The sequence below is a fragment of the Amblyomma mixtum genome, chromosome 3, assembly GCF_055824585.1.
Source record: "Amblyomma mixtum isolate Tamu chromosome 3, ASM5582458v1, whole genome shotgun sequence".
NCBI lineage: Eukaryota > Metazoa > Arthropoda > Arachnida > Ixodida > Ixodidae > Amblyomma > Amblyomma mixtum.
This window is the reverse complement of record NC_143014.1, coordinates 300934300-301006388: the sequence shown is the minus strand read 5'-3', so window position 1 is coordinate 301006388 and position 72089 is coordinate 300934300. Positions and strand designations below refer to the sequence as shown.

Here is a 72089-nt window from a genome sequence, read left to right as displayed (position 1 = left end):
TTCAGTTGCGTAGAAAATTGTTGATTAGGACTAGGTACAGCATCTCCCTGCAGTCCTCATAAATCAGTTTTCCTTTTGCACATTATAATCTATTGTAGAAATATTTATCCAAGATTCTAGAGCATATTATTCACAAACATTTAGTTACCTCTCTCAATGAACATAACATATTTTGTGAATATTTTCTGGGTGAAATAACTGCCTGGCCTAATAGGTCCAATTGGCTAGTCCAGTTGGGTACAATTGGTCAGGTGGCTAAAACACAACTAGTACCAATTGGTTCCAACTGGGAAATCCAATTAAAACCAATGGGAATGTCCAATTGGTTCCAATGGTTTTTTTTTACTGGGGTGACAATGATGCCGAGAGTGATGGTTCTGAGCCATTTCATTATCTCCGTCAGAACCAAAGCTGCACATCATTGGATACTGCACTAGCCCTATCCAATGCCACTGCTTTCAGAATCAAGCAAGAAGTTCTCCAAACAGTGCAAGCATCTCTCTTCCAAAAGTGCTGTTTTCCAGTGGACCTCAAGGAATAGGTGCCCCAGTAATCCATAGGCAAAGCAAATAAGTGCAAGCAGGACTGCAAGCTCCATCTCAAGGAGAGACCATGCATGTGAGCAAAACGGTCAAAGGTCAGCAAAATGGAAGTTTTGCTGTAGTGTCTCACACAATTTTAGTCACAACTGAATTCATCCATTTACTGCATTGACTGAGCATACTGAGTCATGAACAAAGTGGTTAATAAAAATATACCTCAAAATCAGCATTACCATATATACAAACACATATTTCATGTAGTCATATTGGACAACCCATGCAAATTTTGTAGAACATCTTCAAAGTCATCCTAAAGAAAAAGACTACTGACATCACAATCATCTCAGCAACTATACTATAGTGGCCACACAGCAGTCACTACCTGTAGCTCATGCAACAGCATAAGCACTTCGCTGTTCTTTTTCGTTTTAATGTCAGTGTAGCTAGCCAACTTATGAAAGCAGTGTACTGGTGTGGCAACCCACCTTTGCCTGCAAAATGACTAAATGCATGCATAGCAATAAGTAACAGCCTTCCATGTGCACAGCAAACAAAAAACTATGCATTAGACTGCATGAAAAAGTGAATTCCAGAAAGCCTATAGAGAGCAAAGTGTAAGCCGAGTATGCGACTTGCACTGAAGGCGATTCTCTGTCTGGGCAAACCAAACAAAAAATGACACATTTAATTATTTGTTTAGCAGGCGGCCACCAAAGTAAACAATAAAAATGGGGCTTCCAAAATACCAATGCTGTGGCCCTTGGGGTGGGGGGGACACAGCCTCCACTAATATTTTTATTTATTCATAGATTTACAAGAAATTTTTTTAGCACATTACAAATAAATTTATGACTCGACTCACAAAATTTCACTGTTATATCTCCAGAAAATTGTTTTCGAATTTATATTTTTTCTCTCAATCTTGTGAAAAGGCTGCAGAGTTAACAATGTGGCAGGAAGGTGGTTCAACATTCATTGCATTCCTACTAGCATGCTACAGGTCAACATTCCTAGAATTTTTTCCACAAAGCAAAAATTTTGGTTTTCAATTTTTTGAAATGCAGTTTCTGTTGACATATCTACACTAAGAAGAAAATTTGATACAAGACATTTAAATTCAAAAATCTGAAAAACAAAGAATGTCTTGACCTGCAGTATGGTCCTAGGAGTACAAGCTGGAAAACAAACGTGGTTAAAATAGATAGAACAGTCATGAAGAAATCTTCTCTGTAAAGTGGGTATGTAGGCAAAAAACTAACAGAAAAAACCCTTTGTTTGAGCATTTCCCTGTGATGTTGACCCATCACAGTTCATGAAACAATTTTTTTAGAGTACTTGCTTGCCTATTTCAGCAATAAACTTTGGGACAGCATAAAAAAGCAAGGCATGCAAACAATGCAACATTTTTTAAAAAATAACATTTTTGGCAATTTTTTGGAATTCAACGCCACATCCCGGTTAACCAAGCCATTTTGATTTATCAGTAAGCTACACACTAAAACAATCAAAGCACTTCCCCTATGTGTTACAAATTCAAAATGTGTGCACATATCAGCTGTCGTTAATTTCTGGCTTGATCTGTCTTGAACGGTGAGGAAATATTTACCATGAAAGTAATGAACACTGCCTTCGCTATGAGAATATATTGCCATACCTGTTCAGAGAATTCTGCAAATGTAAATACAGAAGCATGCAGTAAGTTCGGCATTTAATGTTTAGTTCTGTGAAGCACCTATGTCCTCTTGTTGTTGCAGTACAGTAAACCAGAAACATGAATCCACTGAGTGCCATTCTTAGAAACATTTCTGTGGTCTTTAAAGGTCTTTCTCATTTGGCAAAATTATGCAGACAGGCTGGTGATCAAACACTTTCACACATTAGTAATATCACAGATAAAAAATCTGAACAAAATGAAAATGATCCCCTTATTGCACTTGTGTAAGTAACTTCCTCTCTTGTGTCTTTCTGTGCAATATTAATGCCTCAAAGTGGTCAATATATCAATGGGACCTTCTGTGCTTCCTGAAAAAATTAGTAACAAACAGAGCTGCCTTTATGGCCAAGTCGAATATACTGGCCGTTCAAGCTAATTATAACCAAGTTTTCATAAAATGACGGACAATTTAGCGTGGTTAGGACAAATGCAAATTAGGTGCACTAGCACTTCGGTTTTCAATTCAGTTTCAGTTCGAGGCTCGGTTTAAGAGGGCAGTGCAATAGCGGCGTGTTCTGGACCCACTGCATATGGATGAAAGTTGATGAAGATGACAACATCCAAAGCACAGTGCAAGAGACTGGCAGTTAAACACGTGGGATGTTTGGCTGTGGCGATGGCGCAGTGGTCTAATGCAGTGGTCAGTGAAGCTCGTTTGTTCACGCTGCTGCAAGTTCGAAACCCACTCATGGCCTTAAAGTGTTTTGCATGACCATAAAGCCTGCTGGCAGGTTGCCCACAACCCGGTGGGCAGGACCGTGGCAAGTGGGTCCCCTGCCACAAGCTTCAGACAGACAAAGGCAAAATTGGTGAATGGGGGCCTTCCTGCTAACGCACTAAAAAGACCGAGTGTCCTGGGCAAGTGAAGCCAACTCGGAGCAGTTGAGAGTCATGTGGTCTAGTGTGCAGAATTTTTTCACTCTGCAAAGTTAAAAGACTAACTAGCTCACTTTCTGAACATTGGCTTCAGGAAAAATGTGTCAATTTGAAAGTTGTAGATCATCTTGAAAAACAGCTGGCTGAAATGTTTGCAATAAGGTAATGCTTATGTAGCTTTGTTTACCGGCCCTAAAAGAAAGTGCACGAAACTCAAACTCTATTACTTTACAGTGTGGCTACTGCAGCACCATCTTCAAGAGGGAAAAAAAACACTTAACTTTGGAATGCTGTCTACGACCGAGCTTTGCATTTGCACTCGGCACAGGATATGATACGAGTGGATTTTTTTTTTCTGAAAGCTCATTTCTCGCACTCAAGTAGCACTGCTGTAAAGTAGTACACTTTGAATTTCTTGTGTTTTCTTTTAAGGCCAGTAAAAAATGTTACACAAATGGTACTTCGTTGCAAACAGTCCAGACAGCTGTTTTTTAACATGTTCATTGCGATGTAGGCCAACCTCTCTATAGAAAGGACACACTCCATGTCTAAAAGTTCCTCATTTTTTTGTGTCACTGCCCATGATACGAGTATCAGTTACCTTCCAGAACCTGTGAACACCTCTTACCTGTTATGGTTCCTTCAGCGAATATGCAGAACAGCGGCTCGACCAGTATGAGCATGTGGCAGCTGAGTTCCACAGCAGGAACAACCCAATGTAAGGCAAGTGTTTTTCAGCAAGGAAAGTCCTGCATGAATTGGCATCAGAATAGTAACAGAGCAAAGATGGCTGAAAAATCACTTAAAAGAAAATTCCTGCCCCTGTTCACAAGCATCACTGGTAGAGAAAGAGATGGGCTGCAGTTAAAGTTGCATGCCCGATGTTCCCACAAGACTCAAAGTGCACACTGAAGAAATAAATTGCCTTTTCCCGCTACGATGGCTTCGCCATGGTCAAGAAGAGGCTGAAGATACACAATATAGACAGCATTATGGATTAGGCTTGCCAACAGCATATTATGTCCCTCTATGTCATAGATTTCAGATAAGCAACTGATGTCTATGGTCGACAAAAATAGAAAATAACACTTTCATTCTGTCAGGATGAAGACATGAATTTTGAACAAAAAGCTAATTGTATGGCAACCAAAATTTTTCTCTTCCAGTTTTCACGATAGAAACATGCATATACAACCATAAACCTTTCACAAATGGTAATCAAGACTCCAAAGTGCTGCCATAAAAAGCTCGGTGAAGCTGCTTTCGCTGATGGTGTCATTTTTAACAACAGTACTGTCAAGAAGTTGTTCACTCTTGTCTATTGTTCTCATCTGTTTTGTAAGGGCTTTCAGCTAGAAGATAATCTACTGGTTTGACATCCTGTAATGAATTTGTTCAAAAGTGGTGTGAATCATGTTTAAACACCCTGCAACGCTTTATGAAGTGATGCCAGTTATGCCGCAGGTTAATGATTTATGTTACATAGCTAGAGACACAAAAATGAGCTACATAAATTGCTTTCCATAAACGAAAGTTAATCAATACACAAAATTCAAGTTACTAGTAAATGAAATATAGCCTTCAATGCAGCTTTTGAAGGCCTGCTGTTGTGTCTGGAAATGAAAGTGGAGCTGGCAACATTTGCATACTGTCGATATTAGTACAAGTTGAACTATAGACACGCTGTCAAGTGGACTGGGAAAAGACACAAATTGATCTTATTACAATGAAGCAACCAGCAACAACCGTATTTCCCCTAAGTTAACAGTTTCCACTTGCTATTTTACTCTCCCAGTGACACAAATTGGTGGGGCCATTTGACTATCCACACATATAACAGAAGCTCACACCGCAAAGTTGCCTATTTGCTGTAACGTGTTGTTGTGCAAGCTGACAGTGCTGCTTCTGTAATGACGGCACTTCACAGTCAGCCCAATGATGCCTTGGCATAGCGTTCATGAGAGGTCAATAGTTCGCGAAAGGTTTTACAAAAAGCAACCATAGGTGAAGTCGGAGAAAGAGCAAGGCTGCACTTTGCCAACACCTAACGTTCTGTCAGATGACGAAACAAGCTGAAATAAGTCAGGACATTGTAGGAGGCTTGGGCAGATTAGTACATGCATCATGTTGGCAGTGCATTACATTGCAGCAAGTTGTTTGCAGAAAAGTGCAAGCTACAAACATTAAAACCGTTTCGACATGCACGCTGTCCTCATGTGCTCACAAGCCAAACATACAGGCATATGGAAGCCAGTGCCTCATTCCTGTAGCCTCCACTCAGCTGCAAACTACTTCTGAGATGTCAACTGTTAGTATGGAAGACCTAAGAAATAGATAGATGGGGCCTCCAGTGGTGTCTTTTGGGTCACTCATTTACAAAGCTTATTTTATGGCACATACGCACATTCATTTGACCAACACTGGAAGATTATAGCACAAGGCTATAACAAGTATTTGCAGTCGGTCAAGAGAGGAAACTTTACAACAGCTGTATCTTACCGGTACTCACCTATGGGGCAGAAATGTGGGGGCTAACAAAGAGGGCTCAGCTTAAGTTAAGGACAACACAGCGAGCTATGGAAAGAAAAATGATAGGTGTAATGTTAAGAGATCAGGAGTGGATGGAGTGGGTGAGGAAACAAACACAGGTTAATGACATCCTAGTCGAAATCAAGAGGAAGAAATGGGGCAAGGCATGTAATCCGAAGGCAAGATAACCACTGGTCCTTAAGGGTAACGGAGTAGATTCCAAGAGAAGGCAAGCATAGCATGGGGTGGCAGAAAGTTAGGTGGGCGGATGAGATTAAGAAGTTTGCGGGGATACGGTGACCGCAACTGGTGAAGGACAGAGTTAATTGGAGATACTTGGGAAAGGCCTTTGCCCTGCAGTGGGTGTAGTCAGACTGATGATGATGAAAAGAATGAGCAGTTGTGTCACAAAACAAGCTCTGTAAAATGAGTGATCCGAAGGCATCACTGGAAGCCCCATCTATCTCACTATTTATGAGGTCTTCCATACTAACTTCTGCATATATAGAATCTTGCTGACAGCTGACACCTCACAAGTTCTTCGCAGATGAGTGGAAACTGCAAGCATGAGGCACTGGCTTCCATAACTATATGGTTGGTTTGTGAGCATGTGAGAACAGTACAGCTATGGAAACTGTTGCCTGTGCTCATAGCTTCCACAATAACTAAGCAAATTGATGACACACACATCATTTATGCAATGAATGTGTGCCCACTAAATGATATTTTGAGAGTCATACCTGCTGCAGAAAAATGCTCCTGAAAATTGACACTGTCACTGCTAGCAGCCTGGTTTCTCAATAATAAATTAACATTTTAAGGAGGGGTGAGATTTTCATTTTCAAAAATTTGAATTTGACCATTTCAGGGGTGAAAGCAGGCTCCAGCTTTTTGGAGCAGGCACGGGAGCAGCAAAAGTCTTATTTTGGAGCAGCTGTGGAGCAGCGTCTTATTTCGGTGCAGCTTTGCAGCAGAAGTCCCATTTTGGAGCAGGTTAGGAGCAATTTGCAGGTTGTTTCGCAGCACTTTTGGAGCAGACTGGTGACATTTAAATGTGACTGAGCACAATTTTATTTGCAACTATAGTCCAAACACTGCATAAATACTGATCATGGATCCCACAGGCGAGAATTAATTAAAAGGACTGCAATTGCTCTAAAGATATTTGCTAGAGTTCATAAAAAAATAGACATGTGGTAGCTACTACAAACATTAGTTGTAGTACATTAGCGGTTACTAATTTCAGTTCAGAAAAAAAAAAGAAAGCAACAACATAATGGGGACAGTTCGTCAAAACCACCAAAAGAGTGCAGCAGAATCTCGAATATACTATGTCAGGACCGGGGGAAAAAAAAAGAATCAATGCCCGCCAACCGGTGGATTTTAAAATTCGGAAAATTGCCGCAGCCTAACCAACAAGGAAGGAGCTAACTTACCCTATTTACTCGCATAATTTGCGCCCTCGTGTAAATGCGCACCCAGAATTTATTACCCAAGCATATATATAAAAAAAAATGCACCAGCGTGCACGCAAGGCATGCTGTGGAAGATCGACGCGAATGCGTTGCTGTGTACGGCTGTGAAAGGTGCGAGTAGCGAGGGGACGCCGGCCACACCGCTGTGAATATTAACTGTCCAGGCCAGGCCAAAGCAATGTCAACTGGTTGCGAGGTGCGAGCACGACAGGTAGTAAGCCCGGTGCCCATTCCCTGGTAGCTCCACGTGTAAGAAGTTCGTAATTTGTTTGTTAAATTAGCTCTGGTAAAGAAAATTATATTCGCGCGCCGTTTACCTGGCCCACTCGCGCTGGAGGTTGCTTTCCAGGACAAGGTGTCCGAAATCCTAAACAACCGAACTGACCGAACCGCTGGCGGTTCGGTTTGCCGCTAGTTAGCCGGGCCTATCACGAGGACACCGTTTTAGCGCCGTTTACCTCCACTGGCTCCTGACTGCTGGCTCTGCGATTGTATCGTTGCGCGTTTATTGCTTAGAGCTGTGCACGCGGCATCACACCATCCCGCGGGGACGGGGCTCATAGAGAAACATACTTACGTATGTTTGTCCATGCGGGGCTTCCGTCGACAGCGACGGGTGCAAGTGGGGGGTCGCAGTATGTGAGACAATGTAGGAAATATATGGGCGTTGTGACCTTTATGGAGTTTTTTTAGGACGTGTTTCGCGAAACCTCCGCATCTCTTTTTGGAACCCTAAATTACTGAAAAAAATTACGCGAGTGAACCTGGTATCTCGTCCACATAATAATTACAGCTTGCTATGTGAGGTAAGTTCACAATACCGGTCGGTGCTCAAGTTATATTACCAGATAATAGTTAACAGCACTTTTACTCATGCTTGTACAAGCCTTTCGTGACAGCCGCGCCCCGACCACCACGAGCTTGGTTATTAACTCTATGCCACGAGCGAACACAACTGCCAATGCGAATGCGGTTGCGTCCGTTGGATGGATGGATGGATGATAATGGCTTTACCCTTTGTACCGGGCGCTAGCTTTCGCCACCTAGCCTATACTTCCCCCACTGTTAATTTATTTTTCTTTTCCTTTCACTCTTACAATGTCTAGTCTGGCTATCCTTTTCCCCTCCAAATTCACCCCTCCCTTGATTTCCGCCACCAATCCTCCAACCTCCCCTTCGTCAATGTCACGCTTTTCCCATCCACTCGCCCGTTCTCCCCAGTAAATCCCAGCGCTATCTCTATGGCTGTTGCTGCCCCCTCTGGGAGGGCTGGGCAGAGTTCTGCGCACCTCAGAACTAAGTGACCTATGGTCTCCGTTTCCGTTTTACAAGCAGAGCACAAAATATCCACTTCTTCAAATTTCCACTTCTTCAAAGTCGCAAGTGCCCAGTGTTGCCCAGCCGACAATAACACTGCGCTAAATTTGGCTCTGTATACTTGCATTGGGCGTAAATTGCCATTTGAGCGCAGCTTGGCGCAGGAGATCAAATTGGCACAGCATGGCGCAATTGGCGCAGCACTTCCACCCCTGCCATTTGCGACGATCTGATAGACGATTTTTTTATCTTTCGTAGAATACATTACACTTGCGCATTTGCGATTTCAAAATTTATTTTTTAGTCCTTTTTCGTCGTTACATCGACCACAAATGTGGGTGCACCTCAATGTGGTCTCTTCATTTCGGATACTCGCAAAAATTCATTGCTCAAAAGTTTTGGTGTTGGTTTAGAATTTGGCCTCATTTGTAATACAATTTTCAGTCACTAGGGCTTCTCCTGTCATTCCTCTGTTAAGGAAAGTTTTGACGAATAAAATGGTTTTCAGAGACATAGGTGTTTTTCTCAAAACAACATTTTCAAGTTTGTATACTCTTGTCTTGAAAAACTAAAAGGCATCAGCAAACAAAGTTTTTCAGTGATGTTAATCAATGGCATCTACATAACTTGTACCATAATCAATAGCCTAATAATAACTTTGGCAACAGCAGTGGCCACCAAGACACACTGCTAAATCTTCCTCAATAGAATTTCAGAGCTGCTGTTGCATACAAGTGATTGATGTTGACACGTGGGAAGCAAGCAGCGCCTGCACATGCTGCCCTCGCACCACGAAAGCTGACTCGTCACCTACACTGGACGGCACCTTTTTGCCACAGCGGTGCCTCCATCGCTGCTAGCACCTGGTGTAGAGTCACATCAATGAATCAAGAATAGCACTTTGGCAGCAGCAGTGGCCACCAAAAAGCACCGCTAAATCTTCCTCAATACAATTTCGGAACTGCTGCTGCATACGAGTGATTGACAGCGACACGTGGGAAGTGGCGCCTGTGCATGCCACCTTCGCACCGCGGAAGCTGCCTCGTCACCTACACTGGATTATTTTATTTCATTTATTGTTTCCTTAAAGGCCCGAAGGCATTATATAAGAGCGGGACATATTGGTTTACAACGGCGAAAGTGATGTTAACATGCATACAAAAAAACCAAACGAACAAACAAACATAGCTGGGGCTGTAATCATGTCAGGGTTCAACAGCAGGTGATACACCACTCTTCAAAGATATATTAAACAATCTTCGCTGCAAAATGCACAGAAGTAATCAAAATCTATACAAGGTGAATTTTTATTTTCTCGCAGAATGTTTTGTGATCAGTGCATGAAGCGATGTCGTTAGGCCGTGGATTCCAGAGTACTATTGTGTTGGGAAAGAATGAGTTGTTGTAAGCAGACGTGTGGCCACAGATGTGTGCTATCGGGCTACCGTGACTGAGCCGGGAGGACATGCGTAGTGGGGCGGTTAATAGAGGGTGCCTTGATCTTGTGTTATTATAAAATGTATGAAGTAAGCATAGGCGGGAAATGACGCGGCGTGATTCTAGTGTTGAGAGACGGAGGGACTGCTTGAGGGCGGTGACACTGTCTTCTCTTGAGTAACATGAAGTGAAGAACCGAGCTGCACGATTTTGGATCAATTCCAATTTGATGGTGAGGTAAGATTGCCATGGTTGCCAGATGGATGATGCATACTCTAATTATGGCCGTACAAATGTTTCATATGTGAGCTGCTTTATGTTAGGGGATGCAGATTTCAGGTTTCTTCTTAGGTGGCCATGTGTGCGACCAAGAAAGTGTTGGTGTGAGATGTACACCCAGATATTTTTAAGATTTTGCAACAGTTATAGGGACTGATGAAATGCTGTAAGTGTGATGCGTCAAGGTGTGTTTGTGAGTGAAGGACAATGATTTGCACTTAGTAAGATTTAAAGGCATCTGCCATTTTTCAAACCATGATGCAGTAACGTCAAGGTCCTGTTGCAAAGCGAGGTTATCAGTCTGACTACTTATTGCATTACAAATGACACAATCATCCGCAAAGAGTCGCAATTTGCATTGAATGTTAGAGGGCAGGTCGTTGATGTATACAGTCAAGCCCACTTATAACAATAGTCAAGTTCCATGGAAATACCATTGTTATAACCAATAATTGTTATAACAGGGTTGTGCCGAAAAAAAAAAAAGATGACAAACTTCAGAGCATTTATTGACAGTAAATATTCGGAGAGGTTTGATTGTTCTAATGCCTGTAAAAGCTCGTTAATTCGAACTTCAGGGAGCCAGTACAATGTTCACGGTTCACCAATAACCAAAGCACCGCCATCACTGCACCACCGGGAGCTTTGTGGACCTCCACATCACAGGAATCAAGCCGGCTTTCCAGAAGTGATTCTTGCGGGAAAGTCAAGAAGCATGCAGAACTAAGGGTGCGGTGACAGCTGACAAGTGTTTTCAAAAACCGCGCTGGCTGCACGCATGCACACTGCACAGACTGATTGGGGGTATGCATGGCGCGTGTAGCCAATGCAGCAATGCAGCAGCTTCCCTGACGCGATAACTCCTGCCCCTGGGACACGTGAAATTTGTGAAGCGGGGACCGTGGGGAAGTTAGCGAAGAACAGCGGAATATGGGACAACGTATGCGCTGCCGGTTCCAGCCATAGCTCAGAGTGTAAAAACAAAGAAAAGCGCATCTGCACATTTTTTTCTGCGAGTGGCACACCCCTCAGAAACGTTAATAATAAACTGCTCCACCAAGGCTCCCTATCATGCTCCCTACTTTCTTCTCTGCATGGGCCTTTTGCTCAGGGGAACGCATTCACAGGTTCTTTTACTTTCGTGGCGTCGCTGCGCCGGCTTAGTCCATTGGTCGGTCCCATACGCGCACGCTTTTGTGTTGTAAGCATGGTTTTGCTGGTGTGGTTGTAGCATTTCCTTGTTTTTTTTTCTATAACGGTTGACACTCAATTGCCAGATTTAATTGTTATAACCAATAATGTACCTTGACAGCATTGCTATAAGCAGTTTATTTTACCATAGAACACATGGTAAAGCTGATGGTGCCATGACTGACCATTGTTATATCCGATATATTGTTATAACCAGTATTGTTATAAGTGGGCCTGACTGTATTAAGAAAAGTAATGGTGATAAGCCGGCCCCTTGAGGGACACCAGATGTTAAGTCTGTTAAGGGTGACTGGATATTAATGGCGGATGCGAATTGCGAACGTCCTTTTAGAAAATGTTCGAGCCAGCATATTCGATTGGTAGGAATTCTTAGGCACGAAAGTTTCACAAGCAGATGATTATGAGACACGCGATCAAATGCCTTCGAAAAGTCTAAAAAGATTGCATCTATTTAGAGGTTATCATCTATGCCTTTAAGTACGTCTTGGGTGAACTCAGCCAGCTGTGTTTCGCATGAAAATGATTTCCTGAAGCCATGCTGATGAGGATAAAAGAAATTATTTGAATCAAGGTGGGACATTAAGCTTGATGATATAATGTGCTCTAGAAGCTTAGAAGATATGCTAGTAAGGGATATTGGACGATAGTTAGCTGGGCACGCGAGATACCTGTTTTGAAAATGGGAACAATTTGTGCTATCTTCCAATCATCAAGATTGCATCTGGTGTCTAATGATTGGGTAAATATTAGGTGTAATACCTGGCTTGATAATGATAGCGTATTTTTAAGGAGTTTACTGTTTATTTGGTCAAATCCTGCAGATGATGAGAGCTTGAGTGAACAGATTAATTTGGAGATTCCCTCAGGGCTAATTTCAATTTCCGGCATTTCTTTTTGACTATGGGTTTGCAAAACTGTGGGTGTAGAATTGCTGACGGGTGAAAACACAGATGAGAAGTAGTCATTTAGAAGTTTTGTGCATTGATTAGTATCAGCTGGTTTGCCATCAGGTCCTACAAGATCGAACCGATTACATTTATGTTTATGGGAGAGGATATGTCAGAATTTGGTGGGATTTGTCCCGAGAATGGATAGCAAGTCAACAGAGAAAAGTTTGCCTTTTGCAGCAGTCAATTCATTTAAATATTTACTCGCGCAGGCGTGGTATCTATGCCATGCTTCTTGTGTTTGACTTAGTTTGGTAGAACGATAGTCGTTTTTTCTACCAAGAAGGTGCTTCAAGTTCTTGTTAAACCAAAGATTGTTGAAATTTGATTTGACGACAATGGTTGGGATGTACTTAATTTTTAGTCACAGCATTGTTGACTTGTAACTTTCCCAGGTTTCATGAACTGTGTTGGTTAGATAAGAACCTAGGAAGAGTGTGAAAAAGAATGAAAGTTCCTTATTTAAGAAATAAAAGTTCCCTCCCCTATAGTTGATTAATTTTTTCATAGGTGATCACCTATTCAAATGTATTGAGGTGCAAATGTGCAGAAACATTGCATCAGTGTTTGCCACCGTGGCACCACCATCATTGCTAGCACCTGGTATAAGGTCAGCTCATTGGATCAAGAACCACACTTTGGCAGCAGCAGTGGCCACCAAAATGCACTGCTAAACCTTCCTCAATACAATTTCAGAGTTGCTGCTGCATACGGGTGATTGACAGCGACACGTGGGAAGTGGCTCCTGTGCACACCACGGAAGCTGCCTCGTCACCTACACTGGACTACACCTGTTTGTCGAAAGTGGTGCCTCCATCACTCCTAGCAGCTGGTATAAGGTCAGCTCATTGGATCAAGAACCACACTTTGGCAGCAGCAGTGGACACCAAGATGCACTGCTAAACCTTCCTCAATACAATTTCAGAGCTGCTGCTGCATACGGGTGATTGACAGCGACACATGGGAAGTGGCTCCTGCGCACGCCGCCTTCACACCATGGAAGCTGCCTCGTCAACTACACTGGACTATGCCTGTTTGCTACAGTGGCGCTTCCATCACTGTTAGCACCTGGTATAAGGTCACCTCAATGCATCAGGAACAGCACTTTGGCAGCAGGAGTGGCCACCAAAATGCACTGCTAAATCTTCCTCAATACAATTTCAGAGTTGCTGTTCCATACGGGTGACTGACGGCGACATGTGGGAACCGACACCGTCTTCGCACTGTGAAAGCTGCCGTGTCACCTACACTGAACTATGTCTTTTTGCCACAGTGTAGCCTCCGTCGTTGCTAGCACCTGGTACAAGGTCACCTCAATGCACCAAGAACAGCACTTAGCCAGCAGCAGTAGCCACGAAAACGCACTGCTAAATCTTCTTCAATACAATTTCAGGTTGGTAGCTTTTTGTTCACCATGAATCAGATCTAAGTTATATTCATTCGTGCTGTTGCTGCTGCCAAAACAATCATGTCTGAAACTTCTGTGTGCCTTGAATGTAACGAGAGTGTGTTGAAATCAAATGATGGTGTATGTTGCACTGTTTGTAGTATTGTATATCATATGGAAAATGTGCTGGGGTGTCACAGACTACGTTTAAATCAAAAGGCAACATTTATTGCGAAGCTTGGAGGTGTCAGCAATGCAGGAAATCCAAAGTTTGCACACAACAAACTGATAAGGTTGGAGCTACTACTGAAGAGCAGCATAATATATGGATTATATGCTTAAATCCATCAACCAAAAGCATGACATTTTAATGCCGATGAAAAAAAGGGTTGACGGCATCGAGGATGTTGTGCAGTTCTTGTATGACAAGATATCTGACTTGCTTCAGCGTGCTGAACAAAAAGAATGTGACATAAAAAAATTCAGGAGTAGAGTACAAAAACTACAGTCAAAGAACACTGTTGAAGCACTTGAAAGCCAGATTGACGAACTGGATTGGCGGCACCCAAAAGCAAACTTGAAATTTCATGGAATTTGGTAAACGGAAAATGAAGACCTTTTGGCTAAACTAAACGCTATCGCCAAAAAAATTAAACTGCCATTACTCAATGATCAAGATGTGGATGCAATCTATCGCTTGCCAGCAAGGTGTGATAAGGTTCCTGGCATTATCTGCCGGTTCGCAAAGCAAAGAGTCAGGGATATGTGGTGGGTGAATCGGAAGGAACTGTTGGCTGCTGGAAATGAAGCACATCTGCTCGAATATCTGACCAGAAGAAAACGAGAACTGTTGAAAGACGCCATAGAATGGGCAAAGGAGCATAATCACAAGTATTAGTGGCGCTTGAATGGAAAAATATTGCTGAGGCAGTCTGATGGTATGTCAGCAATTCACATTACCAAAGCACCTGACCTTAATCAGCTCACTGAACCTTTTTTTCTACCCCACACATCATTCTGGATGAATTTGAAAGCCATATTGGCTTGGTTTTTCCAAAATGTTTAAAACGTGTTCTCATTAATGCTCAGTCAATTAGAAACAAGGAATCACAATTATCTACATTACTGCAATGTTGCAGTGTGTCATTTGATGTCAATATGATCTCAGAAACATGAGCAACAATGAAATAGACGTTCCCCGGTTAGACAGCTACCAAACACTCTTTTTAAACCGTGCTTCTGGTCGCTGTGGCGGTGTGTGTGTTTTGTTTGAAAAGGCAAGGCAGCCTGAGTTATTCCAATGTTCACTGGATCTACGTATGATTATGAAATTTTATCCACTCATATCGACAATGTCATTTTTCTTGTGTGTTATTGTCCCCCTCAGGGCTGTGTTGCCAATTTCTTTCATTTTGTTGAATCACTATTTTTTTATGCTGAAGACAACTATTTAAAACTGCTGTTTGGTGGTGGCATAAACATTAATTTGTTAGTCCCAGGTACTCACTCTAAAAATATAGACCTTTTTTAAACCCGAGCAGGCTTTCCAATGTAATTCCTTCACCATCACACATTACCTCTTCCTGCTCTTCATTCTTCTTCTTCATTGACGTGTACATGACAAATTTTGAAACTGAAAGTCTAAAAGCTGGCATTTCTTTCTAATATTAGTGACCATTTAGCCATATTCCTCTGTATTAAACACACAAAAAATAAGCTCAAACATTTCAAACAGAGTTTTCAGGTTATTAATAGCAAAAATTTCGTTAAATTTAGAAACTGTTCAGAAAAAGTTGATTGGACTAGTACGCTCCATGAAACAAATCCGAACAAAGTGTTTGAGAATTTTCTAGACATCGTTAAAAGCATTTATATAGAGAGCTTTTCCATAAGAACAGCAAAGCGCAATAATCATATCCGTAAACCACAGATTACATATGACCTTATGACTAAATTACTAAACTGTATCAGAAATTTATCAAAACAAAAGAGATCAGTGATTTGAAGACATTGAAAACATACTGCAATCCCCGGAACAAAGAGCTTGAGCAAGCCAAAAAAGCAGTACTATGCTAACCAGTTTGGTTTTCCTGGAAGTCGGAGAGAGATAATGTGGAAAAAATTATACAATCTTTCTTCTCTCACCAATACTCACAATTAAATCAGCCTTATCAAGAAGAATGGTGTTGAGGTATCAGGACAACAATTAGTAAACAAATTCAACAAACACATCGTTAACCTGTCAAGCGTGCCATGCATGCATAACGACCTTGGTAATATCCCTGTGAGCAGTGAGACCATATTTCTTGACCCCGTTGAAGAACATGAAGTACTATGTGTTTTTAAGCAGCTTAATAATACCACAAAAATTCATATTGATGAAATGCAATTGAAACCTATCAAGTTTGTCCTCGATGTCCTTCTTTCATACATGACAAATATTTTTAATTTATGTATTCCTGACACCATCTTTCCTTCCAAAATGCAGATTGTATGTGTCTCTGTGATATATAAAAAAGGCAACAAAAATGACCTAGGCAACTATAGACCCATCTCTGTGCTACTGGTGTTTTCTAAACCACTTGAAAAGCTAATCCACAGATGCTTTGCACTGCTTGAGACAGACCAACACATAATAACCAATTGACAGTATGGTTTTCGCAAGCATCGTTCTACAGAGCATGTGCTGTTCAGAAAGAATACATATTAAAACACCTTGATGAACATGAAATAGTTCATTGGCATTTTACAAAAGCCTTTGATATGTTGAATCATGAACTACTGATCCGAAAGCTTCATTGTTACAGTTTCTGAGGTCATGCAGGATCTCTCATACAGTCCTACTTAAGTAATCGCAGACAAGCTGTCAGTAATAAAGGGTATTTATCAGAAATAAAACCACTTTGCCGAGGTGTTCCTTAGGGGAGCATACTCGGCCCTTTTCTTTTTAACATTTTTATTGATGATATTGTGCACATGTTTACCCCTGCAAAGTATATATTTGTAGTTAAAAAAATAAGAAAGTTATGCTAACAAAAGATATTTGCTTCAGTAGTGTTCATTTAAGTATAGTACCCATATTTAAGACACTAGGTGTGGTATTCAATAAAAAAATGATGTGGTGCGATCATGTCCAATTTATTACCAACAAACTGTCGTAAATTATTGGTTTAATTTATCGATAACATCAGCCACTGCCCCAAAACGCCATGCTAGCAGTATGTCATTTGTTGTTTGGCTCCCTCAACTACAGTAACTTAGTATGGGGAAAAACATCAGAAGAAAACATAAAAAATTGTACACTTTGCAGAAAACCTTTTTAAGAATAACTGAGAAAGTTCCTAGAACATGTATGTAGAAAACCAGCGAAAAGGACGCATTCACAAAGAGGAGAAGTACACAGGACAACGCTGGAAACACAACTGAAAATTCTTTACTTTGTGGATCGCCAACATCAGAACAGGGTGCACATGCGCGAGATCACTACAAACGCTATCAAAACAGCAAACACAAAACTGATTAAGCGAGTGAAGAAACATGTGGCAACCTATGTCCCATTCATGAAAGTGTACTCTTTTGCCGTGAACCTGACAGAGCTGTCGCTGACGCATTCAGTTCCTAACTGCTTGATTTTAAAAGCTTCTAAGATTTCTCGTTCTATCTGTGTTTTGCCGCGGCCGATGATTTTGACATTATGGAACAGAGGGCTGCAGTCTTTGCAGTGGTTGCAATGTCTTGGAAGATTTGCTGTGTTGCCTGGCTGCAGTGAAGTGCGGTGCTGCAGCCAGGCAACACAGCAAATCTTGCTGGTCAGCCAACTGCTGGTCAGCCAACTTCTGAAAACCATTTTCAAAGTCTCGCCCCACCTTAAATACCTCAATCCAAGCTTCATGACTGATGCTGAAAGTGGCACCAAATTCCACTCTCTGCAACCAGCAAGCAAAATGCATGTGCTTGGGACCTCTATTCCAAGGTGTTATGAAGCAACAGTTTGCTGGTATGGTGCACCACTCATCAAATACAGTGCCGCCGCGGTGGCTCAGCGGTTATGGTGCTTGACTGCTGACCCGAAAGACACGGGTTCGATCCCGGAAGCGGCGGTTGAATTTCTTTGGAGGAGAAATTCTAGAGGCCCGTGTACTGTGCGATGTCAGAGCACCTTAAAGAACCCCAGGTGGTCGAAATTTCCGGAGCCCTTCACTACGGCGTCTCTCATAGCCTGAGTCGCTTTGGGACGTTAAACCCCATAAACCAAACCATCATCAAATACAGCTGCAAACTCACCACAGAGGCCTCCACGACTCGGCGATACTAGTGAGCACAGCACGTTTTCTTGTCAGGCCACCCGGATGCCATGGCTGCCAGCTGTGACAACCTGCAATATATAGTTGGTGAGGCCACTGTATCTGATGAACTACACTGGTTGCTACCACCGTCAACCTAGCTTCACGCAGCCAAAGTTTCAGGCCTTACTCAAGAATAAGTGAAGCTGGCACATAGTCTCCAAGCAATTGGTCCCGTGACAGTTGCAGGAGGTATGGCCACATAGCAAGGAACTGTATGTTTGATCATGAGCCCTGTAAACAATCACGTGGTACAGAAAAATCAAGTATGTAATCCACAATGACCCAGAAAAATTAACGAACACTGCTTATAAAAATTTCCCACATACACCCTCAGCAATGATTAATGCTCAGAATCTGGACTGCATTATGTATCACTGGGAAGCAGCGGCATGTGACCTGAAAATCAAGCCCACAGATGAACAGCTGTACAGGCTTGCTTAGCAACACTGATACTTGCACAGTTCACTCCACTGAAACAGCACAGACATAGAAACTGAAGCTGTGGCTAACAGCAACATCAAAGTGATTGTTAGAAGTAACAGTGCCTTGTTTGTGGACATATTGGTGGGTGGTACACGAATGGTGCAAAAATAAGCATGTCTGTGCATTCCATGAACTGAGAATTTGGTGCAAGATGACCTTCCATTTTGCAACAGTGATTTGGCAAAGATGAGGTTTCCCAAGGAGCCATTTTGTGTTGAAAAGACAATCATGCTACACAAAAACTGCACGCTGAGAAAAAGTAGAACCTAGTGAACAGGAAAGAGATGTGATTGTGACAAGCAGGCAAGAAAAGGGGATGCTGCTTCACATTTAGAGCAGGGCAAAAAACCAGTGGTGAATGACAAAGGTAGTGACCACACTGATGAAGAGTGTGTTTGCTATGCACAAAAGGATACTAAGTGACAGAGTTACTCCTGGTTAGAAGTGCGATGCAACATGAACTAAGCGATCAAAACATGCTAAATATCAGAAGGGTTGTCACTGGTGGGTAAGTACTATACATTTTCCTGTAAAGACCTTGCCCACGTATGGGCCACACCCGTTTTGGACTGGATAATTAGAAAAAAAATAAAATTATTTTTTTTTAATTCGTGTATGGCCTGCACTTACAAAATTCACACCCAAGTTTTTTTTAAAAAGTGCGGCCCTTACACGAGTTTATACGGGAGATGCTTTGCTAGTGGTGCTAACTGACTATACAAAAAATGTTTTGCACTGAAGCCAGAAGGGCTGGAGTGCTGCAAACGAATCAAAATGATTATTACAGAGAAATCTAGAAGAATTCTGGTGAACTCCAAAGCACACAATATTATAGCTATAGAGAGAGATGGAAGCTAAGACTTCGTATAACAACAGAAGGCAGCTGGTGTTGCAACGTAAAAGTTACTGTACACACTGGTGAAGAAAAAGAATGGTGACAACCATCTTATGCTGTACTGACAACTCAAGAGTCAGACTGCCTGAATACTTTTCATGGCAAAAAACTGGCCGCCAGCTGTAGTAACTGTAAGAAGTGCAAATGTACAGTTTTATGCACTATGAAAACGCGAACTCCAGATTCTATTCAGTGTGTAATCAAAGGTGAAAACTAAAATCATTACACAGACAAGAGGAATGGTTTGAATAAATGGTGTCTGAGCTCAGAATTGGCTCTGCTGTAATTGAACAAATGATGAACAGTATTGAGATCTCTGCAGAACACAACTGTGCTATGCTACATGGATGACTTCTTGGTACCTGCCAATGGCTGATATAATCATGGCTCGACTGAAGCAAGTCCTCGGTGTGTTATAAAGTTTGCCAAGACAATACAAATGCAATTCAAGTGGATACAGTATCCACGACAGCTAGTTGTTAGTTTTCAGAGGGATATGGGCTGTCTCAGAGAACGCATAAATCGCCAGATGGGAATAACGTGCTGAGTTCCACCCTTTGCAATGTCTACATATAAGACGTTTCACATAGAACCACACAATTCTTAATAGACAGAGGTCAACTCCTTCATTTTGTTTGTTGTTGTTGTTGGCCTCTGTCGATGTGGTGCATACCTGCAGTGGGGGATTGGCCAGGGTGTGTTGAAAAATTCAGAGTTATGTTCAGTAATATTAAGTTTATTGGCACAAAAGCAGCCAAGACTATGATATCAAACACAGGGTTAGAGTGTCTTGTGGGTAATGTAAAGTTTTTAATACCTATAGTTTGTTTAAAACGCTAGCTTCTGAGAAACTTAAAGATACCTATATGAGAAATCAAAAAGTACTTGATCACCTAGAAGTAACATGAGCTGTAAAGGAATGTATTCATTGTAAAATGATGTGAAATATTTTTTTCTTAGTCCATGTTTTGTACAGAAAATGAAAAGGTGGCTTACAGTGACATCATCACCACACATTTTGCAGGGAGGTCTGTCCTGTTCTGTTAGTAAGAAGTTGTCTGTAAAAAGTGCACATTTGATGTGCAGTCAACAAAAAATAACTTCTATAATGCATTCCTGATGTCGACATGATTCCCATTCTCCGAAAATGGGCTTTCCAGAATGCAGTTTGTTTATTTGTTCTTCCCATGCAGCCTACCAATTATTTCCGAGTTTACTCCACCTTTAAATCCCTGTGTGGTATGTTGAAGTGTTGTATTTCACCAAATCGTGCTTGTCCGCAGCATGTGTCCGCTTTCTCATTACCCACAATTCAGACATGGCTAGGAACCCAACAGAATTTAATGTTATATTTTTGTTTTGTGATTTTTAACCATGTTATATATGATGTTTCCTACTGTAGGTTCAGCCGCATTTCTAGAGTGCAGTAAGCATACTCAGGGAATCAGTGTAGGTGATGCTGTTTTTGATGTTCAGTTTTACTATTTGCTCTACAGCTACAAAGATGGCACAACACTCGACAGTAAAAACCGATGCAGACTGTGGCAGTCATACCGTTTTTTTCCCTTTTGCTTTGAATTACTGTGCTTCCAACATGCGCTTCTGATTTGGAGACATTAGCGCAAAATACTGTGTAGATGTCATACTCTGCTTGCAGTGCAAAGAAAATTCAAACAGAAGGAACAGTTACATAATTAAGTTAGACAGTCTTTGGAAAACTTTTGAGTAAAAGTAAATAATTTCGAAAATTATGACTAACAAAAGAACCTTACTGATGGAATAATGTAATCATGAAGAGAATCACACACTTGCTTTAGTACATATTCTGTGTTCTGTGGTGTAGGCTCTTCACAAAGATGCCAACTGCCAGCAGGAGAGGAGAAAGAGATTCAATTTCACCACATGACTAACAAAAGTTCGACAGAAAGGACCTGAATCACCATATATAAGTAATTAATTGTGATATTCTGCAGTGCAAGAGGATCATAGATACCTGACATTGTAATGGACTGTATAAAGGACACTCCAAGGGAATGCCAAATGCTGAAAATCCACTGTGGCAAGGAGATCTAGGCTCGTTACTCGAGGAGTGCAGATACAGGAAATGTTGAAAGCGTGCTATTGTCAAGTGCAGAGCATTGGAATAAGTGGGGCCACAGGTCCACAAAGGTCAGACTTTGCTAAAAAAAACAGCCATCGTGTTAGAAGCCATGTCACAGTGTCAAAGTACCCAGCGGAAAACAAAGATAACAGTTTTATTTTTTTAATTACACAAATATGCCCTTCGGCATAAGAGAGTTATGTGCACATGTGCAGGCCGGCGTCAGCTACAAATGCCAACAAGGCCCGGCACTGGGGCCCATAGGTCCAGATTAGAGTGTCTGGTAGTAGTATAGTATAAAACTTTATTCCGCAAAATGGGACGGGGTTTAGGGGCTGGCGTCTTGAGCAGCACGTGGTGTTCCTAGGTACAGGATCCCATTGGTTCTTGCTGCCTCCTCGGCCCTCTCAACCAGCTCAAGCTGATCTTGCGGGTCGGAGCTGGACAGAAGCTCTTCCCACTGCTCGACTGACGGGTTTGCAACTTTGGGCTCTATCGAGCTTGCCCGACAGCCCCATGTGGAGTGGTAGAGGATGGCTATCTCTCCACACCACACGCATTCTGGAGTGTATTGTGTAGGCCAAATCTTACTGCATATGTAGCGACTAGGTATGACTTTGTTTGCAGCCGTCTCCATGTCGTTGCCTGATGTCTTGCGAGTGTCTTGTGGGGAAGCGGGTATTTACGGCGTCGTAACTTCCAAAACATGGTGAGCTCTGCATAGCTGTTTGGAGTAGCGTTGGTTTCCCCCTTGTTGTAGCTCGCTCGGTTTGTGTAACCCAGAACTATCACGTCGACTTAAAGGTTTCCCTCCACTTCTCCATGTATCGGCAACATCCGGTCTCAATGGAAAAACACACCAAGCAAGATTGTCTGGTAGTCAGCTAGGGTAGTAACCCTGAATGCAGAGGTCAGAATGGTTCAGAAAAGCATCCCTAAAGCCTTCGAGTGCTATCAAGACAGAAAGGCTGTCAGCAAGTATAATGACCTGAGGAACATTGCAAGGGATCTTTAGCAAGGCTAACTCAATCATTAGAAGCTCAGCAATGAATGTAGCAGCATAATCAGGGGCCAAAAATGATTAACTCCAATCACAAGCCATGGAATATACGCCAATGGCTTCGTTTTCATTTTGTTGGAAGGCACCTGTGAAAACTGTAGTATGGGTAGAAAAATTGTCCAGTTACTCTTCTACAAGCCCATTTACTACATTTACAGGCAAATTCTTTGTATTCGTTGGGAAGGTGTAGTCAAAAAGCATCCGTAGATATGTAAAAATATGTAATTTATCGAATTGTTCTGGGCATTGGTCATGTGCTAGGCTCTTCCTGCAACGATAGGTTGTCTCGCAGTCTTCATTTCACCAGCATGAAAGGATCTCGTTTTTGACAGATGAATGAACCATAAACATAGAACACTGAGTGGCTTCTAACAGAGAAGTTGAAACTTGGGGGACCCGGTCCCAGTTAGCGGAGGGTACAGTGGCGAATAAGGCCAGACCAAAAAGTTTCTTGACCATTACATTGTTGGCAAATTTTTGTGCAGAATCATTCACCCTAAAGAGACTGCACACTATAGCGAGTTATCTGGTAGTGGCCTCTGGGTGTACCACAGTCAACTGGAGACCTCAAAGATACGCTAACCCTAATAACAGCTAAAGTTAAGCACATCGTTAATGAGAATGTGCCCAATAAAAGTTTTAACACAGCTGTTGTAGCAGTGCACATCATTTGTGGGCATCCAAGGCCAAAATAGTTGCCCATTAATGTATATTTAGAAACCCCACAGAGAATGATGCAAACTGAAGTCACCCGCAAAAACCACTTTGATGTTATCGCACAGTAAAGCATTCAAAAAGTCCATCCAACTGACTACTGCGGGAAAGTAGGCATTCGTAATTGTAAGAGTGGTATGCTGTGGAACAAGGATATCAACTGCAAGGATACAATCCAGTCACAAGACTTTTAATGACACAATCATGCAATGAAACCTATTTGTAGAAATCAATGTCAACAAGCCCCCACCTTCACCATTTGTGCAACCAGCTCTAATCCCATAGTAATTTTTAAGTGAGAATGACCGATTAGGAGAGAGTCAAGTTTCCTGCAGTAAAATAATGCCTGGACTATGCTTAATAATGAGCTACTGTAAGTCATAAAAGGAAAATGCGATGGAAAAAAAATTCCACTGGAGGACTGTAATCCCATCATGATTATTGTTGATTTATCACAACTGCCTCAACACGTCCAATTTCTTTGTGATGCCTGACGAAACTTTTTCCATCTTGAAGCGTGATGCCTCTGAGAGGGACATGCTATTTCTATGTCTGAATGGCAAGTGTTAGAGAGTGGGAGCGTGTCATTGTCATTCGTCAACACTGGCATTGATGCAAGAGCAGTAGTTAGTGGGATTGAATCAACAGTTGCATAAAAGGAAGGCCGTGTTGGCAGGGTTTGGTTACTTAAAGCAGATGAAGCAACCTGTGCTGAAATGACCTGGGACAGGGCGTCACTGAACATGCTGATCATATGGTTCAGGAAATCAGCAAGAGCCTTCTCTACAGCAGCAACAACTGACTTTGTCAAGCCTACTTCAACATCAGTACCCATTGTGTCGACAATACCTGCATACAAGCGGCTCTTTCGATTAAGCAGGGAATAATTAAGTATCCGCTCACAACCACCTGTCACAATGAATAATGACCAGAAGAGTCTGCTCACCACTTCGGACAAGTTGGATCGCCAGCTGGGTAATCACAGCAGTAAAGGCAGCAGCTAAGTGATTCTGAAGTGCAAGTATCTGATGGATTACCCTCACCCCGAATAGCCAAGTATGTTGTCAACTTACATGATTTGCTGCTGTGGCCAAACCATCAGCTGTTCCCACACTGCAATGGTCGTGGATGCAGTGGGTCGACACGATAGACTATGGGCCACACCTTGAGCTCCCATGGGAAAGGACCCTGCAAAAGTGGCAGTCATTGATTCGATGGGCACACGAGGACTACCAGCCTCCTTGCTACAGTGGTAAACAAAGAGAATGCAAACACCGGCACCTTTAAAATCCTCAAAAATCAGCTCAAGGATAAACACCACAGATACCAGTAGTGCAGGCAAGCTGTTCGGGAATAAACAGCTTGTCTGCCCTGAGGCGAAAGACATGCACTAGAGTAAGTCCGCCACACAATCTAAATCAGAGGACTTACACACAATTCCCCTATTTCAGAATGGTTGAACCTCTGAAATTTCCTGACGGCAGCTGGCCAAAACCTTCAGCTGCTCATGAATCATGAGGGTTTTCAAGTTTAATTGCACCATCTCCTACTGGGCCAATGCTACCGGGATCACGGTCTTGACAAGATTATGACAATGATTGCAAGAGTAAGCTTTGAGCTGGCAGACTGGCGAACCACAATGCCAGACCTCCACCTGGGGAGGTCAAGGCCATGGTCTGCAGCCTAACGAGACTCTATTTCCAACGGAACAAAAACCTGGTCCAATCCCCACCCATAGAACAGCCTCACCTGAGGAACCGAAGACAGGCGAGAGGACGTAGCAGCAGAGCTCTAGCAGAGGCAGGAACGGCAGGGAGGCTGAAGAGTACAAGGCACCGGGAGCAAGGCAGCAAGACTTCGAGAGCGATCGTGAGCTGCGACTTGAATAAAGAGCCTTTGAGAACAGCACTTCGAGTGCATGTTTTTTACTTTTCTGCTGAGCGGCGTGCCAATGACATTGCGGCAATCCACGGAGTTAGTTCTGTCCTCAGCCTGCCACTCAGCAGAAAAGCAAAAAATAACACGTTCTACTGAGGACCAGTTATAGTTTCAATTTAATTTCCAAACTGTTCCAGTGTGTTACTGGAAGCTTCATTTGGATTTATTTAGTGGTCTGATGACATACTCGCGAAACCGACAGGCATGCTTTCGAATATGAACTACACAGTGACAAGCGTGGCCTCGCACTCGAACGTCACAGCACTGAATTATGTGCCCGGTAGTTTTGAGTTCGCACAGTGATATCAATAATTGCTGATACATATGGACTAGACCACAGCGCAAAATTGCCCAGGAGGTGAAACAACATCAGCACTCACTTGTGAACCAGGAGGTTCTAAATAAGATATGTACCCTGCGGTCCCGGCCCGAAACACCAACCTAAACGACACAGAACCTGGTGAGCATCGATATTTTTTTTTAACATGACCTCCAGCAACTACGCGCAGGCTTGCGCTTTGGTAAGTGCTGCAGACAATCGTGGCACTTAACACTGCATGCTTTTAGCAAGGCAGGCATGACGCATTCAATGTGTTCAATAAGAGTACATTAATTGCAGCTTATAACTGGTGTTGTTAACTGCTTTAATTACATGCCCCTTTGACGGATCTAATGGCACTAATTGTATATCATCATGAAGCCGTAGAGCTAGAATCCTTTCTGTTAACGTACTTTTGAAGCTCTCCAGTCAAGCCAGCGAGCTGCATTTAAGAATTTGTATTCGATGTGGATTTGTTTTCAACTTCGACAACAACAGTACTTCGACAAGCAAAACTTATGTTAACCATATTCCCCGAGGATAGCGTTTGCTTCATTTCGAAGACTGGCAGTGGTTGCGCATTGCATGCATGAACGACTTCCACTTCATGAAATAATTCACGCAAATACCTGCATGTTGCACTTGTCAGCATGAACTTGTGGTAGGATAGGTTGCGCTTCCTAATTCATGTTTTTCTTGGCAAAATCTGCAAGTGCAGTGCCACAAGCTGAGAGCAGGAACTTAATGCGCATTAATTATTTTCTCATAGAAAAGCGGCGGCTCGAGCAAGTGTCTCACGGCAAGAAAATAGTCCATGCACGGGCATAGGGTGCGTCCCGCATTAGACCCTTTAGAAAATTCAACGCCATCTGGTGTGTGGTGAGCGAACCGCGGTGCCTACGCCATTACTTGGGCACACGCCTGCCGGACTGCACTCGGGCCGGATTGAAAAGTACGGCGCCCTGCGAAGCCACAAGTGCAATTTTCTTGTTTCTATGTCCTAACCATCTCCCTTGACATTGACTCTCTGCTCCAAGCTATAGTCACGATGCCTGCATGCTGCTGTGTACCTTTCTGCAGCCAGCGAGGCGTAAGAGACGTGCACAGAAACAATCTGTGCATCCAGAGCACGGAGCGCATTAAGTAGCTGCATGCTTCTTTGTTCTCGTCCGCGACCTGTTCGTTTTCACATCAAAATAAATGATATAAGTATTGCAGGAGCAGCGAAAAGCTCCTTCTACCGTGTAGCCCTTCCGCTGTATAGTGAACACAAAAATAAAGGTGCCACCTTCGGTGCACTCGAGGACATGCATTCCAATGCTGGCGACTGTTTCGGCGCGTCACAAAATCAAAACGTTGCTCAAACGCGCTTATTTTGTATTTGTTAGCATCCGCATCTCAACTATTTATAGTGAGTTCCATGTGCACGAAAAAGAGCAAGACGATGTGGCGCGGCGAGGAGCACCGTCGTTCTCTGCGTTATGAACCTGCAGCAAACGACGGCGACATAGACCTCTTGCATTGCCCAGGGGGTGCTGCGAAAATGGTGCTAAAAAGCACCCTCTGCCCTCGGCTGGGTAGTACCGGGTTCTGGCGTCTGCTTCGGAAAGCACGTTGGCAGTATGGACCCGCGACTTTCGCTTGTGCTGCGCCATGGCCTACAGTGAATATCGGGCGCCAAAGATTTTTTCAGGGCTGGCACGCTGTGTAAAGGGAAGAAATTATTCAACGCCAAGTATGTGTACTCTGTTCAAGAAATAAGCGGCGAAATTTCAGCACGGTGTTATTCGCAAGTGAAGAGAGTCGCACACGAAGTTGAACTTCAGGTAAGGTCTGCACGCTTTGAGATTCAAGCGCATCAACGCGATGAAATGCATGCAATATATGAAATCGCAGCAGCGCTAAACAGACATGCATACGGGACTGCTCGAGCGCATGACGGTACATGCCGCGTCAGCAGCGGTCTTTCAGCATGCCACGAAACGGTGGGCCTCCTGCAGTCTTTGTTCACTGCATCTCACTAAACAAGTAGTCATGCCTGCTTTGTAGTAGCCGCCATCTATTCCTTCAGCAAATGCTAACATGATGCAATGCATATATGAGCTCGCAGCCGAATAACGCTGCAGTGCAAGCTCGTGCGCTGCGCGCTTGATGTCGTTTTCTTGATGTAGCTTTTCATCCTTAAAACGACATCGCTCAAACACGTTCGCTGTTGTCAGAGATGCCGCGCTGCCACATACATGCTGGTTTGAGGTCGACAATGTGCACATTTCACTCTCGACGCTGGACTGCTCGTAGTGGGTAGCGAATTCGCACCTAATCAACCCGCCCATTTGTGGACATTTTCACGCACCTGGCCACCTCACCACGTTGCACTGGTCGTATTGTCGATTGTCTCAGTGGCAGGGTCTATAATCGTGAATCGCCAACCATGCCTGCTGCTATGTCGATTTGCCTTAATAGTGATTATCTGAAGTGAGATGTTGACATGGCATATGAATTATTGAAGGCAGAAAGCTGGGCTAGTTGGTGTTTGGATTGAGAGGACATAGTAGTAGTGCTAAAAACACAAGGACGACAGGGTAGAGAAAGACAACATAGCGCCTGTGTTGTCTTTCTCTACCCTGTCATCCTTGTTTTTTTAGCGCTACTACTATGTCCTCTCAATATGAATTATACCATGCATTTTTTTTTGCGCTCTTTGCTGTGTTGTGCATTCCCTTAATATGATCTCTGAATTATGCTGTTCGTTTCTCACTTTTTGCTGCTTCCTCTGCTGTGCATTCCCTACTGTTTGGCGATTTTCATGGTACACTTTTATTGCTTGCTTGGAACAACTGCCTATGTAGGGATGTACTAGACAAGTTGTGTTGTAGAATGCATAAATTCTCATTCTACGCCTGCATATGTGGCTGCTCGCTACATATACATTTTTTGAGAGAGGTAAGTGCCAAAAGAAGACGAACACAAGGCAAGAGGACGACAACACAACACAGAAGAGTGTTCTTCTGTGTTGTGTCATCGCCCTCTCGCCTTGTATTTGTCTTTTTTTGGTGCTTGCCTATCTCAAAGAATGTATAACCAGACAGCCCAGCACCAAGTTTTACTAACACTACATATACATTTCAGCTTTCACCTCAGCGTGACATAATCTCTAGCAAATGCACATGCAAGGCTGGCCTGGGCAAATGCAAGCATGCTGCTGCTGTGGTGCTGTGGGTGAATGAGTTCCAGCCGGCATCATGTACAGAGGTTCCACAAACCTGGGGCTGCCCTACACAGAAGCCGAATATAGATGCCAGAGAATCTGTTGAAGACCTGTTCGGTCGTAAGTTTTACCATTTGTCTTCGGACAGCTACTCTTTTTTATATGTGCAGTTTATGCCAACACATATGTAGTATTATACTGTCTGTTGACATCAACTCAGGTATAGTATCTTCTATCTACCCATGTCGCAGGTCCGAAGAAGATATTCATCGGAGGCACATGCCCCAACCGGGTTCCCCCACCATACAGCTATGAACATTTTTCTGAAATAGCCTGTCTTCACAATGACATCCAAAAAATAGCTTTAATGAGTGCCTCACAAAAAGATGAGAATAGGAGTGTTTCAATAAGTGAAGCAGCAGCTTTGCAAAATTCTCGCCTTTCAATTCTACAAAAAATGATAGCATGGGAGGCAGACATGCCTGTGTACAATGTAATGGCAGCAGCCTCTAAGACACCAAGCGTGCTGACCATATCACGATGCAACCTCACCACACAAATGACTGGAAAAGAAACAGAGTTCTTTTCTTCTAAAGTGCTGTGTTCCAAGGAGAATGCTGAGGACATTGCTGTGGGTACAGTCCTGCGGGCTGAAAAGTTAAGTCAGCTGAGATATCAATACAATGTTTGTGAGTTTACTGCATTGTAGCATTTGAAAAGATAATTATAATGCGTAAAATAGGCAGAAAATGGAAAAGTGTTTCATTGTCACTGTTTGTGCAGGTGGCACTATGAATGCAGAATCCAGCAGCCAAGTTCAATCGCCCATTCAGTTGTCGCTAGAAGGCTACCACTAGACACTTTTGGCGAACAAATTATGCACAGGAAGCCTTTCTTTGGGAAGGCAGTTATGCACGGTAAACTGAATGCAGCATGTAAATTGTAATGAGCTGATTTTAGACTGGTGCACAAAATATTGTAAATTCCTTCATTTCCCTAGGACGAAAGACTGAAGCTGTAGCCAGGGTACAGTTCGAGCAGAAAGCAGGAGTGACTGTTTTGCAGGTAAGCTGTGAGCTGCATGAAAGTCTCTTATTTCCAGATGAGTACATATACAACTGCTTTTTTTTTGAGCGGCACTACATCAGAAAACTTTTTTCTGTTTGAATGTCACGAAGTGTGGATGAAAGCTTAACTCATTAGTTCATAAAACCAAAAAAAGCAATCAAATAAAAGATGCCAACTTTAAATGCAGGTGAGCACTGCCAAAATGATATGCTTACTACCAGCATATCTGGCAGTCTTCATTATATGTTGCATTCCAGCACCTACAATGTAAAATAAGAGTAGCAGGTCCCTTTTTGGCAGAACGATCGAATGCAGTGATGCTTCTAAATACATTATGTAAAAAGCAGGCCTGCAGTCTGAAGTGAGAATGTTTTAGTCTTTTTTCATTGAAAGACTGAACGGCATAATGCCTTTGACCACGATGTAATAAACTGTGAACAGTTTTGTTAAGGAAGTGCAGATTGAAAGCTTTTTGTATCAGTTACACATAAAAACAGCTTGGAATGTGGCATATTCTGCACTACAAACTCTCAACCATTACAACTCCAGGTTGGGCTTATTGTGCACCTGAAGCAACCATGGCTGTGTGCAAGCCCCGACGGACTTTTCAGGTATGGAGACCAGACAACGCTGCTGGAGATAAAGTGGCCATACTCCAGGTAAGACGATGTACTTATCGACCACAATAATGAAGTAAGCTTCATCAAGTACATTGTGTACAGAGATGGGCACTTGGCAGTCGACAAGCGTCATCAGTATTACACACAAGTGCAAACTGCGATGTATGTAATGAACACAACACAGTGCTTTTTTGTTGTTTACACTTCCAAGCAAACTGTGACGATTGTTGTTGAGCATGATGAGCACTTTTTGTCAGAAGCAATTACCAGGCTCGAACATTTTTATTTTAATTTATACATTAAGCACCTTGTTTAAGGTTCATTTGCTGCATTCACTTATCTCACAGGTGTTCGCAGTGGAGTGGAAGCTAGCACGTGTCAACGGCTTCCAGACTTGTCACGTTGGCTTTTGAGTATGTGAGGAGAGTACACCTATAGAAGCAGTCATCTCACATGTGTATGCTTCTTAAAACAGTGCAAAAAAACTCAGACACACAGGAAAGGAAATACTCAGCGCTGTGCATGTCCTCTCCTGTGTGCGTCTGGATATTCTTGCTGTGTTTTGAGAACTGTGCATAACCAACAAGACTGCACATGTACCCTTGTAAGCCTCAAACGTGTAGCCTCTAATACACTACTAACCACTTGTGATGTTAGTTTGTATAGACCTTGTCTGGCTACTCTAGAGTTGAAGCAAGATGTGTTGATGTACGTATGTATGTACGTAGATGTGTTGATACGTATTTATTTATTTATTTATTTTATAAATAAATAAATAAATAAGCAAGTATTTATATCAGTGTAGAGGTACGTGAGAAATGTTTGTGCTGTGATATTTTTTGCATTGTAGATTGATGCTAAGGTTTTAAAATAAATTGTTTTTATTACATGTCCAGCTTCACAATGTTCACTGCTGCCAGTCTGTTGACTCATACTTTGCAGAGAGCCAGTGCATGCACAGGAGCTAGCTCATTAGACACATGCAATGCCTGCAGTTTTACAGTGCAGGCTTTTCTTAGTCTTTCCTCACTGTCACAATGACGACAATGTCTACAGCACAGACCACCCGACATGATTGAATAACATGCAATGACGTGCATAGTGTCAGCTCATGTTATGGTAACGCACATCACAGCCCTCTGGCCTGCATCCACTAATATCACATATGTCACTGCAACATGCCATGGCAATGTGCTATGCTGAGAGCTCTCAACACAGTAACGTTGCATACATGCTCTATACCAAAGAAAAAGGCAAATACTGACGAATAAGGCATATTGCTGCCACCACTGATAACTACTACCATAATCCTTCAATGCTTTTTCTGGTCACGAAACTCCGGCCAAAGTTTCATATAGCGACAGCGCGCGCCGCTAGTGGGGCGGCTGTCGGCGAGGGGGCACAAGTCGCTGCGCGAGCCCTGCTCGCAGCGGCTGTTTCCCGGCCAACAGGCTCATATTCGCTTTGTAGTTATGCTTTCTGGGGATCGGTATTTGGGCTTAGGATGGACGTTACTTTACCGGTTGTCACCTGAAAGCTTGGCTGCAACATCGAGACACTAAAAACCCTCTACGATCGACGACGGCCACTAGTAAACCTCGTTAGCGGCGGTTTACTGGCAAACAATTAACGCGTTTACTTTCTCTCGTTGCTTTTCACAAAAAAGCGATTTTCGTACAAAAGATCAAGCCTTCGCATTCATTTTTACCACAACTTGCCCACAACGTTATTCTGGAGATCTAGCGTACCGATCAGTAACATATCTGTATGTGTCTGGGTTGCGCCTGTCTCGGCCGAGTCCTCGCTTTCATCTAAGTGCACAAGAATGCTTAAGGCTGGCGTTTACCTTGTGATAAATACTGCAATCTCAATAATGCTGAAAACATGACGTTATGGCGGTATTTTAAGAACTGGATTGCGCGCTAGAAGAGCGATCACATGACGAATGCACCGGTAGTTTGATGGTGCTCTCTTTTTTTTTTTTTTTGCTGACACTTTCGGAGGTGGAAAAGCCAGCTGTTGAAGGCTCTTGCTACATAAGCCATTTATTTACACTTTTTCACGCTGTGACTACGGAGGCGCTAATGAGTGCAAGGAAATATTGCTCATGTGCTCGCTTTGCACTACCAAAATAAGAGACAAGCTGTGAGCGGCCACGCAATAAGCCAAAAATGAGCAATGATAGAAATCACGGAGAAACAGGTACAAAAAATAAAAAGCCCTAGGTTTCAATGTGGTTAAACCCAGCAGAAGTGCGAACGCATGTGTTTAGGCTGTTTGGCTCATGGTTTTGCTTTGCTGGGTCGTTCGCACGTCTGGCAACGATATCAGACTGAAGTTAAGCCCTGATCGAGATTAAGCTGGTCTGATGTGTTCGTTCCGAAGGTGATGAAGATTGATGAAGACGACGGTGTACAATGCGCGCAGCGCGAGAGTGTTACAGTTTATTTTTTTCCTGTTTGGATCTGCACGAAACCCTGGTCAATCTCCCACCGTGGGTATGTGCCATCGTTTTTGAGGCAACAACAACAACACGAGGCATGATCGGCTGCTGCGATAGCACAGTGCTCTCGTGCAGTGGCCAGCGAAGCTGATCCGTTCGCACTGCCGGGGGTACGAAATTTCCAGTCACAGCAATATTTATTTTATTTCTGCACCCTTAAATTCAGGGACGCCACAAGATTCTTGGTTGGGTTTCATCCCATGAAGTAGTGCTTTCGCACCAAGAATTATAAGCACATTGAAAAGTACAGCTGTCTGATATGCAACATCATCGTCACAGATCCGTGCCCAAGTACGCTGGTAGGCCTTCGAATATCCGTGGAACGACGCCGGGCCTGAGTTTCGGTTTCTCGCGCATTGCAGCGACACTGCTTCTCTGTTGATCATAAACTCGTGAGACCGAATCAGTGGGGCAAAATGCCTATCGCAGACACGTACATGCTTGGAGTCGACGCTAAGGCCACCGCTTTCCTGTCGGGGTATCGCCCGCTTCCATATTTTACGCTGCTCGGCGTCGCTCGGCAGACAGAACAGCGAGGCCTTTTCCTGCGTACCTCCGTAGCCGGAGCGGCAACCCGTCACGCAGCAACTACTTGGCATCACAGGCTTGCACGTCACGTGCACTGTACTTATTTTGCAAACGAAGGCAGAGTGAAAAGAGAAAATAGTTGCTGCCGCATTGCCGGAGTCCCATTCTACCCGTAGACTTGCGGCCGTAGAGACGCTCGCTCCCTCGCGTCGTTGCCCCCACAGGACTCGTAGCGCCGCCTCGTAGAAGGCACGGTCAACATATGAAGCTCTCCCATAGCGTTACGGAGAAGTTTCATGACCATAAAAATAAAAGCATTGAAGGACTATGCTACTACTAAATCTACACAGAGGTAACCATCATATGAATGCAGCTATAGAAACTGACACCGAATGTGTTTGAACCCATTGACAGATATAAGACGCAATCTGTCAATAGCACTGTGGTCGCTCATGCTGCCAGAAAGTCTCCTCCCTCCCCTGCTACTTAATTCCCTCTAACTAAACACTATTTCCCACAATTTCTATCACCGATTGCATCAGCCCGCAATGAAACAATCCTGCAAGTTTTTTTTCTTTTTGGAACTTAAGTTGGGCCTAGGCAAGAATGAAAACGAAGTTGATGTGGTACTGTGCACTAATGTACCACATCTTCCAGCATGCACAAAGCTTAATTATTTATCATAACACCCGCAGTGTCATTGAGTGGCACTGCAGTGGAGAGGTTGAAAACAAAAAAATACACAGAAAACCACTGCAGATTAGGGAAAAAAATAATGTTCTGGCTGTAACAACACATATGCACATAAATATCATGGCAAGAAAAAACTATGCATCATTAGACAATATGGGCACTACCTGTTCAGGCATCTTTTTGCATTCTGAAGAACATGGAACAAAATCCCTGCTGTAGTGGCTAAACTTCAACAAAGGCAAAATGCAAACACACCCGCCTACTGTGCATATTAAAGAACTCCAGATGGCAAGAATTAATCTAGGGCCCTCTAAGACGGTGTCCTTCACAGGATATCAGCAGCTTTCAAACATTAAGTCTTATATACATGAAAGCGCCCAAGGAAACACCACAGCTATTTAAAGGTGCAGTGAAGAGGAATCTGAACTCGTCTCTTTGCCGCAGGCACTCGATCTACACGTTCCGAGCATTCTTAGAAACCTCAACTTATTGCCCTGTGTGGCCCATTTCCCTAATTAAATCGAATTAATGTCTGGCTCCCGCCTTTTTTTTTTTTTTAATTCTCCCTGTACGGTGGGCGGAGTCGACCAACACGTGGAGTGCCTTTCAGCCAGCTCCGTGGAGGCTTTGCTTTCACTTTATTTTGTTTTTTAGATTTTCGTGAATAAATAGTTTCATTTGCAGATAATATAGCCGCAAAATAAGCCCGCAGAAATAAAAATACGCGCAGACTATTTGCTTCTACGGATTACTACGTATCACTCCACCAATGGCAGAGCGGCAAGCCGCCACAGGACTGGGTGAAAGGCACTCCACGCGTTGGTCGACTCCGCCCACCGTGCCGGGAGAATTAAAAAAAAAAGGTGGGAGCCGAACGTTAATTCGATTTAATGAGGGAAATCGGCCACACAGGGCAATAAATCGAGGTTTCTAAGAATGCTCGGAACGTGTAGATTGAGTTCCTGCAGCAAAAAGTTCAGATTCCTCTTCACTGCACCTTTATGTTCAAATTAAAAGGCCACATTCTTGTCACTGTACTTATGTCATTGCAATTATATGAGGTTGAAGGTTTGCTAAAACACAACACATATGGAAAACTTCCTTCATAGACGAAATAAGTGAAATTGGAACTTCGGATTTCAGGATTCCGTAAAGCTTAATTCTTTGGATCACCCTTTCAACATGAATTCGCACAGATGCAATTCTGTAGGTTTGTTCCATTTCTTTAGGAGAAAATGGGATGCCACTTCCAGCTGAAAAGGGCGGCATTATCATTACTACTCCTTTGTGAGCAAGTTGTGTACGAATGCAAGGGAACCTTTGTCCGACAATATCATGTCGTCAGGTTCAATGAGCTGCAGAAAACCAGAATCAAGAGTGATTTGTGTGTCAGAGCATCGTCCACCGAAAGGCTCAGAAGCAAAAACCACCATTCCATTAGGAATAATTGCAACTAAAAATTTTAGTGTGTAGCAGCCCTTGTATGAAGAAAACAGCATGTGCTGCTGCCGAACTTCTGACAGTGTTTCAGTTTTAATTTCGGTGCAGTCAATGATCAGAGTGCATTGCGGGTAATTTTTCTTGAAGCATTCAGGCTGTGCAAGTTTTATGTCTTCAATGGGGGGCTTATAAATCCAATCTTTTGTTATTTCTGCCAGTGTGTTCAGAACTGAACAAAAAATACGGCAGGCAGTGCTCTCATGCACCCCAAACATGACACCAACGGCGGCAAAAGATACTCAGAGTTTCATTTTCATAAGAAACATCAGGAGTTTGTTGTCAATTGTGACATCAGTCGCTCTTTCCCGGACAGCTGGCAAAAAAAAAGATTAAGTAATAATGAAAACACATTGCTGTCCATCCCACACAAACTTCGTAATGCATCGGTGGCACTTACAATGCTTTCAAAACCCGCGAAGTAGCAAACCCTCGAATGTGGTCCAACTGCCCGTGTCACCGTCTGCTGGTCATCAGTTTGGGATGACCTTTCATGTTGCTGGGTGCCCGCAGAAGGCAAGCCGTCTTTCAGAGGTGTGGGGTGGCAGTCTTCATCACCTTGAGTTGATGCCGTGGGAAGGCCTCCATGTATATCTGCTCTTGTGTGGTCATCAAGAACCTCGGTGCAGTCGGAACACTCTGCAGTCGGAACACTCTGGTTTGATGGCTGCATGGTAAGTAAAAGGAGCAAAAATGTAGACTTCAATAAGTACAGGTTTGTAATGTAAAGGAGGTGATAATCTGCAGAAATGCAACAATTATACATCAACAACGCAAGTAGTTCTGCTTAGGAAAATTTTCAGCTTACATCTTCGTTTCTCGACGAAGATTTCCTTAGACGCAGTTTTCATATCTGGGGCGTTGCTCCCAGCAGCGCAGAAACTCTGCTTAAGGCCCCTTTTCCGCCACCAAAACGTTTGGAATGACGAGAAAAAAAAAATCAATTGAAATACTAAAATCTGACGCTTAACTGCAGCAGACGAAACAGGAGCACTATAAGCACTACAGCACTGTAAGCACTACAGAGCACAACAGCAGCAGCAGCCGACGCTCCCTACCACAGGATAACCAGCGGATCACCTGGAGCATAAAACGGCCCACTCACCTCTGAAACCGTTCCAAGTGACTTGAAGAGTCGGGCGGATGAGGCCGGCTGTAGACCGCGGTGAAGATTGTAGGTACATATGAGGGATGACTGGCCGAATTGTTTTTCTCGTTACCCACAAAGTGGCGTTCGGCACTGCATCCCACGGTTTGCCGTCCGGACTGCATGTGCAAAAAGAACGAATTTCAGCAACGCGGATAACCAAACAAACATCAAGGCAGGCGAAGCAGCCAGCACAACGCGAAGGTTCGCTTACTCAGTGCGTCAACTGCAGCTATCCAGCGCGCCCGGCACTCCGCTTCGTGAGACCTTGAAGGAAAACGGTGGAATTTGATACTGGGATTCAGACCTTCTTGCTCGTGGCAGCCCACGACGCAGCAGTAACGACGGTGACGCTTCTTTGAGACTGAGCGAGGTCTCTCGGGCGGATCGGCGTCGCCGATTCCTTCTGCTGCCTGCATTTCGTCCAAAGGCACACGGAGCGTCGGTTTTCGAAAAACTAAGCCACGGCCGGGCCGCGGCGTGGTCGGTCACAAGTGACGAGCCTTGTCGCACTCACAACAGCGTAGAAAAACGTGCGAATCGACGCTAAACGCAGCTGACGCAGACTAGAAAGACGCGCCGCGTCTACTGACCCAACTACCAAGCCAACTGTTCCTTGCCGCCACCAGGCGCCGCCACGTTACCTCAAACTCCAGCGCAGCAGCAGCAGCGGTGTTTTCGTTGGGTCAGTGACTGCGCACTCCGGTAATCTGTCACCTTGATCTGAAGTGAGCAAACTATGCATGTGAAAAGCTGCAACGCGGCTGATTTTGCACCGACGGCTAGAGCACCGGCACTGCTGATCGAGCGCCCGTATCCGGATCCACACGCATCACGCCCTGCAGTGCGCCTGCTCGTAGTCGAGTTCGGTCCAAGCGTTGTCAGCTCTCCTTTATCGACAGTAGATTCGACCTGCAGAATGACAGGACAACACGCACTGTAGACAGATCGCAGTGATACCAGCTTGTAGCTTATCAGCCTTGGTGCACATGATTGACACGACCAATTCTTCGAACAACATTTAATGAATTAACTGGATTACATGACTGTCTCGACGAGCGCGCCTCCCCGCGGAGGCGATGCCAGGGCCAGGGTGAGGGCTTGCTCTTGCTTCCTCCGCTTGGCGATAGGTGGTGCGCGTTTCTGTACCAACGTTCTGGTCTGCGGCGATGGAAACGCCTGGCGGGTAGCAAAAGCCCTACGGCGTCGATTCAAAGGCACTAAATTTGTGGTCAGCCGCTCCGTCCGAGACGCTACGATTGCCACCACGCGCGAGCTTCTATGTCAGGGGCTGGATGGCGCAGGACGTCGAGCTAAGGTGGTAGTCATACATGCAGGAGCCACTGATGTGATCCAAGGTGCACATCCTGAAACTGTTGTTCAGGCCATCAGAGAGCAGATTGTCCCGCATGCAACAAAGCTAATAATCTGCTCTGTGCCTAAGTGCCCACAAGGGGGAAAGAGGCGCAAACTCAAGCAACGATGTTGAACTCGCGGCTACGAGCGCTCTGCGCCTCTTCTGAAGCCCCCGGAACAACGTTTCTGGACCTCACACAGACGGTCCGGGGTGAAGGGCGCCTGACCACGGATGGTTTACACTATCGTGCCCAGACAAGTCGAAGCGTTGCTGCGCTGATAGCTACATTGGCTCTGCCTTTTTTAGGCGTTCCGAGGGGGCCACGGAATCAAGGCATCGTGTCTTCGCGGCGCCAAAAGGAGAAGGCCTATCCAAAAGCACCCTCAAACCGCCAGCAGGGAGAGAGAGCGGCCAATCGGGGACACCCGTCGTCAGCAGAGACAGATGTCCAGGGAATGAAATCCCTACCCCCCCAGGACAACAGTCACCTGCCTCAAATGGGAGGAAATGCAACGTCAGAGTTTGTAGCACCACCCCTAGTGCCGTCAGCACACGCCCTCCCCCAGTCACCGATAGCGAACTCAAGCCTGCTGACTCAGCAACCACAACAGCTCGAGATGACAGCGCAGTCATCCGCACCACAGCAGTTCTTCCAGAGCCCTCTGCTTCATGCCTCTGCCGGTCCATTGCCGTCAGCACACAACGTCATCCGGCCGCTGACACTGGACTCAAGCCTGCTGGCCCAGCGTGCTCAGCTTCCCGTGCCATCGATCCAGCTGCCCCCACCACAGCAGTGCTTCCAGGACTTTCCTCCGACTCAGACTGCAACACCTGCTGCCAACTTGTTCGGCATAGTGGGCGAATATGTCCGACACCACCTGATGCAGCAGTGGTCCCCGATGCGCCAGTAGACTGCCTCTCCCCGCCACAGCCTAATGTGTTGACGGGGGGGCTCGGGTGCCATCGACGAATACGGCCACGGATTAACGTGTCGAGACCGAGGATTCAGAGGAAACGGCACAAAAGGAGACAAGCAAAGGTGGTTGTGGGTTTTCTCAACCTACATGGTGGCAGGAGGCTGGCCAGGTGGGAGGAGCTGTACAGAACTTTGCTTGAGGAGGATGTGACGCTGTACACGGTGGCCGAAACGCACCTACGCGATTTGGAAGAACCGCCCACCAGCCAACTGTGGTGTTGGGCTGGCAGTAACCGATGTGTTGGTTCGCGTAAGGGTGGTGGAGTGGGTTTCCTGTGGCGCCGGAGCAGTACATGGTTGCACCTGGGGGGGCCCTGTGCTGATCACACATGGGTGTCCGGGCATATACTTGGTACCCCGGTCGCCGTGTGTGTCGTGTACCTAGGCGGGGCAGCAGACCAATATCAAGCGAATTTGAGTATCATTCAGTGCATCAAAGCAGATGCAAGCCGCTGGGCACTCGACAAGGAAATTATTGTTTTCGGTGACTTCAACGGGCACATCCAAGAGCTGGACGGGTACACCGATCCCAATGGTGAGCTCCTGCAGACTCTGGCTCAGGACCTTTCTCTGGAGGTCACTAATCTGCGGGCGGACTGCCAAGGTGCGTTCACGTGGTGTGCTCGGGGGAGTCGCACCTGCATAGACTATGCTCTTGTCAGCAGGCGCCTAGCTTCCCTCATGTGTCGCGTGCACATAGATGAAGAGGGCCGCTACAGCCTTGGAAGCGACCATAACCGCATACGACTTGACTTTACAACCTCCGCTAGGCGCAGTACGCCACAGAATCGCAGGCGGTCTACCAAGCGCTTCCTGCCCATCAAGGCGTACGAGGCTGTCGCAGAAGAATTCGAAGAAAGCCTGGCCCGCGAAGAGTCCGCGACATACGACCAGTACGTGACTGAACTGCGTAGCATCATGGCAAGGCATGAGACTCTGGCCCGCTCGAGAGGAGGACGGTCCAGAAAAAGGTGGTGGGATGATGAGGTGAAAGCTGCCTACAAAGCGCGAAGGCTTGCAAACCGCCATCACCGCTATGCTCTGAAGATGCTGACCACGGATGAAGCACTTGCAGCCTGGGGCAACTACCTCGAACGCAAGCACGAAATGCAGGCAATGATACAGCGTAAAATTGCCGAGGCAGATCGGCAGACGCTCGCAGAGATTAAGTCCGCTGGTAAAAATGCAGCAGCTAAATTTTGGTCGTACGTAGCGTCTATGGACGGCAGAACACCAGACCCGCTGATCAGAGATGAAGAAACGGGAAAGACAGGCGATCTCCACCGCATACTGACAGACCACATGAGGCAACTATACGCAACTGATGGCACGCCATACGTCTTCGAAGGAGTGGAAACACCCTCACGACCTCTGGACGACAGGCATTGGACGGTTTCGAGTGGAGCAGTCGACAGGGCCATTGGCAAAATCAGCGCGCGTACAGCCTGCGGTTTGGATGGCATCCCCGCTGGCCTCGTCAAGTGCCTCGGTGCCCAGTCAAGAAAACAAATGGCGAATATCTTCGGGGGCATTCTGGAAGGTGCACCAATACCAGCAGACTGGCTTCGTGCAAGAGTGACACTGATTCCCAAGAGGGGTGGGGACAGCGGCCTTCTGCGTGACTACCGGCCTCTGACAGTGACAAGTGTAATGTACAGAGTGTTTACGCAGGTGTTAAAAGTGCGGATGAGTGGCTGGGCGGAGCAAAATGGGCATCTGACGGAGCTCCAAAATGGTTTTCGTCGAGACCGGCGGCTGGAGGACAATATTTTTGTCCTCACCCAGTGTATTGAGGTTGCAAGAAGGGAAGCTCGTGGGCTGACCTGCTGTTTTATGGACGTCGCGAAGGCGTATGACAGCGTACCACATGAGCCTCTAATGCAACGCCTAGAGTCATTGGAAATGCCCTCCGCCTGGATCGACGTGCTTCGTCGCCTCTATGCACGCTGCACAGTGGTGGCCACAGTGTGCGGCGTCAGCTCGGAGCCAGTGGCTGTACAGAAAGGGTTGAGGCAGGGCTGCCCGTTGTCCCCTCTTTTGTATATGTTGTACGCTGCAGGGGTGGAGCGCAAGCTGTTGGAAGCGCAGTTGGGGTTCACGCTAAGCTACATCAGCGGTGGTGTAAAGGACCGATGGATATTACCGGGCCTAGTCTTTGCCGATGATGTAGTATTAATGGCAGAGACCAATGCGGACCTCCAGGCTCTCATCAACATATGCGCTGAGACCATGGCGCCACTTGGCCTGAGCTTCAACTCAAAGAAGTCGGCGGTGCTGTGTTTTTCAGCGCCGCTGGACGCCGAGCAGCCGGTCCACCTACCAAACGGGGACGTCCTCGAGATGGCAACTGAATACCGATACCTAGGCATTAGGTTCAGCACGCAGCCAGAATATGCTGCAAAACATGAGGAACACTTGAAACAAGCTTCGCAGCGAGCGGGAAACATATTGAGAAGGCGGTGCCTATGGGGCTGCAATCGATTTGTTATGGTCCGCGAGCTGTGGAAGGCAGTTCATGTGCCCGCATTGTCATTTGCAAACTCAGTTATCTGCGTGACAGCGCCCACAAGGGAATGGCTCGAGCGTGGTCAGCGAGCGGTGGGACGTCTGGCGCCTGGGTGTCATGGGCGGGTGGCTAACGAGGCAGTGCAGGGAGACCTCGGTTGGTCTACCTTCGAGGCTCGCGAGGCAAGAAGCAAAATAGCCTACGACGGCCGGCTGCGCCTGATGCACAAAAATCGATGGGCGCGCAGAGTCTTTGACTATGTAAGTCAATACTGCCTGCGGACTACATGGGTGAAGCGGCTCCAACACCTTCGTCGCAAGTTCGGCTTCTTCAGAAATGAAGTACAAGCCGACAACGCGAGGAAATGGGCCAAGGCAGTTAATACCCAAGTGCATGCGCAGGAGCGAGAGGCGTGGAGGGCTGCCATGGAGGGGAAGTCGACACTGGAAGTGTACCGGGCAGCCAAGCAGGACATCTGCGTTGAGAGCTTCTACGACAACAGTGTAGGCAGCCGCCTGTTGTTTGAGGCACGCGCGGGTGCCATGCCAACGCTTGTGTACCGCAAGCGCTTCGACACTACAGTCGAATGCACCCAGTGCAGAGCCTGCGGAGAGCACGACGAAACAACGGAGCACATCGTCCTACTCTGCGAGAAGCTGCCAACGCCACCGCACGAGGGCGCTACGTTTCCGCAGGCGCTGGGTTTCCGTTCTTCGAACGAGGGCTGCACAGCAGATGCGGCAAACCATGCGGCAGTTGCAGCGACGAAGCGCCGACTGACAGAGTGGTGGACGCTGGTGCGACATTAGACCAGTACTGTTTCGTCGGTATTCGCGTGTGTGTTTGCCGCTTCGCGTTTGATAGTGGTGTTTTTATGTGTGTATCTATCCAGCCAGGGCACCTTTGGTAGGCGCCCGCCCGTTACAAAGGGAAGGCTACATCATCATCATCATCATCATCATCACTCAAGCTAACACGGCCGGGTCTTCAATAGCAACGTTAATGGAACTAAACTAAGTTGCCAAACTCTCCGCCTTCTCCATGCGGCTGAAGCGGCCCGCAAATTTTAGCGCGAGGGGGCGCTGCCGTCGAAACAGGCTCCCGCTGGCCGCCGCTAGCAGACGGCGCAGGCCCTGCCGCCCAGCGTCGTAGCATGCAGCCTTCGGGAATGTCGAGCAACTGGCGTCCCAAATATCGCACTTACCGATGTTTATCGTAAAGACACCAGTCAGTTCTGAGCCCTGTGCGGCGAGTATGCCAAAAATGTTTGCTGCAGCAACTGGAGTGAGAGATCATCGCTGCCTAGCCAATGCCACCGTTGGCCGAAATTGCGGACGGTCATGATTTTTGAAAGGATCGTGGTTTTTAGAGTTTCTTCACCAAAGTAGCATATTAGACATCTACTTTAAAGGTGGAGATCAGATCATCGCAAGGCTCATCGTAAGTTCACTTACCAGCTTATATAAACGCGAATGTCTGCCTGCTACTGTGCGCGCATGTCGTAGAGTGCTTTCGCGACGCGATTGCTGCTGTGATCGTTGTCTCTGTGCTACGTGCGCTTGCATGCAGAGTTTCAGGTGCTGTATCTGTCATGCCGACGTGCTGTGCGCCGGGCTGCACGAGCCGCTACAGAAAAAACAAGACTGCGAGGAATTTTTTCGCGGCTCCTCGTGACGCGGATCTCCGTGCGGCATGGAATCGAGTCATTGCCCCGTGTTGACAGAAAACTCTCCGACAAATCACGTGTGTGCGACCTTCATTTTCACGAAGAAGACATACTGACGTACACCCATGTTATTAATGGGGAAGCAGCAAAAATCGAGAGGAGTAAGTGTAGCCTCGTCGAGGGATGCGTGCGCAAAATGTGTTGGGAACAAAATGTAAAAGTATCTCTGTATTTGTGTCCACCTGTAGTGCACTGCGTGAAGGATCGAAAAATTTTGTTGGAACGGTAGCGCACGCTAGGAACAGTACACGGAGAGCGGTAAACTCAAAATACTGAAATTTCTTTTCTGGAGTTGGCGTCAGGCATCCTCGCTGTTGCAGGGAAAGAGAAACTGACGAATCAGGAACCCGAGGAAGTTCACTGCCTTCGCAGCTCGGGTTGTGAGCAGCGCGCGGAGTCATTCACAAAGTGAACGCTGTGCGTAAAATCTGCTTATTTCGGGAAACTGCACCACAGAAATCGTAGGTACTTGTGGTCTGCTTTCGAGTGCCATAAATGCGGGGCTTTGCGCTCTAAAGCTATTGTTAATTTATGTTTAAAACACACTGCACCAATGTCTGCCAGACATTCGCGTTTAGATAAGCTGGTAAGTGAACTTACGATGAGACTTGCGATGATCTGATCTCCACCTTTAAAGAATTGTCTAATATGCTACTTTGGTGAAGAAACTCTTATAACCACGCTCCTTTCAAAATGGAAATGAAGGTCGCACACACGTGATTTGTCGGAGAGTTTTCTGTCAACACGGGTGGGGAATGGCTCGATCCCATGCCGCACGGAGATCCGCGCGTCACGAGGAGCCGCGAAAAAATGCCTCGCAGTCTTGTTGTTTCTGTAACCGCTCGTGCAGCCCTGCGCACAGCACGTCGGCATGGCAGATACAGCACCTGAAACTCTGCATGCAAGCTCACGAAACACAAAGACAACGATCACAGCAGCAATCGCGTCGCGAAAGCACTCTACGGCATGCGCGCAGTAAAGCAACTGATCGGACCGGCTGAAGCCTGGTACGACTGCAGCGCCACTCAAAGCAGCCAGTGGTGGCGGCGCCGCGAAACCGCTCTCGGTTTGGCAACTGAGTTTAGTTCCATGAACGTGGCGGTCTTCTTTGACGTGGCCGATGACCCGCGATTTGGAAAGGTGCCAGTTCTCTCCGCTCGGTTGCATTTCGGCTTATCTGTAGCTTTGCGCTTGGGCAGGTTGGTTTCGCTCGAGTCCGCGCTTGTAACTTCAGCTGCGGCTTGCGACTGCGTATCGTTGAAGTCTGGTTGCTCGTGGAAATTTTTCAGTTGCCTGGCGGTAGCGTGCTTTGTTTCTTCTGTTCCGTTCTTAGTGATGGTGTTGTACGTTTCTTTCTCCACCTGTGTGATCGTACATTCGTACATTGTGATCGTCCTTCGTACATTGGGAACCTTTATGATACCAAACTTCATCTCCCACGTTGAAGGATGGCGGGCTATGTTTGGCATCGTACAGTCTAGCGCGATTTGAAGGTTATCGCGCGAGCGTCGACTAGAGTTACTGTATATGCTACCAAAGGTAGCAGAGTTGCGCGTCTGTTTTCCCTCGCCGCTCCGAACGCCATTCGCCGAGAGGCGGTCACATGATTTTCGTGACGTCGTGTGTTCTACCCTCCGCGGAGAAGCTGACTTCACAGGTGCAGCGCCGAGCGAGCCCTTGTCAGCTCGACGCCTCATGTGAGCCCGCGCTGTCGGCTACATTCATTTGTTTTCCGTGCACACCTGTGGCGTCAGGTTTGGTGTTCTGCAGTGGCAGTGACGGACGCAGTCGTCAGCTATGACTGGGTGCAGTGCGCCAAACTGCAGCAACCGCACGGGAAACGGCAAAGCGTTTTACGCAGTGTCATGTGGAAGGTCGGCGGCTGAAGTGCATCGACGCCTCAAGTGGCTCTTGAGAATGAACCTCTCCTGTTTGCGGCTGTGAAAGGCTTACAGTATTGATAAATAAATAAAAATTTCTAACACGTTCCAAGATCTACCAGTGCCATCACAACCAACATTTGCCTGTTTCGACAGTGAAATGAGAATTGCATTGCTAAAAAACATTTTTCAAGTGTCGACATTTGTTTACCTTGAACAAATCACACACATTATCAAATAAGAAACAGGCAACGAAAATCTTTTTTGTCTATATCTTTCACTTAGTGTCCTTTTATGGATACTAGTTTGAGCCTATATACCTGTCCCTCGAAGCAGTATTTGTAGCATAACACTGCATTAAAATTGTACAGAATTTACAGTCTGCATCTGCACCTTTTTGGCCCTTCACTAGGGCAGGCTCTGCTTACTCTACTGCTGCTTCGAGCCTTCTGTAGTGATGATTCGAGGTGAAAATGTTCAAGAAGCAAATTCCATGCAAAGTTTTGCTACATTTTGATGCCAGTCTCACCTGCATAAACATTTAATTTGCCTATGCAGCCGCTGCGGTGGCTTAGTGGGTATAGCTCTCGGCTGCTGACCCGAATGACGCGAGTTCGATCCCGGCCCCGGCGGTTGAATTTCAATGGAGCCGAAATTCTAGAGGCCATGTACTGGTCATAGCCTGAGTCGCTTTGGGCAGTTAAACCCCCCTAAACCATTTGTCTGCCTATGCTATAAAGTATTGTTCTTAGTAAAAATGCCCTTAAGAACCATCTGACCAGGATTAAGTGAGGTATGTTAGGATAGGCAAAAATCGCATGTAAACAAGTGTCGCAAATCTTGATGCCGCGAATAACTTCAGCTGGAAGACAGCAAGTCAGCCTATAACCTCGGCTTTAAAAAAATCTAGGAGTCGCGAAATGGTTTGATACTGCGACCTAAGCCGAATCTACGAAGGAGTACGAAAATGCAAAGCGGAACATTAAATTAGTTTCTTCCGCGCAATAAGGATGAAGCAGGCAGGAAAACCTACCACAGTAATCAACTATTGTAATTTAATAACTAAGGTGAAACGATAGTGCTTTTCGATAAAAAATGAGGAAAGTTGAATAATATCTACGTGTAAGAGTACTTTCAAGGTCCTTTAAAGATCCGCCCTATCACTGCACTTAGCAACGGGGTATATTTTGTGAAATGTGTTGAGCAAGCAATTTTTTTCGTTATGTCAGACTCGCCTCGTTCAATGCATTGGCGCTGCTTTAGTCTGCTTGCGTACAACAAGTTGCACAATTATTTTAATGTGGTTCTTGAGAGATGCGTTTTCGTATTTTCCGCGCATAACTATAGTACAGAACACGCGGCGGTGCAAGTTGTGAAAAAAAAAGTAATTCATCGATATACTCTTCTTGATCTTAAGACGTGCGCGCAGGAAGACAGGATTGGACAGACACTGTCTCATCTGGAATGGAACTGCTTGTTCTTCTGAAATTACTGGTTCCAGAAAGAAAAAAAAAAACTCGCAGGCCGTTTCCAGTCTTTTTTCGTCAGTTTGTCATGATTACGAGTTGCTGTTAACCTTTGGCAATTTTTTTTTTCGTTTCTGTATGCACACCCTCGGCAAATCACAGATTAGTTTTCAGCGTTACGTTTAGAAACTTTCCATCAAGTCAATCTATTTAAAGGAGAAAAAAAAAAGCCCAAGCGCCCTACACAGCGAGCTACGCAGCCCCTGTACGTACGAGAAGTGGCTTTCCCGCACAGCTTAGAACATGATGGCGGACCTTCGCGCAACTCTGCTCCCTGCGGGAGCATATACGGAACTCTAGCGTCGACCAGCCTAGCTACAGTGGCTAGAATTGGGAAGTGTGATGAGCGGCATGCAGCGCCTACGGGGCGCGTTGAAGCCTTCGGAGAGGAGCCGCGAGGGGGCGCGCGCTGTCGCTTATACGTTGGCCGATCCGAGTCGCGCCGTCTCTTCTGCACGCCGTCCGCCGCTGACCGCTGTCGGAAGTCGCGCTCGTTTCTTTTTTCAGATGGTATGACAGCACGCATACCATCTGAAGGATTAAAACCCGACTCTACAGCTGAGAAGCACATCAAGGATGTACTAAACTATCTAAACAGGTGGGAGGTTCATGCAAAAACTTCACCAGCAGGATTCCTTTCAGCAAGCACTGCCGAGGGGCTAAGAGTCACCCTTCAAGGTACGCTTGATCTAATGAGGTATCTTCATGAGAAACTTGGCTTTAAGTACCTGCTGACGTGCCGACTGAGCCAAGACTGCCTAGAGAAATTGTTTGGAATAATAAGACAATTTTCTGGCTGCAACGACCATCCCACTGCTGCGCAGTTCTTGCTCACCGTGAACTGTCTAAGTTTCTACGATTTGGTTAAAGCGCCGAGCAGCGGAAACTGTGAAGGGGGAGATCTGAAGTTTCTCCTCAGTAGTGAAGATTCAAATCAAGAACTGGATGCATTGCTGGAAGGTGGGAAGATTGAAGAAGCTTCTCAGATTGTAAAGAAGTCCTTAAAGCTTTCTGACCATGAGTACCCTGAGAAGATGAGCGACTCACGGCTGGTATTTTTCATGGCAGGGTATGTTTCCCGCAAGACAATTCTGAAAACTGGGTGCAAGGAATGCAGTGATAAGCTGCTTGTTTCCGCTGATGACGCCAATGAACAGCTGGCCATGTTCACCAAGTTCTGTGACAATGGGGGCCTCATTTACCCTTCGGAAGAGCTATTCGCATTTGTCGATGCCCTCGAGACCACTTTTACGATGTGGTTCAGTTATAACGAGCTCCGCAGTGACAGCTTGGACGAGCTCGTTTCCTGCCTCCAAAACAACAATGTCACACTGGGCTGTGCACAACACGGCCCCAGCCTTAGCAACCAGATCAAAAAGTTCTTTCTAGTCACTCGTCTGCACTTCTACACGAAAGCCCTCAACAAGGAGAGAGCGTCTTCTCGTGAAAAGAAAAAGCACTTGAAGCTTAGGCGCGTCACTTAGCGAGCATCGAAGCCTGAGAATTGTATTTTGAACTGTTTGTGAGAAACTTTTCAAAGTTAACTTGTATTTCTGATAAGCGCTCAATAAATAAAATGCTTACTTCAGAGAACACCGAGGAATTTTCTGTTTTGCGTTCTGTAACGCGTGAGCGGGAGAAAATCGGGCAAAGCAAGCTTCCGCCAACCTTCAAAGCGCGCTCAGTTGGATTAACTTCGCACCTTGGAATTGCCAGTGGGTTAGCGTGACTACTCTATTGCTGTTTCCCGCCATGTTCCAAAGAAAATATATGTTACGAAGCATTCTTTTAGCGTTATCGCGTTTTAGACTGCGCATGCAGGGCTGGCGGCTGCGGCGGCGGCTGCTGGAGCTGACGTGTGAACGAGCGTCAGCGCCATCTGGTGGTTTCCTCTCAAGGCGCCACGCGCGAACGGGCGCGGTCGTCACACTTCCCAATTCTAGCCACTGTAGCCTAGCACTCCAGGCACCTAGCGGCCGACTTTGGAACAGGAAAAATCATGATTTCGCACTCTCCTCTTCCTCGTTCGCTGTTCCGTGCAACAAGCTTCACCCCCGTGATGAGATCACCACCCTTTCTCTCTATTCTAAGCTTTCCATTGGTTGCCATAAAGTGTGGGCTTGGTTACCTCTCGTATCTTGCGGGCGATAACAGAATTGGTGGGAAAGAAAATAAAAAAAAACTGATCGCCCAGAGGAGGGAGTGACAGCTGCTGAAGGAACAGCAAAAAGAGTGAGGGAAGCTGGCCTGATACCTCCCTCGCCTCGGCAGAGAATTCTGGGCCATGGCTCTGTTCATGTTCTCGGCCGACGCTCGCGCGATAACCTTCAAATCGCGCTCGACTGTACTTGCGCTTGATGCCGTGTAAGTAGTCGGTAAGCGTAGCGCGTGCTTCCTCACGTTTAGCTTCTGCTTGGGCTTGCGGCGTTGTTGGTGCCGATAGCTCGTTGTCGATGGATCGGCGGGGCACGTAATTATACAGCAGTTCGAATGGTGAAATCTGCAAACCCACGTGCGGCTGGTTGTTTACCTGGAACGTTGTTTCTTTTAGGTACTCGCTCCAGTTGGCCATGTTTCCGTTGAGGTTCTTCCTAAGCATCGTGGGAGGGAACAGCGCGAAACAAAACGACAGACGAAGCAAGAGGACACAAAGACGAGCGCTGACTCGAAACTGAATTTTTTATTGAAAAACGAAAACATATATACATCACAATCACGTGAACAAACAGAGCAACGAGCATTGGTCTAGCGGAATCAAGACCATCAAACGCACAATATGCCACGTGGTGAACTCCGAACAAAAGCACCCCTGAGAACCGAAATGAAGCAAGTCACGAATTATCTAAAAACGATACTTCTTTGTCAACTAATGCCAAAGAAGGCTGGCTGATACACTGTGATTCTTTCTTCCGTATGAAATAAGCTTCCATAATCTCCCTTGCCAATTTATCCTGGTGTCTAAACAAAATTTTAGTTTTTGTGACCAAAGGGCGGCACTTTTTCTGTTTTTTATCATTTTCCTTCCCACACTCGCGGCAATGGTCTTTCAGATGAGAGTATCTGGTGTCTGATAGTGAACTAAGATGTTCCCTCAGGCGAACATTAATACATCGGCCTGTCTGACCAATGTATACTTTTTTGCACGAGAGTGGAAGCTCGTAGACTACAGAGCATGCGCATTCCACCAACGGTGACCTGTGAGTAACACGGCATTTAAATGGACTAACTCCTAATAAATTTTCACTACGGTTTTTGATGGCCCGGCAAAGCCCACTCAACTTACAAGGTGCCGAAAAAACAACTTCGACTTCAAACCTACCAGCTACATTTTTTAGATTATGGGCTACTTTGTGAATGTAGGGGATTACTGCCCTTTTCTTACATGTTTTGTCCCTCTTTGACTTGACGAAATCCGTCCTCACCAGCCGCACCAACTTTTCGCACGTTGCCGAAATAACCGAATCAGGGTACCCTGCGGTTTTCAGCCTGCTGACCTGTAACAATACACTCTCTTCGATCCGGTGAAAACAAGAATTCTGTAAGCTCGAGCGGAGGGCAGACACAGTATTGTGTCTTTGTGTCCTCTTGCTTCATCTGTCGTTTTGTTTCGCGCTGTTCCCTCCCACGATGTATCAGTACAAACTCGCCCAGTTATCCATCCTTCTTCTTCCTAAGCGCTGATAGGATTTTCGCATTTGCACGCTTGACTAGACCGTTTATCTCGGGTGCATAGGGTACTGTCAACCTATAGGGAACCTGCGCTGCCCAGGTGGCACTGCAGTTATTTCACTAGGTGCCTAAAAACTGCTGCCGTCAGTCGCTTGGGCCGCTACAAACGCGAGAGCACATTCTGAAGCCCGCGTTTCATTGATAGCACTATTCGCCTCGCTTCTGAAACATAACCCAGATAGCTGACAGGCACCACGTGTGGGTTCGACAGAGCGCAGGACCTCATGCCAATAAGCTCAGGAAGGTGGCGTGGAATGGCACCAAGAGCGCCCCCAAAACTGGTTTGGTTTATGGCGTTTAACGTCCCAAAGCGACTGAGGCTATGAGAGACGCCGTAGTGAAGGGCTCCGGAAATTTCGACCACCTGGGGTTCTTTAACGTGCACTGACATCGCACAGTACACGGGCCTCTAGAATTTCTCCTCCAAAGAAATTCCAGCCGCCGCGGCCGGGTTCGAACCCGCGTCTTTCGGGTCAGCAGCCGAGCACCATAACCGCTGAGCCACCGCGGCGGCGCCCCGCCCCCAAAACTGCTTGCTCCTCTCGATATGCTGTGTGTTGCGGCGCTGCAATCGACACGGCAAACTTCAGCTTGGGTTCCCTATGATGGATGCTCTTCTCGGCGAAGTAGCGTGTTGCAGATCTCGACGTGAACACTCGGTCGTTGTCCGTCACCAACGCGTTTTTGGTGTCCAAAAAGTGAATAGAACGTCCTCGTCAAGGAAACGCAGCACGTGTTCAGTTCACTTGTCTGGTACAGCACGTGTGATTATGAACCTCGTCGTGACGTCAACTGCCGTTATAAAGTACTTTTGGTGTCCTCGGTGCAGATTGGTCCAACGTGGTCCATGGCAATGGTATCGAATGGTGCTTGTTTTGGCATGCGTGGGTTGAGCGAACCGTATTGCACGCCTGTACTCGCGTTGTACCGTTGACACGCTTGACATCCGCGTACGTAGTTATCCACATCTCGGCTCATGTTCTGCCAGAAGTACCTTTGCTGGATTTTTGAAAGCGTCCTATAGTACCATCGCGGTGCCCGTCCTCGTCGTGGTATGACGCCAGAACAGACTGCTTCGGGCTTTCTGGTACCACAATACGCTGTTTCTCTCGTTCTCCGTCGGTGGTTACATGTACTACAAGCCTCTTGCACGAGCCTGTACGGTGTTGCTTTCGTTCCGTTTTTCCGCGCTTGGTCACTGACCGGGGCAAGTGAAGGGTCCTCTCTTTGCGCTTTGCAAATTCGGTTGTCTTCAGCTTTGAGGACAAAAACGTTGTGTGTCCTTTCTGGGACTCTTGATAGTGCATCAGCGATGACGTTCGTCTTGCCCGATGTATGCCGGATCGTGAATTTGTACGACATCAAGTCGACCACGATGCGGGCGAATCGCCGCTGCGGATTTTTCTTGGATGCATGATGTGCGCCACCGCCCAGTTGTCAGTGTAGACTTCGAAGTGTTGCAAGCCTTGCAGGTAGGGGTGGAACCTGTCTGTCACCGCCCAGTGCACGAAGCGCGTCGTCGCAGCCTGAACGCTCCGCTTAGCTCCGCTCGCTCTCGCGCCTTCCCGCGGAGACGATGCCAGGGTGAGGACCAACGTTTGTGAGGACGCTTGCTCTTGCTTCCTCCGCTTGGCGATAGGTGGTGCGCGTTTCTGTACCAACATAGGGTGCCTCGATGCCTGCCCGCCGCGCCGCCGTTCAGGGTGGTGACAGCCCCGCGGCGCCGCCATTTTGGTTTGAAGAAGCGCCTCGCGCGCCCGCCGAGCTATCGTTGCAGAGGGCAGGATTCTCATCAATCGCATCGGAAGCTGAAAATTTCTGGCATGTGTGGAATTATGCTTTCGTGCTGAAATGCAGAGCTCATATTCTGTTGTAAAAAAGCACAGTAGCCATGTTGGCAGAGCGCTGCGGTGTTACGAGGAGAGGCGATTGGCGAGTCGGAATGTTAATTGAGTTTTCACTGTCGCAATATTATTGCGTTTGGACGCTGGAAAATTTTTTTGACAAAACCGTTTGTGAAATTACACAACGCTTTTCTGTTCACGTGTTGGTAGGCTCCCTCGAAAATTTGAAGCACATGTTTCGTTTACTGCGTTTAACAGCAGTTCACGGCATTGTATCACAGATTTGAAAGGTTGTGCACTAAAAAGACGTACACAGGAAAAAGATAGAGACGACAGGAAATCTTATCGTTACACAGAATATCTTTTTCCTGTGTACGTCTTTCTAGCGCACAACCTTTCAAATATGAATATGTACCAACTAGCCCGTCAAAAAGCTTTACTATATCAGAGTCCCGGCAGTATTTTTATTTCACAGTGATCCTGTACACGATGAGTCTAGATTACACATGAGCTACAATTTTGAGCTTCCAGTTAGTGTATTGGTGGCATAATAGCACTCTGCATAATCATATCTCTAAGGCAAATGCGGACGTTTAAATGTGTTTTTAATAACAGCGGTCGTTTCATGCACTCAGTGAGGTTTACAGAAAACAGGTAGCTTGCGAAAATTTATATAGACTTTGCAAAATAAATTTTATTCAAGGTTAGCACCAGCGACTGTCTTGCTGCCATATCCGTCACATGAATCATCAGGCTGCATCAGCCAACGCAAATAGATGCGTAGCCTCAGCGTTACAAAGCGCTCAAGTAGTCTTTTGTTTAGAGTGGGGTGGTCACTGCAGTGCACCGAAAAAGGAGGTACACATTCTTCCAAGATGCGCCTCAAAGTTTTCATGGGGCTTTTCAATCGGCATATGTCACTTTCCTCAGAAAACTTTTTGAAGGCACTCTCCCAGCTTTCAACGAGGCTCAGTACTCCGCGACTAACGTAAGTAAGGTTCCTTCCACCACTCACATATTCCTTCATTTGCACAAGAGCATGTTCATCTCCTACTTCTTCTGCAGTAAGCGCCTTTGTGCACACAGCACAAGAAGTTACAGTTGACAGCAGTGGCCTCACCAGAAACCCTGCTAGATGGGCCACAATGTTGCTTTCAATATGAGAAAGAGGTTCAAGATCTTCAAAATCAAAATCATTTACGTCAACTGGGACTTCTTGCTGTACGTGCCTAATTTCCGCAGAAAAAATGTCTACCAGGTACTCACTGTCATCAGTGTCATAACTGGTGGATTTTGGCACTTTCAAGAACTGGCTCACGGAAAGAATCTTTATGGCATTTTTCACGTCATATGGACTCGGGACTGGTTTCAGCATTCTTATAACAGAGAATAAGTTCTCCAGGCAGTCCTGTGCAAACCGTCCTGTTAATACAAACTTGTATCCACATTCCTTCAGGAGAAAAATGTGCAGCTGCAAAATAACATTCGTCGACATAACAACACCTGCCTGCATGGCTTCCATACCTTCTTGACACCAATGCTTAGGCTATTAATGACCTCAACAGTGAGGTTTAGCACTGAAATTGCTTCCCTGTATTTCTCTTCATTCATGAAGCTAAGAGCCACAACTGGGTGGCGAGCTGTCATCAGGGAGTACCACTTTGAGATCAGTTCAAGAAACCACGCAGTTGTCTCAGCTTTAGGTGGTAGTAGCCGCTGCTCGATATAATACCGAATAGCTGCAGGCGACTCTCTAAATAATTGTACAGCTATTCCTACTTTCATTTTTGTAAAGTGCCCAGTGGACACATGCACATGGGTTAAATTAGGTGCAACTTGTAGCTGATCGCTATCTAAGTTCAAAAGAGCCTCAACGTGTTCGACTGTTATTTCAGTTGTCGGTAAGTTGAACCGTAAAACTATCTCGCTACTCAGGTGCATCGGATCTTTCCGAACAAAATGTCCCCTCACGTTCTTCAGCACATGGGCAGGGTCTGGCATAAAATGTAGTGTCTCGTTGCTTATGAAGGGATGCGGCACACTGGACACTGTTACAGCGTTGCGAGAGCTGCTTAAGTTCAGTGACCTCCACATCGCGCGGTTGGAGCTTCCCATGTCAGAAGTGACACACCGCACACGAAGGCCAATGTCTGTGCAGAGCTTGATAAGGTGGAATACGAAGTCCTTGAGCACATCTCCACTGACGTAAGCACCTGTGTAATGAAAAGCAATTACTTGTTTCCAACGGGTATTTGTGCCCCCCACCATAAAGACAAGCGCATGCTTTGCTGGCTGGTCAGATGAAGGCAATGTTATCATTCCAAGCACAGTATCGTTGCCACGGTCAAGTTCTATCCCACTTTTGAAAGTAGTTCGGACGGCGCGAAAACAACAAAGACAAAGGAGACACGAATACAACAGGACGGGCGCCACGGACGGGTGTTCGTGTCTCCTTTGTCTTTGTTGTTTTCGCGCCGTCCGAACTACTTTCAAAATATGAACCAACTAGCCCAAATCAAAGTACTTCTATCCCACTCCGGATTTCCATCTCATCAAGAAATAGTATGCAATCTTTTTCGATATCGTTTCGTTTCGTTTATGGGGTTTAACGACCCGAAGCGACTAAGGCTATGAGAGACGCCGTAGTGGAGGGCTCCGGAAATTTCGACCACCTGGAGTTCTTTAACGTGCACTGACATCGCACAGTACACGGGCCTCTAGAATTTCTCCTCCAAAGAAATTCCAGCCGCCTCGGCCGGGATCGAACCCGCGTCTTTTGGGTCAGCAGCCGAGCACCATCACCGCTGAGCCACCGCGGTGGCTTTTTCGATATCTTTCATTGAAGATATTTTTGTTTGCATTGCAGACAATATTTCATGCAGCACGCCAGGCTTGAAAGACAGATGCTGCAATCTTCTACATAGTGTGCGCCGTGATGGCAGGGGGTAGCCTTGCTCTATGAGGAGGTCATAACCTGTACTTCCACAGGCGAACTTGAGTTGCAGTGCCTTTTTTACTGTGTCGGCACTCCACGTGCGGCATGTTCTATCCTGCCTTTCTAGAGCTGTCTTCTGGTCTTCGTTCAGATATTTCAAGTTGGCAGTCAACATTGTGACCTTTGTTTCTAGCTTGGCTGCTTGCCTCGTAGCAGTCCTCATCTTCTTTTTAGCGACAGACAGACTTTCCTTAAGCTGAGAGTTTTTCTTCTGCATGTCCTAGAGAGCTTTCCGCATTTCGCTCGTTGACAGTGAGTCAACATCCAGGATGTCACAGTGCTCCTTCTGTTCCTCTTCTTCTGTGCTATCGCTAATGCAGAGTTCACCTGTGTCTAGCTCCTGATCGTTGGGAGATAAGGTCCGGGTGAGGCAATATCTGTCGACTGAAATGATTCGGTAGCTGAAGTTGCAGAATCAGCTAAACTTCGTCGCCTCACAGGAGGTTTCCTGCGTTTCGGTTGCGCTGCATGGAGAAATAAAGGCATTCATATTCAATAAGCATAACACTTGTAATTGGAAGCAACACAGTGACTCACAAGAAATCATTACTTACGTCTAAAATCAAAGAGAGTCGGAACTGCAGTAGACTTCAGCAGCCGCCGCCCGTCTTGTCTGGCATTTTCGTACTGGTCAGGCTCAAAGTGACGCTAGAAAATGTTAACACGGAAGCAATCTTAGAGACAAGCAGGCCACATATGCAAGCACACAGAGTAAGCGGGACAGGCTCTTCTGAACTATCATGCAGAGACACTTATATTCACGAAAGTGTCATCGACACCACCGAGCTGATCACTGCTAACATTTTGGTTATTTACTGGGATGCTGAAACAAATTCGCATCATCGAATTTTCGGCTTATACCACCTCGATTATTCACGTACCGCTATCAGGATCGCAGTGAAGGTGCACTGAGTCGCGACACGTTGCGCGCACTAAGTAGAGCGACATAAGCATGCGCACCTGCAGCTGCAAACAAACAAGACAGAACAGTAAAGGGAAAACTACCGAAGGCACCTAAGTCTCCCTACATAGGCTTTCCAAAAATATATGACTAAATAATGCAGCGTAAACAGCAATTGAATTACAATTAACTAGCAGTAATTAATTGAAACCTCTAATGAGCGCAGCGTAGTTATACTGGACATAAGCTATCCAACGATATAACACTTGCGGCTGTATACTAAACATAGGCTGCACAGCCACCGCGGACACATTCTGTACACGTCACGTATGAAGAAGAAATGCTACGCGTTAAACGACGGCCGACCAACTTAGACAACTTCCCTATCAAACTCCGAGTCACAAGCAAGCTTCGATCACATACCTCGCATATCTTCGATGTGTCAGTCGCTTTCCACTTCTCCCGCTTCACTTGAGCCTCCCACTTCTTTCTTCTCTCAGGGTCTCGGGGAAACCGAAAAGTCCGCAGCCCTTTTTTCCATGAGCCGCTGCACAGCGGAACGCAGCAGCCCGTCATTCTCTTATCTTGTTCACCCACCCACGGGCGAACGATAAGAATACTGTTACACTGCAAGAACGTGTGCGAAAATGTGTTCAATGTCGGTTGCTCACGAGAGCACGAAAATGCCGCCTCACCAACTCGTCGACCGCACGGGAGACACGTGCAACGGGCAGCAACGTCGAACCAAAATGGCGGCGCGTCTGCCGAACGGCGGCGCGGAGCGTTACAAAGGTTGTCACCACCCTGAACGGCGGCGCGGCGGGCAGGCATCGAGGCACCAACACAAGCTAACAAGCTTCGCTGAGAGGTGCGGCCGGACAACAGGAGCCCTAAAGCCTTTCCGAAAATCCGCCTGGGATGACAGTCTCTGCAATTTTCCGCCATCGCTTTCACAAACGCAACCAGATATGCCACAAGGTAGAAACTAGTGCAAAGCTTTGCAGAGCATATAGCTGCGCGTCTTTAGCGTCTTCTAGCCAAAGGTGCCCAAAATATGGCGCACGGCGCCGACGGAAGTTGCTGATGATGGTGCCTGCCGAGTTGCCAGACTGAATTTTCTAAAGGGCCTATAGCAACTAAACCAATAAAACATTTCTGTTTTTCACAATGCCAAAACAGAAGCTTTTAAAGTGACAAGTGACAAAGCTTTTAATTGCTGACAATTTTGTTTGAAAATATTCGCTCTGAAAGTGTGTCTGGAGAATGCCCTCTCTCGCCATGAGCAAATTCGGGGATCGTTTATGCCTGTGTGCTTTTCTGCTTATTTATTGCAATGTACAGTAAGCACATTTATTTTAGGACATATTGATTGGAAAACAACACCTCCTTGCAATGTATGTTTTGCGAAAATTGTATTTCTGTAGTCGTAGTTATGTTTTAGAGCCAAGCCAAGTACGCCCACGCTGTCTTCTCAGCATTCCCAAGGTGAATGAGGTGCCCTTTAAGAAACTTGCATAGATGGTGGCGCCATCATGTCGCGCAGCGATTGAAACAGCGTTGATGCAGACCACGCGTGTCGCCCTGGTTTTGATAGGGCAGCACGGAAGCAGAAGCAAAGCATTATTCGCATTGTTTGATAATAAGGTACAGGCGCGGACGAAAGTAAACGGAGCACGCAACTGTCTTCGAATATTTTTCACGCGTCAATTAATTGAAATTTCCAGCAGTGGCGCGCGCATGCTGGTAGTGGAGGTTGGTGGTCTTTCTTGTAGACAAACAACGCTTCTTCATTACCAATGCAGAAAGCGTGATTGCACTTCGAACGCAATAGCGTGCTCCGTTTACTTATGGCCGCGCCTGTACGTGCCGGTGCAAGTGACGCGCCAGCCACCGAACGCCAGCTTTCGATGCACCTCTTCAAACAGGAAATGTTCTGGGGCTAAACTGCTGTGTTGCCACAACAAAAAAAACATTCGATCACTGTTGAGGGTATAGTGCCTATAGTAAGGTACAGCTTAAAAAACAGCAGTTTCTAACACTTGGGCCGCGATCCATAGCATCCTGTATTACTCCGCTGGCCAATCGCAACTGTAAACGAAATCAGCTTTTTAATGTTTGACTATATCAAACAATCCATATATCAAAATTATACAGCTCATAATTTTTTTTCTTGCGATACGCTTCTTGTTTACATAACAAGAAAGGTTTAATCAGAGGACTACTTTTTTGTCATGGAGGAATTCTGTGTGAGGAGGCTGAATGTGGGCGGAGCTTCACTGCAAACTTAAGTTATATCTGACTATAGTTGAGGGCGTGAAGAACGCGTGCATTTCAGTCTCCTGCGAAAGTGACTCCTCCGCGCGCTGCTGCCGCCAGTGGCACTGATGCTAGGAGGATGACCACTAATGACGACTGTAACGGCAGTAAGTTATCGGAAAACGAAGCGGCCATGATATTTTTTATGAACAGTGAGAAGAGGGTTTTAAAGCCTGTGATGGCGCCAGCGGTTCACAGTTTGATGCAGGCTGGTATGAAGGGGAGGTTTTTTACGTAGACATTGACCAGTTTGATTGGGAAAAATTGGAGAAAAGGGTCTCTCTGCTGCAGCAACAGGTTTGAACAAAATACCAATGAGACTATCTCCACTACTTGGTAAAGAAACAAGAAAGGCTGTGTATGCTAAAAGTGACGTAATGAGAATTAAACAAATCTCAGGAAGCTGGCGACAGAGTAGAATGAGCTAGCTGATATAAAACCTCAGCTGTCATACAGGCATTGCGAAATCAGAGTTTGGAAGAGTGTTATGTGAAAATATTGGAAGATATTTATACCGATTGCACAGCTACTATAGTTCTCCATAAAGTGAGCAATAAAATTCCAAAACGGCAAGGTGTCAGGCAGGGAGGCACGATCTCGCCAGGGCTATTCACCGCTTGCTTACAGGAGGTATTCCGGGGCCTAAATTGGGAAGAGCTGGGGATAAGAGTTAATGGAGAATACCTGAGAATTTGCGATTCGCTGATGACATTGCCTTACTAAGCCACTCAGGACATTAACTGCAAAACATGATCAATGAGTTAGACAGGCAGAGCAGAATGGTGGGGCTAAAAATTAACATGCAGAAAACCAAAGTAATGTTCAGCAGCCTAGCAAGAAAACAGCAGTCCGCAATTGGTAGCGAGGTGCTGGAAGTAGTAAGAGAGTATGTCTACTTAAGGCAGGTCGTGACTGCTGATCAAGATCATGAGAGGGAAATAGCTAGAAGAATAAGAATGGGGTTGAGCGCGTATGGCAGGTTTTATCAAATCATGACTGGCAGTTTACCAATATCCCTAAAAAGAAAAGTATACAATAGCTAGTACCTTACCGGTACTCACCTATGGGGCAGAAACGTGGAGGCTGACAAAGAGGGTTCAGCTTAAGTTAAGGACAACGCAACGAGCTATGGAAAGAAAAATGATAGGTGTAACGTTAAGAGATCGGAAGAGGGCAGAGTGGGTGAGGGAACAAACGCGGGTTAATAACATCCTAGTTGAAATCAAGAGGAAGAAATGGGCTTGGGCAGGGCATGTAATGCGAAGGCAAGATAACCGCTGGTACTTAAGGGTAACGGAGTGGATTCCAAGAGAAGGCAAACGCAGCAGGGGACGGCAGAAAGTTAGGTGGGCGGATGAGATTGAGAAGTTTGGGGGGATACAGTGGCCGCAATTGGCAAAGGACAGGGTTAATTGGAGAGACATGGGAGAGGCCTTTGCCCTGCAGTGGGTGGTCAGGCTGATGATGATATAAAAAAGGCAAAAGTGAAAAAGATTCCATGAAGCCCTATAGTGTACTGGTGCATAGCAGCGTCGTGGTGCTGCGGTGCGCCGCCGCCGGCCGCCATGATTGAGGTGCACGTAGCAGACAAACTCCTGCTCCGCAAGCATGTTTTCTTCGCGTGTCGCGCTGCCGCTTGGAATCCGCGTGCATTGAATAATCGGCCAGTAGTTGCCGGACGCGATAGCCGCACGAAACTACGTCGTAAACGAATGCCACTTTGATTGGGCAGCTGCGCTTGTTAGCGCTGCTCGAGCCGGCCGAGAAAACAAGCACGGCGTCGAAAGTTGGTCGCAGGTTTCGTTCCCCTGGATACTGAGATCGAAGCTCAGATAGTGGTCAATAGCAGTGCGTGCTTCTATGAAACCAGACACATTTGCGGGGACGTGACTGGTGACCCGGCCTCTTGCTGCGGCGTCTGCGGTGCATGAGCATACCAGGTAAATCTGTGACAAAAGGCGCCGATTATGTCTTGTATGGGGGTGCTCTGCACGCAACGCATGCACATGAACAGACTTGGGAAGCCTTGTTACCATTTTGGAGTAGTCGTTCTTTTGCACAATGGTGGTCGTAGACTGTCACAACGGCCACTCATAAGGCAGCAAACTGGGCGTAGTTGTTCACTTTTGCACGAGGACGATGACCCGAGAACGCCGGATACCTTCCGCTTATAAAAGCAACTTCCCTGCGAAAGCAGTCGCCTCGAAATCTTTTGCTGCAGTGGATTGTGCCCATTTCAGACCATTGCAGTGGAGTGGACTATATGAGTGCGATGCTTCCTCAGCGGAACTCTCGCGAGCCAGACGAATACACCGCGCTCAGCAAGCGCCTCGGTGCCTCCACAGCGCTGTATCACGTTGTGCGATTGTGTGCACATCATAAACAGCTCTGGCACAGCCTTGTTATCAGACAACGAGCACGCTCGACCCCGATCGGGCTTTCAATTCATTTGCTTCCGGTTAGTTGTTCCTGAATCTGCAGTGGTTAGAGTAACGAGCGTGCACAGCTCTGAAAAAGGTCAGGTTGACGTGAATTTTCTTTGTGTTTTATTTTTGCAGGGGTGCCTTCTCGTTTTGTGGAAAATCTGGATTATGTGCAATCGATCTTCAAACACAAGAATGTTAGCCGCGTCGGGGCTGTCGCCCGTTATCTCAGTATCAGTAGCTCGCCCTCGGACAAGCGCTGATGAACGCAACATTAAATGCGGCGAACGTATTTCTCCTCTTTGAACGCCCATCCTTTCCGCAGCTACTGGTTCTATGCGCCAAAGTGCATGCCAATCACATTGTCACTAACCGGTAGCACAGAATTCAGATCATTCGTCCACAGCTGCTTGCTCGCGCCCCAAAAATGCACGAAATCTATTGTCAGCTCAACAGAAACGAAATGTTTCCAGTACTAAAGGCAAAAGCATACTGAAACGCTATAGCCGACGTTCGGATGAGCACAAAAACTTCAGCCGCCGCGGTGGCTCAGTGGTTATGGCGCTCGGCTGCTGACCCGAAAGACGCGGGTTCGATCCCGGCCACGGCGGTCGAATTTCGATGGAGGCGAAATTCTAGAGGCCCGTGTACTGTGCGATGTCAGTGCACGCTGAAGAACCCCAGGTGGTCGAAATTCCCAGAGCCCTCCACTACGGCGTCTCTCATAGCCTAAGTCGCTTTGGGACGTTAAACCTCATAAGCCAAACCAAGCCAAACGAAAACTCCAGCACCCGAACTACGAACGGACGAAACACCGAACCGACCAAACCGACTGCTGCTGACCGCGCGACGCGACCGACCGATCGAACCATCAATTGTGATTCTGCTGCCGCCTTTAGCGGCGCGCTCCCAACGTCAAAAAGGCCCATTGTACTAGCAACCAACTAGCCCAACTAGCCGGCAGTACGAAAACAGTATGAAGGCCGTAATTGGCATCAGCTTGCAGATTCAGCGCACATGACATCCGATAATCAGCAGCGCTTACCCAGCTAATTAAACACGACAGTCACATTTATTTCCTTGTCATGCGTATAAGCTTAAAGCTGCAAGAGTTGTATCAAATACTGGGATTTAACAGCTGCTGGTGACTCTTTGATGTTGCAAGATATGCAAAGAAAACGAAATAGTGCATGAGGATGTGACTCATAGGCGTCGCACGGTCTCAGAAATTATGTAAACTTCGCTTTATTTTTGGCATTCGTGTTCTGTGCTTTGGCGTCTTCTACTGCATTCGTTATAAGCATGTGGATTAAATTCGTTGGAATCTGGATTAAAATAGCTGGCGCTTGTATTAATCGCGTTGGCTCTCCGATTAAATTGGTTGGCGCTGGCATTGTTCGAGTTGGCGCTTGGATTAAATACGCTGGCGCTTAGATTAAAGGGACCCTGAGGAGAAATTGAAGTTGGCTTGTATCGACAGAATACCAGCTCCTGATTACAAAAACGCCAGTAATACTGACAACGAAGCTCTTGTAACGTAGAAAAGAGCAAGAATCAAAATACAGGTATCGCCGCCACAGGCCAAACTCGCAAGTACAAGCGTGGTGACGTCATAGGACAAAACAGTGTTGCTAGAACCAATGGTTCTAGCAACACTAGAACACGAGAAGCCACGAATCACTGAGGCGCAGCCAATGCATGCGCAGATCTCCTTGACGTCGCCAGATGGCGCCACGTACCCGGCAGCTACGCGCGCGCCTGCAGCATCGGGGCCAATCAGCGCCTGCTCATCGGCGGTAGGCGGGCTCCCGGTATTCCGCTAACGGTAACAAGGTACACGGTATGCTAAAGGTGTCTATTTGCTAGAACTTCGTTGACGAATTCTGGAACGGATCCATCGTAACGCTGGGAAAACGCCGGTGCAAACGTAAACGAAGCGACGGCCGCAATAGCCGATAGATGTCTTCAACGTGCGGCCGGCGGTAGCTTTCTTTTCGGCTGCTGCTAGGCCGCACTGCTGGCCGTCAGAAATCACGGAGTCGGCGTTACGTCATGCGCACGTCATGTTTCACGTCACTTAGTCCTGTGTCGTCATAAGAGAATCCCAAGTTTGAATCATAGTGGCGGGAAAAACTTTTTCAACTTCGAATCCAAATTTCTTAGAAATAAATGCATCTTTCGCTGCCGGCCAAGTGTCAACAAAGCCATGAAATGCCGAACTATCGGATTTTGCAGTAAAAAAAATATTAATAGAGCTCTCCTCACTGTCCCTTCAAGTGCTCAGCACTAAGATTAAATTACATGGCAAGCAGATTATACCTGTCGGCGCTGAGAATAATTGCAATGGCACTAGGATTAAATTCAGTGGAAAAAACCTGTACTATTTCGCAGAGGTTATCTTCGATGTCTCACCTATGCACTGGGCTTGTTTTTCTAAAATGTCCAGACCCCTGGTCCGTGGCCCGGAACGCTCGAGTAGTCAGCGGAGCTAGCTGCTCGTCGTTCGGCGTCCGGAGTACAACTATTCTCCCTAAGCAGGCCAAAAACTATTCCAACTGCAGAACCTTTGGGAAGCGTCGGAACCCGCGCTCATGCAAAAAACTTTCGTTGCTTTGTCTCCGCTTTGGGTGGCAAACAAAATAGCGCAGGGGCAGAACAGGGACAAGCAAGGACACACACGAACGCTAACTTCGAACAGTTTATTGTGAGCCTCAGGGCGGTAAATATATACGACGTGGGGATACATTGCGCAGGCGCAGGAGGGCAAACAATTTCAATAGTTTCTCAGATACTTTCGGGATAGTCCAACAGACGGTTTCGCGAAGCACAAGTGACCTAAGCTATCTATGGCTTCTGCTTCAATGATTTCACGGGTAAGTCTTGTGGGTTTCTAAGTGGACACAGGCCACCACCCACCGCGGGTTCGAGCTTCGCGCGAGCCAAGGGCCCCGATCAGCCGTCACCACACACACACTGGGACACCGATGCGGCGCACTCAACCTCCGCAGGGAGGAGAGCGATTCGCCGCAAAGAAAAAGGCCTCCAAGTTCACAAAGGAGACGTTTATTCACATCGTCCTCCAGCTGATACACACACACTCAATAGTCACCCCGTCCCGGGGGCGCGCGAGGAGCAAGGCTCCGCTGCGCGCACGAAGCGACTCGAGTAATGCGCACCGCTAGCACGCCGCTGCAGGAGAATGTCCCCGCGGCAGTGCTGTGATCTCTCTCTCGTGTCGACCGTTGGGCCGGTTGCGAGAGAGAGTGGGCAATCAACGCAAGGTACGCCTGTCTGAGGTCGCTGGACCCCGCTGGACAGGCTCGAGCCGCTGCAGGTCAGAGGACACGTGCGGGCGAGCTCGAGTAAGCACTGGTCCGAGCGGCAAAGGCCGGCAGGGACAAACAGTAACGTACGCACCTTTCGCTGTCTCGGAGGGATCTCTCTCTCTCTGGGCCCCGCTCGGACGGTCGCGCGGCGCGCGGCCGCCCAAAGCGGGGTCCCGAATTCCCGCCAAAAGGCGCCAATGGCAAAGGCCCTTGGGGAGCCGGGGCGGAGCTGTGGCTAAATGACAGTGATTAGTCACCCAGCCGCCTCTCCACCGCCTGAGGCGGGAGCAAGGGAAAGAGGAGAAACAACGCGGGCGGCCGGCACAGCCGCGCAAAGGCGACGGCGCAAAGCCAGGATTCCCACATCCCCCTCTCCTTAAATGCCCTCCTACCCATCGGCAAAGCACGCGGCCAAAAATAAAGAAATCAATACACAAAAAAATAAGCTACACTTCAGTTCCAAAATAAAGAAATGAATACACAAAAAAAACTAGATACACTTCAGTTCCAGCCAGAACAATGTAAAAAAAACAAAGGAAAAACAAGGCAAACAACACTTGCATACGCTTCTGTAAATCAAAACAGCTTGCAGATTATATACACGGTACACAAGAAGATGTGAATACAACTGTACAACTATGTTACAGGTGGATGCCAGCCTCAAAGTTCGGTGGCGCGGCCCAATGGGCCGGTCGGCGACTCACCGCTCGCAGACTTCAAGTTGAACGCGTTGGGAGGGCCGACGACTGATGGCGGTCTTCTTTCCGTTGATGTAGGGTGCGTTGATGACGACGGGGCCGCGGCAGGGCACTGACCTCGCGCCCTTGGACACGACATCACGTTCGGGCACAAGAAAGTTAGTGCACCCCTTTCACGCCGGCTGAAACGGGCGAGGACGTTCGGCGGCGTCCAGATGTGTAACCTTGTCCACAGCGAGGGGTCCTTCTCATCCTCGCGCTCACGCAGAAGGACACAACGGCACAACTCACAGGCGTCGCCTTGGCTCATGGTTACGCGCGCACACAGTCACAGCCACAACCACGCATACACCGGCACGTGCGCGGACGCTGGTCGGCGACAACGACCCCCCCATCAAAAGCGTCCAGAGGCGCCGCGGCGAGGGTCAAAGGGTGCACTTTCCGCCCCCCCATCGCCCCAAACGCCTTGCCAACTTCCCCTCCATACGGGCCGCACAAAACTCGCACCGCGACACACGGCTCCTTAACGAGCCCACCACCCACAGTCGGGCCGGAAATGAGAAAAGGCTCGCTGTACAAACGACACCTAATCCAATCTATTCATTCTACAAGATAAGAGCAAGCACGAGCGGGCTGAAGTTTGCCTATGTACATCTGGGTACGTTAGAACAAAAACAGACGAGCAAGCGGGGAAACGAAAGTGGCTAGAAACTGACTCAAACAAAACAAATAAATAGATAAACACACAAGGCTGGAACTGAGCATGCTGCAAAAACAAAAAAAAAATAACACACCGTGCTTCGCCTAGGTAGGGCCTGACGAGAAAGCTCGCCAGCTAGCTGAGGCTGCGTGCCTTCGGTTGCGGAAAAAGTCCGCCGTCCGGCATTAATCACACCGGTGACCGTCGCCTCAGATTGTACCGGTGCTCCGTACGCTTGCGTTCCGCAGCACCAGTTGTGCCTTTGCGCTTGCCTTTGATACCAATGGGTATCGGCGCAAGCTCGTCAAACCGTGACGCGTAGGCCTTCAGGTCTGCGATGTGGGCACGGCTGGTTTTCCCCGTAAGGGGATCCTCCAACAGGTACGCGAGTGGCGACCAGACTCTGACCACTCGGTACGGACCAAGCCACTTAGGAGCGAGCGAGGCTGAGAACCCCTTGCTGGCATCGCTAAGAACGTGGTTGCGCTTCAGGACAAGATCACCCACCTGAAAAGTCAGGCGGCGGTGCTTGCGGTCATATTGAGCCTTCTGTTGGGCTCTGGCTGCCGCCAAACTCTGCCTTGCTCTGTTGAGAGCCCGATCAAGCCGGTCCCGAAGCGTCGACGCATAAGCAGAGCAGTCTGCCCGCGTCTGCTCATCCCCGAGCTGGCTCTGCACGACGTTTGACATCGGATTCGCCAGCTCCCTCCCGAAATTGAGGAAGGCGGGAGAGAAACCAGTTGAGCGATTCTCAGCTGTTCGAATGGCGAACGCGAACTCACTCAAATGGTCTGCCCAATCCTTTTGACACTCGGCAAAGGCCGCCAGCATTGGCTTGAGCGTTCGGTTGATTCGCTCGGTCAAGTTGGACTGGGGGTGGTAGGGTGAAGTGGTGTAGTGCTCAATTCCGAGGGAACGGCACGTGTTACCGAACACCCGAGCGGTGAAATAGGACGCATTGTCCGTGATCAGTCTTTCCGGAAAGCCGAATCGACAGAACACTTCCTGGAGTTTATCCAGCACCGCTCGTGCTGACACTTTCCGAAGGGGGTACAACTCAACCCATTTGGAAAAGTGGTCAGCGACTACCATCAAGTAAATGAACCCCTGCTTGCTCCTGGGGAAAGGCCCCATCAAATCGCAGGTGGCCATCTGCCACGGACGCACACTGTCAATCGGTTTCATCATTCCAGGCGGCTTGCCGCCCCGTGACTTCACCGCTTGACAGACATGGCAGGAACGGCAATAGCGGAAAATGTCACGCTTCATGCCGGGCCACGTCACCGATTGACTCAGTTTTGCAAAAACTTTGGAGCCACTCAGATGACCGGCCAGTGGTTCGTCATGAGAGAATCTCAACAGTGCACCCCTCAGACTTTTGGGGATAACCACCTTGAACGGGTCGATGGACTCGTCATCGGTGGCTATGTATTTCAGCACGAGCCCGTCATTGTCCAGCAAATACGAATCCCCGGGGTTCGCCGCGACACACGCTGGCTTCTGCCCCCCTGCGCCCGCTACAATACAAGTAGCGTCACGGCGCTCCGTCTCCCTGAGACCGTCGCTCACCTCGCGACAAAAGGGGTCATTTTGCTGGGCTTTCAGTAGCTCTTTACGGCTGAAAACGATTCCAGTCATCCCAGAGGGGAGCATGGTCTCGTCCCCACTCAGGTTTGCAGCCAAAATTTCCGTTCGCGTCGGCAACTCCGAGGCGCTCACGAAGAGCTTTGCCTCTCGTCCGCTTTGCGAAGCGCTGCTTGCCTGGTTAGCGGAATGGGTTAACCCGTTTGCGGGCTCCCCCTCCTTGCCGCCCGGCGGCTCGTCCGCTGTTTCGCCCCCTCCGCCTACAGGCGTCAAGGCGCCGCTGGCGAGTGGGGCACGGGATAGCGCGTCAGCTACCACGTTTGTGCTCCCCTTTCGATACTGCACCGAAAAGTCGTAATGCTGTATCAGGAGAGCCCAGCGCGCCAGCCGACCCGCAGGCTCGCGGAGCCGCATCAGCCAACTGAGCGCACTGTGGTCTGTCTGCACCACGAATTGCGTTCCATCAAGGTAGACGTCAAATTTGCGCAGTGCAAACACGATGGCGAGGCACTCCTTCTCGGTCACGGAATAATTCCTCTCCGAGGGCAGCAAGGAGCGGCTGGCAAAGGCCAGCGGTTGCAACACGCCATCGAATTCCTGTAGGAGAACTGCTCCTAAACCCAGATCGCTCGCGTCAGTCTGGACTACGAACTGTCTGGTCAGGTCGGGTAGCCTGAGCTGCGCTGTCTCGGCAATGGCACTAGACAGGAGGCGAAAGGATCGCTCTTGCTCGGGCCCCCATCGCCACGCTGCAGTCTTTCCCAAGAGCTTGGTCAAGGGTGCCTGCACGCGGGCACAGGACGGGATGAACGACCGATAAAAATTGGCCATTCCCAGAAAACGGCGCAGGCCGCGTACGTCCTTGGGCGCGGGAAATTCGAGTATGGCTCGAAGTTTCTCCGCATCAGGCTCAATGGAGCCCTCGCCCAGCGTGAACCCTAGTAACTGAACCCGGGTCCGCGCTATTTGGGCTTTCGCAGGATTCAAAGTCATCCCAGCAGCCCGTACCCTCTCGAGCACGTCGGCAATGTGGCCTAAGTGCTCATCGAAGGTTCGTGAATAAATCACGATATCGTCCAGGTAGCACATGGCGTGGGACCATTTCGCTTCCCCCAGGACGCGGTCCATGAGCCTCTGAAAAGTCGCAGGACCATTGCAGAGACCAAAGGGCATACGAGTGAACTCAAACAGCCCTCTGTGGCACGTGAACGCGGTCTTGGACCGGTCAGTGTCAGCCATCTGGACCTGTAGGTAACCTTTGGAGGCATCTAGCGTGGAAAAGTACCGCGCGCTGCCCAGGTTTCCTACGATTGAGCTGATCGTCGGGAGCGGATAGGCATCCTTGCGAGTCAGCGCATTCAGACGGCGATAATCCACACACAAACGGTGGCTGCCATCTTTCTTAGGCACCAACACCACCGGAGACGCCCAGGCGCTGGACGAGCGGCGGATAATGTCCGCCGACAGCATCTCATCCAGCAACCCATCAATCACCTGCCTTTTCGCAAGGCTGACGGGTCTAGGGTTGCACTTCAAAGGAAGCGCGTCTCCAGTGTGGATCTTGTGGCTCACTAAAGTGGTACAGCCAGGTTGATCCGTGAAGAGCTCATCGTACTGACGCAATAGCGCTGTCAAACGAGCCTTCTGTGTGTCATCCAATGTTACCGCACTGGCGGCCAGCGGATGTGGTGCCTGGTCGTGCCGCGCCGCTCGGTCCCAATGGGGAGGCTGAACGACGGAACGCTCTACACAAGGGCGTGGCCCTGTCTGCTGAGCGTGGCACTCTCCGAACGCCTTCACTGCGCAGGCAGATACTGACGCCGGTGGGCTAATGAACGGCTTAAGCTGGGAAAATGGTCCGTCGCGATAGCCGCCATTCGCAATGTCCACCACGATCCCGGTTTTCAGGAGAAAGTCCCGTCCGAGAATCATGGGCACACTGAGCCCCGGGAGATGGATGAAACGCGTGCGTCTCGTCCGCTCTCCCCACCTGACAGTCAGCCTCGCGGCGCCAGCCGAATGGGCCACACCTTTTGCAAGGTTGAATGCCGTACGGCAGTCCCGCAAGCGCACAGAGTGCTTTTGCAAGTGGGACAACACCTCTTCACCGAACAAGGAAGCGCTGGCTGCCGTATCCAGTAACGCCGAAAATTCGCGGCCAGCAATGGTGACCGGAATAAACGGCGCGTGCGCATTAGCAAGGCAGCTTGCTCTGTACGCAGAGGGAATTAGCAGAGATTGGGCCGGCGGTCCCTTTACGACCGACCCCCGCTGCCGTTTCCCTGCCTCGCAGGAGGCCTGGCTACGGTGCATTCTCTTGCTAAGTGGCCCCTCTCTTGGCAGCGGAAACAGCGCACACCGCCGCGAGCTTGGTCGCGGGACAATGGCGCCTCTCCCTGCCTGGGTCCGCCCGCTGCACGACCAAAGGGTCGGCCGAGTCGGGTTTCCCCCTCCGCTGTGCGTTGGAGCGCTTGGCGCCCCTCAGCACGCGCTTCAGAAAACGGTGCAGCGCAAGCTGCCCGTCTCCCGTACGAGTAGGGATCGAGAGCTCTGTCGCTCAACTCCCATGGCTCGTTTTGCCCGCTAACAGCTGCAAAGGCAGGTTGTGCGGGTGGTCGCCGGTTGGGTAAGGGCAAGGCCCCTCTCCATGCACAGCGTGGCTCAAGGGCCTCGCTTGCCGGCGGTGGCGGACGATAGGCGCGCGTGGCGAGAATGTCGCCTTGAATGCGCTTTGCCTCGGCGGCCAGCTCCTCCAAATCTCGGAATCGGCCGCCGCGCAGGTAAGCCGAAAAGGTCGGATGTGCCTGCCTGATCGTCCTTTCGACACGCTCCTCGTTCGAGGCTCTGGGCTCGGCGATTGAGAAAAGGTCTTCCACCGCCCGAACATACTCTTGCAGCGACTCATCCGGAGCCTGAGTACGGAGCTCCAGCTCTCGCCGCATCCTACGCTCGTAGTCAGCGGGCAGGAATTCGTGCAGGAATGCTGCACGGAACTCCTCGAGAGTCGCTGCCCGGTGGCCGGAAAGCCGATGCCACCGAGCTGCCGTGTCAGTCAGCGCTGCGGGGATGATGTGTGCAAGCACCACCTGCTCAGTGAGACCCATAGTTCTCTGATAATGGGTGAGGGACTCAAGGAAATCCCGGGCACTGAGTAGGTCATCATACCCGCGGTATGTTGGCATGGGCAACTTGACCGCGGGGTGAGACAACTTCGGCGTGGCCAAAAGTGTCCCAACAGCCCCTGACAGCGACTGGATCATCTGGGCAGCACTGGCTAGCAGCGCCTGCGCCCCGGCCTCAGTGGAGGCTTGGGCGGGCTGCACGAACGAGGGAGGCAAGGCTCCTAGTTCGATGAGCGGCGCGGTTTCCGCAGGGAACCGGGCCAGCGCCTCGCCGTTCCCAGAGCAGAATTGACTGCTCGCGGGGCACGGCTGCTGCTGTTCGAAACTGCCGGTTGCGGCAGCGTGACACGAACTGCTTTCGCACTGGGCGGAAAGCGTGCACAGCTGAGGCATGTGACCAGCGGATGCACCGCAGGGTGCTTCCGATACAGCTCCGATGGGAGCCGCGTGGTCGACATTTTGGGTTGTGTCGCCGTAAACCCCAATGGGGGCCGCGGCCAACCACGGTGTCTGGCTATTCGAAGGAACAGCAGCCAGCGGATCAAACGACGCTACAACTCCGTAGGGAGCTGACATGTAGCTGCCGAGTGCCCCGCTGGGGGTAGACATGGTGCGCAAGCGTGATCGGCAAGGCGACCTGCTCGGCTAATATGTCATCAAAGGCGTAAGCGCCAATGACTTAGCACGTTGGGCGCCAGTTGTGGGTTCCTACGTGGACACAGGCCACCACCCACCGCGGGTTCGAGCTTCGCGCGAGCCAAGGGCCCCGATCAGCCGTCACCACACACACACTGGGACACCGATGCGGTGCACTCAACCTCCGCTGGGAGGAGAGCGATTCGCCGCAAAGAAATAGGCCTCCAAGTTCACAAAGGAGACGTTTATTCACATCGTCCTCCAGCTGATACACACACACACTCAATAGTCACCCCGTCCCGGGGGCGCGCGAGGAGCAAGGCTCCGCTGCGCGCACGAAGCGACTCGAGTAATGCGCACCGCTAGCACGCCGCTGCAGGAGAATGTCCCCGCGGCAGTGCTGTGATCTCTCTCTCTCGTGTCGACCGTTGGGCCGGTTGCGAGAGAGAGTGGGCATTCAACGCAAGGTACGCCTGTCTGAGGTCGCTGGACCCCGCTGGACAGGCTCGAGCCGCTGCAGGTCAGAGGACACGTGCGGGCGAGCTCGAGTAAGCACTGGTCCGAGCGGCAAAGCCCGGCAGGGACAAACAGTAACGTACGCACCTTTCGCTGTCTCGGAGGGATCTCCCTCTCTCTGGGCCCCGCTCGGACGGTCGCGCGGCGCGCGGCCGCCCAAAGCGGGGTCCCGAATTCCCGCCAAAAGGCGCCAATGGCAAAGGCCCTTGGGGAGCCGGGGCGGAGCTGTGGCTAAATGACAGTGATTAGTCACCCAGCCGCCTCTCCACCGCCTGAGGCGGGAGCAAGGGAAAGAGGAGAAACAACGCGGGCGGCCGGCACAGCCGCGCAAAGGCGACGGCGCAAAGCCAGGATTCCCACAGTCTGCTAGGCTTCTTGGTGATGACATTGCATTCTTCATAGATAGGTATACAATCTTCACAGTTTGTGCAGTGTACATCAAGAAAGCCACCTCTTTTTTTCTTTTACATTGTAACGGTGCTCGCGAAGGCGT

General features: G+C 47.5%; 3 pseudogenes; 1 reads left to right on the top strand and 2 right to left on the bottom strand.

Annotated features, from left to right (window-relative positions):
- The first annotated feature begins 27193 nt into the window (after nucleotides 1-27193).
- LOC149355371 (uncharacterized) lies at nucleotides 27194-30783 on the top strand (annotated as a pseudogene).
- A 4355-nt stretch (nucleotides 30784-35138) lies between these two features.
- On the bottom strand, nucleotides 35139-36361 carry LOC149355370 (uncharacterized; annotated as a pseudogene).
- A 16712-nt stretch (nucleotides 36362-53073) lies between these two features.
- LOC149355369 (uncharacterized) lies at nucleotides 53074-56851 on the bottom strand (annotated as a pseudogene).
- Between the last annotated feature and the right edge of the window lie 15238 nt (nucleotides 56852-72089).